Source organism: Hakea prostrata, chromosome 2 (assembly GCF_041222555.1).
Source record: "Hakea prostrata isolate BN-2017 chromosome 2, UWA_Hpros_2, whole genome shotgun sequence".
Classification (NCBI taxonomy): domain Eukaryota; kingdom Viridiplantae; phylum Streptophyta; class Magnoliopsida; order Proteales; family Proteaceae; genus Hakea; species Hakea prostrata.
Genome location: NC_142601.1, coordinates 45,753,253 through 45,813,792, shown reverse-complemented (window position 1 = coordinate 45,813,792; position 60,540 = coordinate 45,753,253). Strand labels below are relative to the sequence as shown.

The 60,540-nt window shown below is 38.2% G+C and overlaps 3 protein-coding genes across 4 annotated transcripts in view; 2 read left to right on the top strand and 1 right to left on the bottom strand.

Annotated features, from left to right (window-relative positions):
- The first annotated feature begins 1,526 nt into the window (after window positions 1–1,526).
- LOC149024478 (Glutaredoxin family protein) lies at window positions 1,527–3,108 on the top strand. The gene has a single exon (XM_089144705.1). The coding sequence runs from the start codon at window positions 1,652–1,654 to the stop codon at window positions 2,822–2,824; it is 1,173 nt and encodes a 390-aa protein (XP_089000831.1). The 5' UTR covers window positions 1,527–1,651; the 3' UTR covers window positions 2,825–3,108.
- Window positions 3,109–3,241: 133 nt separating this feature from the next.
- Window positions 3,242–38,593, bottom strand: LOC149024477 (Calcium-dependent ARF-type GTPase activating protein family). Of its 2 annotated transcripts, XM_089144703.1 has the most exons (10): window positions 38,374–38,593; window positions 38,058–38,184; window positions 33,834–33,917; window positions 23,991–24,075; window positions 19,888–19,963; window positions 9,881–10,044; window positions 9,465–9,765; window positions 9,229–9,345; window positions 9,033–9,128; window positions 3,242–3,715 (listed from the first exon to the last, which is right to left on the bottom strand). In XM_089144703.1, exons 2-10 carry the CDS (start codon window positions 38,137–38,139, stop codon window positions 3,434–3,436), a joined length of 1,287 nt encoding a protein of 428 aa, XP_089000829.1. In that variant the 5' UTR covers window positions 38,140–38,184; window positions 38,374–38,593; the 3' UTR covers window positions 3,242–3,433. The 2 variants fall into 2 exon arrangements, with proteins under 2 accessions (XP_089000829.1, XP_089000830.1); XM_089144704.1 differs by lacking the exon at window positions 33,834–33,917.
- Window positions 38,594–57,232: 18,639 nt separating this feature from the next.
- The window catches only part of LOC149024476 (uridine 5'-monophosphate synthase-like), a 7,314-nt gene continuing 4,006 nt past the window's right edge, over window positions 57,233–60,540 (top strand). The window contains exon 1 of the mRNA XM_089144702.1: window positions 57,233–58,301. Coding sequence (XP_089000828.1) covers window positions 57,519–58,301 — 783 coding nt within the window. The 5' untranslated portion in view covers window positions 57,233–57,518. The remainder of the gene's footprint in view (window positions 58,302–60,540) is intronic.

Sequence of the window (60,540 nt, the reverse complement as noted above, 5' to 3'; positions counted from 1 at the left end):
GAAAATTTGAAGTTTTTTTTTTTTTTTTTTTTTTTCAAAAAGTGTTTTTTACATGTGGGCCCCACGTATTTGTGTGGTTGGGAAGCTGTCGGGGAGCAGTCTGTGCTCTTCCGACTGGGTGAGGATCTGGACTCCTCCCCCTTTCCCTTTCCACCATTCATATAGGAGGGAGGCTCAATTCTAAACACTCATAAGGTGAACTGGAAGTGGAACCTCCCTAAATATGTCATGGAAGAATCATCCCCCTAGAACTCATTATGCTTGATTACAAGATTGCTACTCACTTTCATCACTTCCATAGTCTTGACACAACGACTGGAGTCCATTGGTTGCGGCATTGGCTTTTGGTTCCTCTTCTTGAGTCTTCTCTCTCTCCCTCCTGCTTGTTATCTGTAGGAGGTGTAGAGGCTTCTTCACGACTGATATTGACTGATGAAGGTCTGAAGATAAGTTTCTCATTCTCAGTCGTGCGTTACAGAGCTTCAAGCATCGCATCTACACTCACCTTTGCATGTCTAAGACTTCATTTACAGACTTCAGTTCACTTCACTTCAACAAGGATTTCATTGCGCATCTCCCTTCTCATTTTGTCATTTTCAACTTGCAACTGCCTTCAACCTAATCTGAATTTATGTGGATCTGTTGTCATTGTCAATTCAGCAAGAAAGATAAAGAAATCTAGCAAGAGATGCTGAGACGAAGAAGATGAACGCTGCAACAAGCTGAAGATGGAGTGGAACACCGAAGATAGAGAAGACGAACAGCAGCGATTCCTTCCGCTGTTCCGCACGCCAAGAACAGAGGCTTGGCCGCAATGGTTGAAGGTTCGCTCGAAAAGAAGACTGACAACAGAATTTCTCAGAATCTTACCCAAAAAACAGGATTCACATCCTCTGTAATTCATTTCCACAATCTCGCAATTCCCTCATGGATTGGCCAGTGGCATTTGGATCCAATGGTTATCCAATTTAAACTAAATTTGAATTTTATTTAAACCCACCCATAAATTTGAATTTTATTTAAACTCTTGTTTGTTGGATAACCATTGGATTACCTAAATCCTAACCCAATGAGGGAATTCGGAATTGTGGGAAAGGTTCGGGATGTGGTCCCAAAAAACACATGAAATTCTCAGAAACGTCAATTACCTAATTAACCTTATTTTGTCATTAAAATTACTTCTATACCTCAGATCTTAACCGTCCATTCATCTGAAACAGTATCTTCTTCCTATGGGCCCACACGTTAAAAAGGCATTCCTTCCAAACGTGGGACCCACTACAGATTCCACTGCAACAGTGATGAGCCTGGTGTTTTTAGTGAAAAAACAGAATTAATCAACACACGTGCCCCATTCCATTCCTACTTTCTATCAATTTCAAATCTTTTTTATTATTATAGAAACAAACCGAATAAACCCTAAAACTGGAATTTTCATCAAAAATAAATTTTTAAAAAAATCTGAAAGGTCAATTCAAACTAACTAACCAACCACGTTCGCGCGTCTTTTCTCTTTCTATCTTTACAGGGTTTCATGTCTCATTCCACTTTCTCTCTCCTCAACCGAGAGAAGAAGAGTCCATGACAATGACTCTTCACAAAAGCAAAGAAAAAGCAGCAGAAGAGATCATTTCTGATTCATCATTCATTCATGGGCTTCACTGGTCCTCCACCTGAACCCTTTTTCACCACCACCACCACCACCTTCGAAGCTGCTTCTGCTTCTTCTTCTTCTTCTTCTTCTTCTTCTTCTGCTTTTTCAAGAATCATTTCCCTTCCGACCCAACTGGTCAAAAATCCTTCTCTGAAGAAAGGTGATACACATCACCTGGTCTCCCTAACCTCCACCACCTACGGTTCTCCGTTTCTCCTCGGTCAACCTTCATCCGATCATCATCAGAACAGAATTCTTTCCCTAGATTCAGAAATCCAAGAAAATCCATCTCCCGATTCTTTCATCGACGATTGGGTACTCATGGCCGGCCTTGACGACTTCGAGTTATCGTCCAATCCCAATTCTACCTCCTTTTTTGACAGATCATACTCTGCTCGCCATGATTCCTCATCCTTTAAGAAACCATTTTTCTCTCTTACTGGTTCTTCTAAACCCACCCGGTCGGAAAATTCGAATCCGGATCCTGTCAGGGAAGGGACGGTGAAGAAATTTTGCAGTTCGTTGATGAAGCCGCTGTGGAAGAAGCATGTACAGGAGGAATCGCTTCTTGCTGCTGATATGGATTCTAACGTGCTTTCCAGACGTTCTATGTCGTCTAGGCAATTGGGTTTTAATCAGTCAAAGACGGCAAAGGCACTTGTAGGTACAAGCTCGAGGCTTTCGTCTATGTTCGAAAACCAAATTCGATTACCAGGTACTGAGGATAAGATTGTCGTGTATTTCACCAGTTTACGGGGAATTAGAAGGACTTATGAAGATTGTTCAGCCGTTCGTAATATTTTAAGAGGATTTAGGGTTCCTGTGGATGAGAGAGATACTTCAATGGACGCCACTTACAGGAGAGAGCTGCAGGGTGTTCTGGGAGATATCGCTGTGATTTTGCCCCATGTTTTTATTCGTGGGAGATACATTGGAGGGGCTGAAGAGATTAAGCAGCTTCATGAGGTCGGTGAATTGGCCAAGCTTCTTGAAGGGTTTCCAATTCGGGATCCAAGATATGTCTGTGATAGCTGCGGCAACGCCAGGTTTGTTCCTTGCTCGAATTGTAATGGCAGTCGCAAGGTCTTCGATGAGGACGAAGGACAATCGCATAGGTGCCCAACATGCAACGAAAATGGATTAATCCGGTGCCCTAGTTGCAATTCTTAATGCTTTTTAGCTGTCAACAAACGCATATGTTTGGATATTTCTGGTGAGAATCGTTGCAGAGAAAAATTAACCAAAAAAAAAAAAAGTACTGCTTTTATTGCTGTAAGTGTGTATTTCTAACTATCTGGGGCGATGATCAGAACTCTTCTTGGGTTATGGTTTTCTTTTTCTTTTTTTTCCTCCGATGTAAAATGTTGGCTGACAAGGTACTCTTGTTCATCATCTCTCTGAACCATTCAAAGAAATAAATCTTTTACTGGCTTTGTTAACCATCATATGCAAGTAGATTTGAAGCTTTTGTGTGTATTTGTGATTGGTTATATTCTATCTACTGCAATTTCAATGCGGATAATCTGTACCTTCGTAGAGTGGTTTATCTGCAGCTTTGGAACACTACAAGACCAGTTAAAAAGTTCTATGGTTCTGAACTTGCACTAGACATTTGAATCTCTTGATACGGGAACCTACAGTGTTGAGCTTTCGAACTTTACTTACAGGGGAAGATAAGACAGAATCTTCACAAGATTTTTTTGCTGAAACTTAACCCAACGGCTAAATCAGATTTATGAATACAAAAAACATGTTGTTGTAGACTTGAGTTAGCCGGCCTTATTGACTGAGAGGAACACATTCAATCTCAATCTCTAACACTCCACACTCCACATTTTGCAGCCTGATTGTGATTTCTTGCTTTACCTTCCCATTTACTAGGCTGATTATGCTGTCCTTTACTAACGTATTACGTTTGTTAGCTATCCATTTCCCGAGCTCAACGGTTTCAGTGATGTTCGAGTTCTCATAGGATTTGGCGGCAGTAACCAGGGGTTCGATGTCAAGCTCAATTTCTCCCATGTAATCGTCTGGTGTGAATGTATCCTTGTCGTACACAAACTGCAAATAGAGGAAACTATGAAGTCAACAAAGATGGATGTTTCAAGATAGAAGAGGATGGAGAGGGAGGGAGGAGGTGGAAGAAGAATATGGATTATTAGATATCAAACTAGAAATGTTTCTTTAACAAGTCACCAGAAGATTTTATTGGTTAGCATGTAGTAATCAACAAAAACAAAACAACAAATATTTGGCATATTTTCTAGGGTTTCTAAAAGTATCTTGAGGAAACCATATAAGTGTCAACAACTTAAAGATCTCTTTTATAGGTTATGATATTTAAATTACTTTAGTATCCAAGAACTATGATGATAGAAAGGGTTGAGAAATAATAATGAAATCCAGAGTCCCATTTTCAACAGAGTTCCCTGCATCTCAGCTCTGTGATGAGTTGATAAGAAAAACATCCACAAAGACAAGTTTAAAACCTTAATAAAATCTACTAGCCTTGAAGCATGAAACAAGCTGTTTTTGTTAGTACGCATGCTAGTAGCATTGGCTCATAGTTAGTCTACTTTCAGATCATATCCATATAACCTTCATTTAGACTTGTTCTCTTCCTTAAACATTTTTTGGGAGAAAGAGTTATCATTCCTTTAAGGCAAAGCTTCCTCCTATTTCTCAATGTATAGGAGAAGCCGAATACTAGATTGCTTGAGGACTGCTAGTAAGAGGTACAGTTGGATTCATGGCATGAAGGTAGCTTATTGGGCATTTATTGTACAATATTTGTAGAGGTACTTAGTGAGTCAGTTCGTTAGATTGATTCTGGGATACGTTCAGATGTAGTTTGATAAAAATTTGGAGTCCACCTCCATAACATTTTGTAGAGCAGACCTCCGATAATCATTTTTTGGAAATCCTGACCCCTCTGGAATTTGAGGCATTCTTAGATTGTGAGATAGGATTATCTGATTCCTATTTAAACTATTTGGCATTGGAGATTCAACTACTTCTAAACTTCTCTCTTTAGCTCTTGGATGTTATGATCTCAAAGTCATATTGAAGATGCTCAACCAGTGTTATAGGTGGATGAGACAACTAATAGGTTGTCCTTGGAGGTACTTCCATACAATTGGACATAATAGATACTTGATCTCATTGTCGAATTCTCATTGCAGTGGAGACCCAGGGAGTCAATGAGGCGGTGAATGATATGAATAAACAAAAACACATATTTGGCATGGTACTCCCCTATAAGTTGGGGGTGCTTTTGATGTGAATCAAATTATAGGGTTTAATTATAGAGATGTTGCCCTAGATTTAGGCTCACTCCAGGATTCCTCTTTAATCACTTACGATTTTGAAATTTTAGGGTTTGAGAGGAATTAGGGTTTAAAAGGTTTTGTGGATTCAGGAGATATGGGGTTCCTTTGTGATATGTCTTCGTTACGTTAATGGTTTATGATCAAATATGTCAAAGATATGAAACCCATCCCTAGAGATACAGGATAAATTCCTTAAGATGGAAGCTTGAGTCTATAGGTGTCAAAATGGGTTAAAACTTGATGAGAATGTAAGTAATAGTATAGGGATATGATACCCCGAGTTTTTTTTTTTTTTTTTTTTTTTTGGGGGGGGGGGGGGGCTTGGATGGCTAAATTAAAAGATCATAAGGTTCTTGTTATTGAGATCTTGGGAAGTGCAAAAAATAAAGAAAATAATTATATCTTGAAATTGGACTGTCAGAATGGGGTCAAATTGAGATCTAAGTTCACTAGGGTTTAGGGGATGAGCTTCCTAAAGTTGGGAACAGATCTAATAGTTAGATTGGTGTAGAAATGACCTTAAAATATTTGGACATCTAGAAAAGTCCAAAAAAATCAAGAATATAAAAAAGAAAGGTGTGTTGGAAGGGGGAAGAGGAGAGAAGGCTAGGGATGGGGTTGGGGATGTTGTTTTCTTACTTGGGGATTGAATAAGGCTGCTGGAGTTGTTGAATTGTTGTTGGAATTGAAGAATGATAGCTGAAAGTTATTAGAGCTTGAAGAACAATGCTGGAAATTAAAGAAAATGATCTAATAATTAAGCCGTGGGCTCATGGCCCTCCCAAGAAGACCACGACTTGGATTTCCCTCAAACTCAGACTTGTATTCAACTCAACTTGCAATTACAGAGTTGGAGGCTTTATTTATAGCCTCGAAATAAGAAACAAAATATGACTCAAACTAGAAAACCTAATTAACTTCAAACTGACTTTCTAATTCTAATTAGGACTTTGACTTGACTAACAACTTCTCACATAAACAAAGACTCTATCTGAACTTTATAGAGACCCAAATAGGATTCTATGAGTAGCTATGGAGTTCTAATTTAAAAATAGACTCAAGCTAGGGGATCCCAACACAACTAGGATTCAGGGATTCTGCAATAACTCACAAAATACTAATCCAAATGAGAATAAAAACAGATATAGGGTCTAGACAACAAACTGGACTCAATATGGGACCCAGACCTAGGACAACCCAAAATTGGTAAAATTACCAAAATACCCCTGGGTCGAACAAGGGATCATTGGGTTTGGGGAAGTAACCCTAGGCCAAGTGGAACCCCCCTGTAAACAATTTACATCAGTTTTGTTTCTGTCAATTATCGGTGGCCTGTTAGCCTCTGTTCAGTCTCTAGGAGGTTTGTATCTCACTACTTGGGTTTAAGTGCAAAGCAGTGGTGATTGGCTGAGCAAGGTTTAAACAATTTCAATTCTTTTCACAATTACCACGTAACAGCTTGCAGTGGGATGCAATAAGCTTGAATTCCTTCCTGGGTAAAACAAATAAGAGTCAAGTTTTCATGCAGAAGATGTGCTGCAATTCCAACGAGTTTTTTTGCTTGGTGTAAATGCACTTCTGGCATATAAAAGATAAAAGCTTAAATTTTAAAAACAAAGGATCATTGGGTTTACTACAATGCAGAGGGACATACAGAACTGGATGCACCAGTCAATATCGAATGTATATTAACACTGTTGGTATATGGAACATATAATGCATGCAGAGAAAGTTAGTTTGTATTCCTCAATAATAACTTCCACATTTAGTTAAGACGACTCAAAGAATGCATCTAGATGAGTTATAGGGTCTCGCAAAGCTACAGGTGACTGCTGAGGTATGATGGTGACAAATGGACCAAGATTCATAACCCCCTTTTCTTTTCTTGATTCAGGTGAGAAAGAGACCTAACACTCTTCTGGGGCTTTTCTGTTCTTCAAATTAAAACAACTTCTTGAAGGTTTCAGATTCCTAAGAAGAATCCTCCTCAGTCCTTATGTATGGGAAGACCGTCAGCAAATGGCTCCATGAGTTCATATTCTTAGTTCTAGACATAATCATACCCCCCCCCCTTTTTTTGGGTGTGTGAAAGACATAATCATACCAAACAACTAGGAAGCCAGTGTGCGCCACAAACCTGTAGCTTCATTGAACTAGTGAATCATTTTGCATCAGTTGCTGCCTGGAAGAGTTATATTCTTAGACTCGGATCAATACTCTTTAGTCGTTAATGTCTATCAACCTGGACTTGTGTAACCAGATCCAACAAGCATAGGGTCCCTCAGAACTTGGACCCAAATCAAGGCCCTAGTAGTGCACCAAAGAGCTGGCTGAAATCACAGAAGGGCCATTTGGTCATTTCCCCACCCCTTGGTTACCAAAAGGGTCCAGTTAATTCCAGATGATTTTAGTATCCAACATCTACCTTTTTATTTCAATTGGATTAGTGGTTAGAGTCCTTGTCTGAGTAGGAGTCCTGGTTAGAATCTAATTTTCAAGTATGATTTCTTCTGGAAGTTGGTTGTTTATTTTTGTTTAGGAGTTCTAAAAGACTCCTTCCTAGTTGTTTTATATAAGTTGTTGAGTTGTAAAAGCAATCCCAATCCAAAGTGGATTCATTAGTTTGAGTCCAAGTTTCCTAAGTTGAGTCTTGGTTTGTTTCCTTCAAGTATAAGGCTATATAAACCCATCACCTCATTGTACGCAAATCAGTTGAAGAATTAATAAAATCGGAGACTAGGAGTCATGGGAAGCTAGCCCACGACCTGGGTTTGAGGGATAAGAGCGTTTCCCTCACTGGCTCTTCATCTTCTTCGTGCATGCGGCAGCCATAGAAGGTACATCCAAACCAGAAACCTTGCATCCAGCCCTTCCCCAGTCAAGTAAGTTGAATCCCTACATCAACCCCAACCCATCTAGCCCTCCCCCATCTCCCTACACATTGTGGCACCTTCCCCCTCTTACCGAACCCTAGTTCTAGGTACTCCCAGCCCCTATCCCCGTCATAGCCCCTCTTCCCCTCCCTTGGAACCCCACAGTTAGGTCCCTTCCCTTCCCCAACCCTTCCCTTCATTCCCCTCACTCCCCAGCCCCCTTTCTCTCTTTCTCTTCTTCTTCTTCTTCTTCTTTTCTGCTTGAATCTGGAATTTCCAGAATTCTGCAAATTCCGTTAAAACCTTATGCCCTAGAAGACTAAATCACCCCTATTCCTATACATTCAGCCTTAGGACTAGCATCCCATCCCCTACTCCTACCCTCGACCCCTAGCCTAACCCTAACCCTAGAAACCCTAGAATTCTTAAAAACCCTAAAAATCACAAAGCTCTAGCCTGTAATGATTCTGCAATTACAGTTTGTTGAAACAGAATATTTCCTCTTAATTTTCAGACCTAACCTACCCTAAACATAACCTTAAGCCTCCCCTCTCAATACCCAAGGATTAGAATAACCCTAGCTGCAGGAGTTAAGTGAATTTGAGTAAAGTTTTACTGCCGTTCACTGTTTATTTGACCTGGACAGCAAGTATTCAAACCCCAATTGACCTACTGTGAGTATATTTGAAGAGATTAGTTGCAGGATTACAGGCCTAGAATTGCTGCTGTCCGTTGAGATTTGGCCCGAAACAGCAAGGAATTGAACCCTAGATTGCCTGATTCTTTCTTATAAAAGATCCTACTACTGGCCCTGTAATCCAGTGTTACATTAGGACTTTCTTATGCCATCATTAAAGCAAAAGGTACTTCTCTGGTCTTAAACACCCCCCCCTCTAAAAAGATGAAAAAGAAAAGGTAAATCTGCATGAAACTTGGATATTGAAACTACTAAGCACCTGCTGCATTTCAGCCTCAAACAGAAAGTGAACTAAACATAACCACCACCACCACCCCCCCCCAAAAAAAAAAAAAAGATGGTAAGATCCTTTCTAAATCAGCATTTATAGAAATGATTAAATATCACATTGGAAATTGGGAATGAGGCTTCAGCATATGTTCCTAACAGTTGCTCATTAACACTAAATTTAAGTATTTTAGAAATAAATACAAACTTACCAACTTTAAAGGCGGGATAGGTTCTGGTATTGATAACATTAGCAATTCATTCCAGACTGGGTTCAGGTTGTTCTTTATCACACGTGTTCTCGTTGACTGCAACAAAGTTCGGATAAGTCTTCAATTCTTAACACAGTTGTATCTTCTTCCTAGTACAACATGAGAATATAGACAACCATCAAGAGAAGAGGCTTACTTGCTGTCCCAGAGTGAGGATGACATAGGGATCACTACTCAATACATCCCGAATGGCAAGGTTGGTCCCTCTAATGATGTTGACCTTTATCAATCCAAGGAATTCAACCATACCCGGCTATAAAAAGTAGATTCATAGTAAATGAGAAATATCCAAGGAAACCGGAAATCTAAATTCCAAGTTAGACCCTTTAGAAACAGAGAAGATTAAAGCAGGTTTATAACACGATGACATACATCTGAGTGTCTTTTCTTTGCAAGCTTGTGCTCACTTTCCTTTCTTCTCCAGCTGTGGCGGAATGCATGACCAAGTCCATGACGATGAGTGTGTTGTTTTTCGTAGCTTCTCTTGTCTTTGGATGTGTCAAGACTACTGCCTGAAGAATTAGAGTGACAGTAGGATGAATCCAGACTAGTTGGAAAAACACTCAGATTTGCTGGATAGGAAGAAAAATTGTTGAAGCTCGTTGTTTGTAATGTAGAATAGGTCTCTGGATGCTCATTGGACCTGAAAAATTCTTTCAGCTCATACTTCCTCCTGAATATTCAAGAAAGAAGTCTCTGATTCAGAATGATGCAGGTTTTCCAAATTCAAATGTTTTTTAACGATCAGTTCTCTTGCATTCAGTTAGGAAATTATGGTCTTCACTCACCTAATAAAATCGGACCGCTCCTCTATACTGGAAACTGGTGTTGGCTTTTTGAATGTAGCTGGTTGTAAAGCTTCATATCTCATGTTAGCCACATTGTTTCCACCCATTTCAGCCAAAAAATCAATTTGATCATCTGTCCAATCATCTAGCTTCACTGATAGAACCTGAGGAATAATGCTGAATGCATAAACATGTTCTCTGTATAAAGAAATGATTGTTTCTATGATGTTTTTGTTCCACTAGCCAATAAGGAAAAGTTAAAGGTGTTATGGTGTATCCATGGACGAGCACACCTAGTTATGCCATGTAACCAACTTGTTTTGGCCTGAGACTTGACATGTGAACAGGGAACCTTGGGATCTCCCCGTCCACAAAATGTCAGCCTCATCCGTCCGACTTTCTACATGGAAGAACCACATAATGCAGAGCCTGAGGTGGGTTGCACTGCAGTGAGACAGGATTTGGAGAATAGGAAGGAGGGAGAAGGGGACAATCACATACTCATGCTGACTTCTATGTAAAACTGCAATATTCAATTTTCGTAATCAAAATGCTGAGAATCCTCATGCAGTTACATAATAAATAGAGAATAAGTCCTGTCCCAAAAGTAGAAACCTAACTAGAAGTCTAGAATAGCAACAACTGAAATAAGAAACTAATTAATACAACCCACATTCAAAATTAGAAACAAAGGAAATTAATATAAAGATGAATAAAATATTATTAATATTACTAAACCCAGCCTTTCCAGCCAGAAATCTGGTAAAGGCCCAGTCCTTGGTCTGGGTTTCCAGAGTGGATCAAGTTGGTCCAGTTAGGCCAAGGTTACTGCATCACCACATGCCAATCTACAAAACTCTCTCCGAAAATAAAGGATCATTTTGATGCTAATTTTTTACAAGATTCATCATGGAATAGGAAATTTTTGACTTAAGGACACTCAAATATGTTAAACAAAGCAGTGCTTATATAAAACCATCTTACAAAACAACCTTTAGCTTTGCATTGATCATGTAAAGACTTCAAAAATTATCCATAAGTGGACTTCGAATTTTGTCTCTGTTACAGCCTTCTCATAAAACGACCTTTATTTTTGCATTGATCACACAGTACTCAAGAAACTTCTTTTACACTTACCAAGTTCGTACTCAGAGACAACATAATAAATCCACACCATAACAGGTTTCCATGGCATTACTTACAAGTTACAAGTTACTTCTCTCCCCTTTCTTATGTATGATTTTCTTCTCAAGAAGATTTAGTATGTTTCCTTATGTTTATATGGAGAACTGATATGCTGCCTTCGACCAACCCAAACCCAATTGATTGCCACACCAAGATGAATCGGGTCTAGTTTGAGTCATAGGTCTAGAATAATTTTAGGAATTTATATTGTTTGGAGATGTTGTAAGGCAGTAGTATTAGTAGTTTTATTAACAAGGGTAGAATTGTCAGTTAGGATATTTCATTGTAATACTCCCACACTAGGAATATTTGTTTTCTTCTTTGCAAGTTACTAATATAAATAAAGGCCTGCTATGTCACTTACACAAAAATCAGGATTTCTCAAATCATTCAACATGGTATCAAAACCATAGACCTGATCCTCATATCTAAAAAGTCCAAAAACCAGACCCCGAGCACTGCCACCTCCCTTCCTATCTTCCACCACTCACTCCTCACTAGAACCATCGTCGGTCACTCCTCTCACCTGCATCATTCCTAGGGGTATCGCCTCTCATCTGCGATTCTCCTAGGGGGGTTGCCTCTCACACTTAGCCACCCCTAAACCTAGTCACAGCCCTAGAGCTATCGAATTACAAGTGCGAAAGCTCTAGGGGTGTCGCCACCCTCCTTGCTGCCTTCCCATCCACCAGCGATTACCCAAGAGGCCATCGCTTCCCTCTTGCGAGGCCTCTAGGGTTGCTGCCAGCCTGCCAAACCACCTCACAAGGCCAGCGATAGCCTCTACAGCCATTGCCACCTCTTGCATAAAGGTATCACCACCCTGCCTCAAAGCCCTAAAACCCATTGCCTCTCTTTTCTTCCTGTTTTCCACCGCCTAAAAACCTTTTTTTTTTTTTCCCTTCACCTACAGCTTTTCTCCCTTAGTGGTGAACAATCTTTTTCTCCTACCAAGGGATCCTTTTTTCCTATTGACGTTGCAATCTAATTTTTTGATCCATTTTTCTGTTTGATTCCGTGTGATGACTTCCAATTCAGAAACCTCTACCTCTTCTAATACATCTAGAATGAAGGACACTCCAGTTTCTTCTATTTCAAGAAATCATGATTTCTCCGCATTTTGGATGACCACTATTGAACTCAATGGGACCAGCTACCTCCGATAGTCTTGATCTATTTCTCTTGCGGGTGGTGCTCATGGTTTTACAGACCATGTTTTCAGGTTGTCTGTCAAGCTAGCCTCTCATGGTACAACACAAGATATGTGGGAGATTGATGAATGCTTGGTTAGTTGGTTATGGGATTTCTTCTCAATTCCATCAAACCAAGCATTGCAAAAAGTTTATCTTCTTCTTCCTGATGCTGCCACGATCTGGAAAGTTGCCAAGGAGACTGATAAGACCCTTATAATACCTTGGAAAGTTAATACAAAGTTGCAAGAATTAACAAGATAAACTCTGTTTCTATGGTGCCAGTCACCCCCACACCTCACATGGGTGTCCCTCAGCCTACGGGGACCTAAGAAAACTCTCATAAAATAGTTGATAAGACCCTTATAATACCTTGGAAAATTAATACAAAATTGCAAGAATTAACAAGATAGACTATGGTTTCTATGGTGCCACTCACCCCCACACCTCACATGGGTGTCCCTTAGCCTACGGGGACCTAAGAAAACTCTCATAAAATATTCGATACCCTCCCCACTCACTTGTCCCTCTATTTATAATCCTCAACTAACCCTAACTTTCTCTCTCTCTCCTCCACCTGGCCTCATCCTAGGGTCCTAACACTACCGGCCCCTTGAAAATCACCTTGTCCTCAAGGTGATGGAAATTTTAGTACATGCATGCTTGCCACACAACGCCAACTCAGTATTTTTAAGAATAAACCTCCATGGAATCCAATTGATGTAGTGACCACGAAGTCCAGGCAAGTATGAAGGAAAGCCCCAAAATCTTCAGCTGATGGGCAAAACATGAGCATCCATATACAACACAACACCTGTTGCACTGAGTTTCACATTAAAATAGGAATCGAGGATTTTCAGCAGACGAGGTGATGTGATCACCCCTTTTTTTTTTTTTTTTTTTGGGTTCGAAATCAAAGTTCCACACAACCGCTGCAAGTAATGCTCGATTTCCACTTAAGGCAAGCCCAGAACCAAATTCAATAATCAGAAGTTGGCAAAAGGAATTGCAGAAGACCTTATTTTCGCTGAATCGATCAACTATGTCTGCAGTACAGAGAATGACCCCCACCAAGGCTCACAGCTGCATTGTGTCGGTGGCTGAAATCCACTCGATTGATGCTGCAATGGGTCACGCCTCTGCGCTTGTCATCGGAGTAGGAAGAAATCAAAGTGGTAGCACCCCATCGTGGCCTTCTTCGGCAGATGCTCCTTGTCGTTCATAGTGGTTTGGAGTCTCGCTGCTCAATTGTGGGGTTGGAGGTTGAAGAAGGCTGAACAGTAACCTTCCGGAAACACCTCTGGCCCTTAGGTATTGCATTCAACTTGTTTAATTTTTGAGCCAAGCCTAGGCTGGGCCAATTAATCCACTGGAGAGCCCATCTGCGAGCCTCACTTTCATGACTCAGATCCAATGCCTTCAAATTTTGGGCTTTAGTTGGATCTTTTAAAGCCCACTCCAACATCTTAATATATTGGAACAAAGTCTCCAACCAGCCCAAGGACCTCATGTATAACCCACATGTGGAACAGAACCGCTAGTCCACCCAGACCCAATTTTGAACCCATACCCAATTTTAAACCATTTCGTCCCAAACAAGAGCTACAATCAAAACCCTCATCTTCTACTCTTCTTCTTCTTTTTGTTTTTGCCGCCAATAGTAATTCGTCCGCCGCTCGAACTATGGAAAATCCCAGTGTGTATCGCACAAGGCTTCCGTCACACCCCTTAGATTTCCTCAAAAAATCTAATAAGATATCCAAATATCGCAGCCATATCGCACAAGGCTTCCACCGTCATTCAATTGGGAACCTGACGACCCCTTTGACTGCCGCTTCCTCTCGCAGCCAAGGAGGTTTCGCCGGAGCTCACGCCATCCCTCCCATTCTATCGATTTTACCTTCTTCCTCTACATCATGCCTCACTTCAGCATTTCTTTTAAGAACTCGATATTTAATCATTGCAAGATCGTGCTTCAGTAACCTTCTCTCCTCTGAATCCGCTGCAATATTTCCTCCACCTAAAGCTTTATTCTCTGCAATGCCTGCTGGGATCCTAGCCACACCAAATCCTACGACCAATCTTTTTTGTTCTACGACCTCTTCTGGTATTAGAATTTCAATGTTGCGCTCGATTGTCTTCCCATCTCCAAAGTCTAGTTGCAAAGCATCCTTGAAGCTTGTCCAAGTAAATTCCATCCAGTTCTTGCAATAGATCCAATCGAGTGCCTCTTCTTCCAAATGTTGGATCGCCACCCCCAGCCACTTCTCTTCCTCGATCTGGTTCTCCCAACAGAACAGAAGGACTTCTAGAATCCATCTCTGAACTTCTCCTTCACCATAAAAAGAAAGCAGTGCCATCACCTCCCTGGATCGTGAATGCTCTGATGCCAATTGATAAGACCCTTATAATACCTTGGAAAATTAATACAAAGTCGCAAGAATTAACAAGATAGACTCTGGTTTCTATGGTGCCAATCACCCCCACACCTCACATGGGTGTCCCTCAGCCTACGGGGACCTAAGAAAACTCTCATAAAATATTCAATACCCTCCCCACTCACTTGTCCCTCTATTTATAACCCTCAACTAACCCTAATTTTCTCTCTCTCTCTCTCTCTCCACCTAGCCTCATCCTAGGGTCCTAACAGAGACTTATTCAAAAATGGGCAATGATGCACAATGCTCCAAGAACCGCAAAAAAATTATCAATTGCAACAAAAGGAAATCACTCTATCCCAGTATCACAATACTTTTCATAGATACTATCAAACCCTTGATTTCTATGGGTGTTTTACTCCAACCTCTGTTGCTAATGTTACTACTTGTCAGAAGTGGGAATATAAACTTTGAGTGCATGATTTCCTGATAGGCCTCAATATTGAGTATGACCAGATAAGGACTCAGATCCTCTTATGGGAACTTTTTCTATCGCTGGAGCAAGCTTATACTATGAGCATAGCCACAGGATAGCAATGGTGCACGATTAAATTTCAGTCAAATCTGCATTGGTGGTTGGTACAGGTGACTCTTCTCATACACTAGTTAAACATGAGTATTGCGGTTAAGAGCATCATACCAAAGACAAGTGTTGGAAGTTGCATGGTCGTCCAGCCAATTCCCGTGGAGGAAGGAATGCCAATTAGGGAGGAAATCAATCATCTGCCTATTAAGCCAATTTTGATGCATCCAAGTATTCCAACACTTCTCTCCTTTGACGAGCTCCAGCACCTTTGCCAATTAATGGCCAAGCTTAATGTATCCTCTTTTGCGCCAACTCCCAGTGCTTGTATTGCTTCTACCTTAGTTCCCCCTTCAGATACACAGTCCACCATAGATATCTTCGGTTGTTACAATGTCAATTTGACCTATCCCTCCTGGATAATTGACTATAGGGCAGCCGACCATATAACTGGCTCTTTGTGTTTACATATTCCTTTGTTCTCTTAACCCATTATGTTAGAACTATTGAGGGGTCTCTTTCTCCTATCTCTGGAAAGGGATCCATTATCCGTTCTCCTTCCCTAAAGTTATCTTTTGTTTTAGATGTTCTTAAATTTTCTACTAATGTTTTGTCAAATAGTAGCCTCACTTGTGATATGAAAACTGCAAAATAATTTTTTTCCTTCTTACTTGTGTGCTTTAGAACCTAGAAACAAGGCGTACAATTGGCAGTGGTAAACAGTAAAGGGGACTCTATCCACTGGACGGGTCTCCATCAGCTTTTTCTTGGCCTCCAATTCCACTTCTCCTACTCTCTTCACTCTGTTGCAGTGGCATTGTCCTTTAGGCCATATTCCCTTTCCCACGTTATCTAAGCTTTTTCCTAATTTGGTTAAGCTTTCTAATTTGAACGATTTTCATTGTGATGCTTGCACGTTCTCTTATGTTTACCATGAATGTGATTCATCAATTTTGGGGGGATGCCATCCTTACTACAGCCTATCTCATTAATTGAATGCCATCCCGAGTGTTGCAACAATATTGTCCCCGCTAAAGCTCTTTTTAAGATAACAGCCTTTACTATATCCCCTAAGGTCTTCAAATGTGTGGCCTTTATCCACGTGGGTTATGGTGTATTTTCCTTGGTTATCCTGCTAGCCAGAAGACTTAAGTGTTGTCATCCTACTTCTCGGCGTATATTTGTTGCTATGGATGTTGTGTTCAAGAAACAAATTCATTTTTTGCCCCTACACCACTTTAGGGGGAGAGTACTAGTGAAGAGGTTCCGGTCCTTGTTCCTCCTTTAGATATTTCTCTTGAGATTCCTGCTGATGTTCGTCCCTTAGAGGATGGAGAGACCACACAGGAACAACTGATGGATTCAAATAATGATGTGCAAAGGGAGCAACAACCGCAGGAGACTTATTAATGGCAATCCATGAGAAAAGATGCCCCTTTTGTACTAAGCTAGTTGGAAGCTTTTGCTCCTAGTCCTGAGGGTAACTATTTCTGGTGAGTTTATTTCTGAATAATCTCTTAATCCCTCTTTATACTTACTAATTGCACTAAGAGAGCAACCACGTTCATGCACCAAACACCCTATCTCAACTTTGTTTCAAAACAATCCCTATTCACAAAATTTCAAAGCTTTGTTTCCTCTTAGTCCTCTACTTTATGTTCCTAATATATGGCAGGAAGCATTGTCTTACCCAAACTGGAAGGAAGCAATGGATGAGGAAATGAGAGTTCTGGAAAAAGTTGAACATGAGAACTAGTGTCTTTGCCCACAGGAAAGTAGATTGTTAGGTGCAAATGGTATTCGTCATCAAACACAAGGCAGATGGAACTGTGGAGAGATACAAGGCAAGATTGGTAGCCAAAGGTTTCACTTAGACCTACGGGATAGATTATCAGGAAGCATTTGCCCCAATTGCCAAGATTAATATGGTTCGGGTTGTTCTTTCGTGTGCGGTGAATAAGGGATGGAGCTTGCAGCAATTAGATGTGAAGAATGCTTTCCTCCACGGAGAAATACAAAAAGAGGTAAACATGGATGTACCACCGGGATATGCTACCACTGAGAGCCATGGGAAAGTGTGCAAGTTAAAGAGAGCTTTCTATGGTCTAAAGCAATCTCCAAGGGCTTGGTTTGGAAAATTTCATAAGGCCATGATTTCAGTTGGCCACAAACAAAGTAATGCAAATCATACCTTTTCCATCAAGAAAGAGATTCCCATATGACTATACTACTAGTGTATGTGGATGACATTATTATCAAAGGCAGCAATGATAATGGGATTTCAGCCTTAAAGACCTAACCATATTTGACCAGTGGTGTACTGGTGTTTCTCTCTCTCAAAGAAAATATACTATGGATTTGTTGGTTGCAACTAGAACGTTAGGGTGTAAGCCAGTTGAGACTCCTATTAAGCTATAAATGAAGGCAAAGGAAGGAGAACCGCTTGATAAGACGAGCTATCAGAAGTTGGTAGGGAAATTAATCTACCTGTCTTACATCAGACCCAAATATTATATTTGTTGTCAGTCTTGTTAGCCAGTATATGCATAATACCCATTCCTCACACCTGGATGCAGTTTACCAAATTTTGAGGTACTTAAAGGGTACTCTAGGAAAAGGAATTCTAATTTTTGCTCATGAACACTTAAAGATCGAGGCATACATAGATGCAGATTAGGCACGGTGTCATGATGATAGAAGATCTACCTCTGATTACTAATGTAGAAGGCAACTTGGTAACTTGGAGGAGCAAAAAGTAGGTAGTGGTTGCAAGGTCAAGTGTTGAAGCCAAATTTAGAGCAATGGCACAAGGGATTTGCATAGTGTCATGGTTACAAGGGTTGCTTCAAGAGCTTGGATTATCAGAGACACCTATACAGCTGTACTCAAATAGTAAATCAGCAATTAGTATGACTCACAATCCAATATAGTATAACAGGACCAAGCATGTGGAGATCAACAGCAGTTCATCAAGGAGAAGATTGAGTCTGGACTGATCCGTGTCACCTTTATTACCTGTAACAATCAAAGGGCTGACATTCTTTGAGTACCAAAGTCTTTAGTAGTATCATTGGCAAGTTGGGCATGATAAATATCTATGCACTAACTTGAGGGGGAGTGTTGTAAGGTAGTAGAATTAGTAGTTTTATTACTAATGGTAAAATTGTCTGTTAGGATATTTCATTGTAATAATCCCACATGAGGTATATATCCGTTTCTTTCTTTGCAAGTTACTAATATAAATAATGGCCTACTACATCACTCAAACATATGTCAGTGATTTCTCAAATCATTCAAAAGGAGAAATAATGTCTGGATTGTCTTCTATGTGATCTATCTTTCTTTTGTTCTAGAGGTTAGTTGCGTAGGATATTAAGTTTCTAATTCGTTTAGTTTCCTTAGTTGAATAGTTGTCCTAGTTAGAGGGTTAGTCTTCTTTTAGGAGTCGTTCAATTTTCTTTATAAATGATGTAAAACCCCCTCATTAGACAGATGAACAGAACGAGATGAGTTTATGTTTGAGAGCCTGTATGGCTGTAATTGTGTGCTTGGCACCTTCTTTGCACCCCTCGCCACCTTCTTCTCCTCCACCACCACCTTGATTTGGTGAGTTTTCCTTCCACCCAAACTGGCTCATGGTCAATAACTAAAACAGCAACCAACTGCAGACTAAGTTGATTTAGATTTTACTTATATCAGATGGAGTTCCAGCATGCCTGCATCCAGAACACATTCATGCACTTTCTTAATAATTTACATCATGACAGATTTCACTGATGTGTCCACATAATTACATTTCTCCAGAATTATAACTTTGTACCATTCTGATATCTCCATGTATCATTATTCCATAGGTTTAAGAAATGTTGGGAAAATCTAAGAAGTGAACTCAAATCCAATATATGATGGGGTTGCCCAATATGGTAATCGAGTTGATCAGAAAGAAGGATATATGGCTCTTCCAGATTTGTCACTTTGGGAATAGAAACACTTGAAAAAACAATTAAATATAAGGGGTCACATTTGGAGTGTCATATGATTGAGACAGGACACCAGAACTAACAAATAACTAAAAGGGGTTCCCAATCTAGCCTGCCTTCCATTCGAGTGAAAAATGGCAGACATGATAGAAATGAATTCCTAATAAAAGGGATGCCGTGGACATTCAGGAGCCCAAACCACAAAATCAAGAAGCATGGAAAATATAACCCTATGAATTGACTTCAGAATTGAGCAGATAATTGCTATCAGATCTATATCAAGTGTCATAGACATCCCAACAATGTAAAATAAATGTCCCCGACAAATATATTACAGATAACCTAGGCATATTCAAGGGATCATCAACTGAGATGTGTTCTTTTGTGAATATCCACTTAATTCAGGTTTGATATAAAATCAACTTTGGCAAATCCTATTTCCATGATCAGGATCATAATATTCCTGTAAGTTGGGGGAAAAAGTAATGACTTAAGTTAATAGGTTTGATATAATATCCTCTCTCTCACACACAAACACTCTATTACACAAGGTCTTGTATCATGTTAACAGAACGCCAAAAAGTAGCTCATGTGTGCTATGCTATGCACCTGCTTTCAAACCAACTATTATGGAAGTAGACAGACAACCAAATTTACTACATAATTAACGCATGAAAAGTTTCAATAATACCTTTGATATGTGTACTCCCAGGCTTCTATGAACACCAGAACATTTGATACATATAAATACTCCAAGATTGATGGACCTGATATCCACCACTTTAGTTAGAAAATGTAGTGGCACAAGTGAAGCATTTCATATGAAGAGATTGTGAAACTAGTCCTTTGATTAAAGGCAATTAGTAGTCTTTTGTAACAGAGTACAGATGGGAGTCTTTACTTGTGTAACTTAGTTGATCCTTACTCATGTTGCACGATTAGTTAAAGAATCAAGGAATGAATTATTCAGATGCTCTATCAATAGCCAAAGTTATGAAGCTGTTGCAAGGGGTTTCCTAATTGGAGTAGGACTCTTCTTTAGAACACCTATTCTAATTATATTTTTGTTCCTTTATTTATTTTCCACCTTATTTATTTAGTCCTATTTCAATTCTAGATTGGTTTTCTATTCGTTCTTGTATTGATATTTTTTTCCTACTGAATGTTGGACTCACTTAAATTGTAAACTATAAATTCCCCATTGGGCACTATTAATAAACTTAACTTTCTCAGAGAAATTATCTCTCAATCTATGACATGGTGTTGTAAGACAGAATCAAGTGAGATTGTGATCTAGTGGGTTAGTAGATTTATTTTCTAGATTTACTTCCTGTTTTTGTGTTTTCCTTATTGAGGGTAGATTTACTAGGATCTTTAGGATCCCTAATTCTTCTCATAAGATTCCCACATTGGGAAGATCTGTTTTATTTTGTATTGGGTAAGTTATGAGTCTAAATAAAGCTCCTGCTATGTCCTTCAAACACATGCCAGGATTTCTCCAACTCTTCCAACATAGTATTAGAGCCAACTCTAATCCATTAGTAAGCACCATCACCACCGCCGCTTCTTTCTCATCTTGTGTCTCAATTGCAGAGCACCACCACACTGTTCTAAACACACGCGCACACGAAAGCCCCATTGCATTAACCATCGTCACCTTCTTCTCTGCTAGCAGCACTCATCTGCAGCCATGACCACCTCTCCATTGCTGTGACATCTGCAGACATTGCCACCTTCTTCTCTGTCTCCGTGACCTATTTCTCCATCACTGTGACCTGCAACTCACCAAAAACCCATAGTTGTGATCTGCAACTCACCAGAACCCATCATCATGACCTACAACTCACCAAAACCAATCGTCGTGACTTACAACTCACCAAAACCCATCATCATGACCTGCAAATCACCAGAAACCATCACACGACCACCATCAAACCCAGCCACCCCTCCACCACCATCGCAAGGCCCATCAAACTTTTTCTCTTCCTTTTTCTCATCGCACATATCGCTTGCAACGAACCAACCTGCTCAATCCATCGCCTCATCTTCTTCTCCTTTTTCTCATCAACTCAACCTGCAACATGTTCCAAAACCATCAAACCCAACTAGAACCCAAGTAGACCTCTCCCTCTTCATTTGATAGGGTCTAGAGGCATCCAATCACTTGTACAACACTCCAAGGTCCATCGCCCCATGCATCCTGTGTCTTGAAAAAAACATTGTTCCAATGCTTTTTTTTTTATAACTCATTTTTGGTAGCGAGTAATTTTTTTCCCACTAAAAGTTTCTTTTGTTAATTTGTGACCTATTTCTTGTCCTACATGGCCGATACAATCTCCTCCGCCTTTTCAAGTGCATCTGGTATGTAGGATCCTCTTGTTTCTCTATTTCACGTTGTCGTGATTTTTCTTCCTTTCAGATGACCACTATTAAGCTTAATGGGACCAATTATCTTTGTTGGTCTCGTTTAGTTTCTCTTGAGGTTGGGGCTCACGGTTTGACAGGCCATTTTCATGGAACCTCTATCAAGCCTTCTTCTCTTGGTGTGACTCAAAATAAGTGGGAGATAGATGAATGCTTGGTTATGGGCTTTCTACTTAATTCCATTGAATCAAGTATTGTAGAGAGTTACCTCCTTCTTTTGGATGCTGCTACAGCCTACAATATGGAAGGCTGCCAAAGACATTTATTCCAAGGCTAAGAATGATGCAGTGTGAGATCAAACAGAAAAATTCATCATTTGCAACAAAAAGAGCTTAACCTGGCTCAATACTCCAACACTCTTTGAGACCCTTGACTTCTAAGGCTGTTTTACTCCATTATGTGCTGCAGATGTTACTACCTATCAAAAGCCACCTAGAGACACTCCCCCACCCTTTGCAGCCTTCAAGAAACCCTCCCCCACCCCTGCAATACCCTTAAAACCCCTCCCCCACGTCCCCTGACCCTTGCAGCACCCCTCTTCTCATTTCTTGGATCCGGCCCCCTCCCTTTGCCCCTTCTCTCTTACAGCAGGTCTGAAAACAGAAAAAAGAGAAGAAAGAAAAGAAGAAGAAGAAGAAGAGAAGAAAAGAATCAATCAAGACTGCCCAAGAATCATTCAAGAATCCAAGAAACCTTCCCATCTCTTTATCGATCCCTTTTTCATCATCCCTAAACTCAGGAAATCAGTAACACATCTTATACCTTTTTGTTACATCCCATAGGGATTTGATGAAACCCTAACATCTCACAAACACTACCCATACCAATCCTAGTTGACCCAGTAGGATCTTTGTTATCCTAAAATCAACCCACCAGATTTTTTGTTAACCCTAATTTTACCCAAACCCAAGTTTAACAATATTATCCATCCCGTTTAAATTTATTTCAACCCTAGGTTTGGACATCCAACTGCTAGTTCAACAAGAACGATCATAGGCTAACCCTAAATTCTAGGGAAATATTCCAATAAACCCTCACCCAAGAATTGGGTTGCATCAGATATGCATAGTAATCATATGTCTGTCGTCTTCCAGATTTTTCATTATCTAAATTCAGCTCCAGGCAAAGGTGTTCTCTTACTCCCAATTGATCATCTTCAAGCTGAAGCTTACACTGATGTAGACTAGGGAGGTTCACAATGATTAGAAATCCGCCTCAAAGTACTGTACTTTTGTTGGTGAAAATCTGATTACTTGGTGAAGCAAGAAGTAAAATGTTGTTGCAAGATCTAGTGCTGAAGTAGAGTTTTGAGCTACAGCTCTTGTGAATTATTATGGTTACGTGTTCTACTACAATATCCGGTTGTGCTGGCGCCTCTTCCCATGATGCTCTGTTGTGACAACAAAGCTACTATAAGCATTGTCCATAATCCAATACAACATGACAGGACAAAGCATGTGGATAATTGACAAACATTTTATAAAAGAGAAATTGAAAAGTGGCATAATCAAAAAGCCATTTATGTAGTCTAGTAGATGACTTTACTAAAGGTACACCAAGACAGATGTTTCATCCTTTTTTGACCAAGTTGGGCATGTTTGATATCTATGCCCCAACTTAAGCAAGAGTGTCGCCAGAGGTTTCCTAGTTGGAGTAGGACTCTTTAAAACTCTCCTAGTCTAATTATTTTTCTGTTCCTTTATTAATTTTCTACCTTAAATATTTCCTGTTTCAATACTAGATTGATTTTTTATGCCTCCTACTTATATTTCTTTTCCTACTCAATATAGGACTTTTCTACTCGACGTAGAACTTGCTCAAATTGTAAAGTATAAATTCTCCATTGGGGACTATCAATAAACTTAACTTTCTCAGAGCAATTATCTTTAAATCTATGACTGAAGTGAAAATAAAACTTTGGACATGCAAATTCTGGCATGATTACTTTAAAAAAAGCACCAACTATATTTTGAAACTGCTTGACCATATAAATATTTGAATACCTATGCGAAGTCCATATATATAGGTGGAGATTTGTACATTTTTTTTTCTTCCTTATTTTCTTTATTTGGGTATGGCAAATGATTCCAGACATTGGTGAATGGTGACGCTGTCCAATGGTAACTTTAGGGCCACTATGTGTTGCTGACACTATCTAATTTGTCTTTGACATCCTGTTGTGCTCGCACTTAATTAAGCATCTTTTCTTGCACAAAGATTCAGCAATATTATTGCATTGTAAAGAATATTGAAATCATGCTATGAAATATGTAACTGAACTTGATTTTCCTCCCAAAGGTTAACAGCAATTCGATCAATATAAATAGCCAGGGCAAATTGCTGCTGAAGTATGCAAAGTTAGATACGTACACCCATTTGGGATCCGGAGAACCACAATCAGCACAAAACTTATTTCCTGATTGATTCAACAGAGATTCCAGTCTAAACACTGAACCTGTTTAATTAGAAAAAAGAGAAGAGAGGTTAGGTTATAGTTATAGTTGAAGCAAATGATGAGAAGATGTATATTACTGCTTAAATATGTATCCATACACCTCCTGTTAATGACTTGAAATTAGTATACAGTGTGTTATAGGCTCCTTTGACTACTGCCTGGAAATATATGACAATGACAACAAACTAAATCAAGAAATATCTGAAGGCGTTAAAACAGGGTCTTTCAGAAAATGAAGGGCATAATGACTGCTGGCATTATCTAGGTATTCCAGTGATTCCATATTCCAGACTTCCAGTTTCTATTTAAAAGAAAAGTAATTTGTGTTTCAGAATGAAGCATCTGCTCAGCAAGTCACTGTAAACATTGAATTCAAGCATTCAAATTTGCAGGGAATGAGGAAAACAAAGCCTATAAACTGTCAAACTGACGCCACCAAAAATAATCATGGAATTCCAAGCCAACTTTAAACTTTCACTGAATGGCGTATTTTGTACAATACTAATAAGAATTTAATGTTCCCATAAAGTTCTTATAGGTATTAGTCTGAATGTAAAATTCCAATACAGAGATTTTCTCATAAAGCCAGATCAATGACTTAATTGGGTAGTTGGAAGGAATGAAAACTGTTGAAGATGTAAGCTGACAAGACGCATAGAATAGGTACATCTAATTAAAGTCCAGTTCTGTAGGATTGATATGGTGCAGATTTCTCTGGCATTAATTAGGCAGTTGAAAAAGCCTGAGAGGCATATATATCAGAGTATCAAGTGCTCAAAAGAGCAAAGGTAATTTATTTAATTAATGGACTTGAATCAGGTTGTGCCCGTTCAATAGGAATTTGGAACCCATCGTGTGAATCATGTGAACTCTATCATAGATAAGACAAAGGACAAGAAAGATGTATTTCATTCAGATGCTGGGCATGGGGTACTGAGTAAGTCACAACAACAGATTTGCAATTTGTTTTCCTATATCTCTGGCTTTTGACCATATAGCTAAGTTTTTAAACTTGGTTGCCAGAATACCCGAAAAAGTGCCATATATCCAACTAATGAACCTAAGGAGGGCTCCTCAAACAGCCAAAAACAAATCAAATATCCATGCAAACAGTTGCTAGCATCAATTCATCCTTTCTGTATTACCCTCATGACAGTGACATCACACGTCCACCCATTAATACCAGAGACAAAGATGATGGAACCTTTCAGCTTGGTTCAGTGAGGCATACGAAGATATTTATTAGAAAGGATCATCTGGACTCTTAGGACTGTGGTCCACACCACATCTTTTTCTTTTTGTTACATCGGTATTAGTACTTATTGGGTATATTTATTTTAAGGGTAATCCAGCAAGTTACATTTTTTCATATTTTGGGTATTATGGGATTTTATTCAGTTGGGTTTTTTTTTTCCTTTTATTTGTACGGTTACTTTAGGAAGGCTTTTCCTTTATGTTACTAACCAACACGGTTTGAGATCTTGGCGATCTCGTTTTTCTAAGAAGGCGAAACTATATCTCTTACGAGATCTTAGAGTTCTCACAAGTCGCTTTAGATCTCGCAAGATCTCAACTTCTCGCCACAATATCTCGGTTGAACTGAGATCTGGTCCAACCACATCCAATCAGAACCCTTATCTTGAACGAGAGAGAGGGGTCATTTCTCGACCTCTCTCGCCAAATCTCACCTAAACTCTCAATTTTCGCCAAATTTCTTGCAGATTTCAGCCGGATCTTTAGGTGCAACTATTCTTAGCACATCTACAACACCAAAGGAAGATCAATAAAACCCATTTCAAGTAGATCTTAAACCACGGTGAGATTTTTCCCCAAATTTTGATTTTCTTAAATATCATGTTCTAGAATAGGTGTTTGAGTGTAGATTAAATATACGTTGAAGTATTGAACTACTTACTTTAATCTACACTTTCATGGGGGGATGAAAATTAATTTTCTGTTATTAATTTAATTTGAATTTTTGTATTTAAAAAATATAATTTCAAAGAAATTAAAATTTAAAAAATATTGAAAAATACTTAGGTTATGATGTGATTCTAGTATATGCTAGATTCCATTGGAAGGGCTACAACCTCATGGAGTCAAATTTTTTATTTTTCATGCTTGAATCCATTTTTTTTAATTTCAGATTTAATTATTAAATAATATAATTACAAAAGAAATAAGTTTTTAATGAGAAAAAAAATTTCAATGATGCTTATGTTAGCAGTTTATCATAAAAATATAAAGATGTCAATATGAACATATTATGAATGTTCTTAGAACAAAGTGTGTTTTTTGTTTTATAAATTATTTTTACATGTTTTTAATTATAAATAAAATATTCTATTGATGTGTGGGAATGTGTATGTATGTTGTGTAATGCGTTTCAGATTAAATGGCAAGTAATGGGAGTTGCACTGGCACTGGCAGTGGGGTTAGGGCACAAGACATTGCTTGGCAACATGGGAAGGCATTGACTGCTGAAAAGAAGAAAACAAACACAAGTATTGACTTAAGACTTTGAATTTTAGTGGTGCAACCAGATTGAAGCAAGACTTGGCAGGAGGATGCAAAGATGTTGCCAAGTTTGCTAAGGTTCCCTATGAATTGCAGCAAGCCTAAAAGGAGGGAGACTAAAAAAGGCAGAGATGATACAAAAGCAAAAAGGAGTTTGAGGATATAGTCTTATAGAGGCTTTATGCTAACGTTGATAAGGAGCCGGACGATGATGAGGAGATGAGGACGACTTTGGATGTCGAGTCACATGCTGAGTGGAGACAAATGAGGGTTGCAATGGAAGCTAGCAGGTAGTCCTTCCATTTTGATAATGTGAGGCAATATGAGCAGGCTCAAAGAGCATGTGGATCTGGGTTAACTATGCCACATAAACATAGTTTTCAAGGAGGTGAGTGGAGGAGGAAGGCTAGACATGGGCAAGAGCAAACTTACACTTACAGTAGGGATCCCACATATGACTAAGATCTCTCCCTCTTCAGGCATCAGGACACCTACCAAAGAATCATCCCTCAAATGTTTGGTGGAGGTAGAGAGGGTAGTAAGGAGAAGCAGGCTAGGGGGGCAATCAGCAATTACATTGCTCTACAACAACATTGCAGCTAATGTAGCCAGCACTCCATATAACCAAGGGATGATTAATGCAGTAGCTAAGGCAGGTATAGGGGTTAAAGGCCCAACCCCGTGGGGTTTGATGCATAAATACTTGCTAAAGGTAAAAGGAGGAGGTGGAGGACTACATTAATACATTATGGGCACGATGGAAGACATATGGTGTCACTGTGATGGTTGATGGATGAACCCGTTGTACTACACAGTCCATCATTAATTTCGTGGTGAATTGTAATGGAAAGACAATGTTTCTGAAGTTTGTGATGCCTCAGTCTGACTACCTCTACAAGCTTCTAAGAAAGGTGGTCCTTGAGGTAGGGGCAACGTTATCCCATCTATCATGAATAACGGTGCTAACTTCAAGAAGGCTGGGGAAATCTTGATGAATAAGAAGAGCAACAGGATTCATCTCTTCTGGACCATGTGCAGCACACTCTATTAACCTCATGTTAAAGGACTTGAGGAAGAGGAAGTCGATCGGTGTGTGGTTGCGAGGGCAAAAAAGGTTAGTAATTTTATACATAACCATGGCCATGTCTTAAAGATGATGAGGCAACAGTGTAATTGTGATCTATTGAGACTTGGATCAACTAGATTTGCCACCAACTATGTGGCTTTGAAAAGTTTTTAAAAGAAAGTAGTGGGTCTTTAGCACATGTTTGCGAGCGACGAGTGGTTTAGTTGGCATGGATGTAACTCACTTGAAGGAAGAGAAGCCCAAGAAACTATTGTTGATGGTTCATTCTAGAGGGAGCCTAATAGGCCAGTGGGAATTTTAAAGCCAATTGTGTTTGTTTTGAGGATGATGGATGTGGAGAAGAAGCCCACATTGCCCCATATGTATACTGCCCTCAAGCAGATGAAGGAATTGATCAGAGTTGGTGCCCCTAAATCCTACAAAACTTACTCAAGGATCATTGATGACAAATGGGAGAAGCACTTGATGCATCCTATGCACTTGGCTGGTGTGTCACTTTAACTTTATGTTGTATAATTTAGATATTGTTGATTACACTTTTATAAACGTAAACAACTAAGTCACCAACCAAGTTTTTAATTTCCACAATATAAGGTTACTACCTCAAGCCAAAGTACCATTACAAGAATAGTCTAGGGCTTGAGGTCCACTTGATGACTATGGTGTAAGAGGTGGTGGAGAAGTTGGTGCTAGATGCCGTCATGCAGGGGACATCAATGGAGAGGTGAGAACTTATTTTATGGTTTCTACATCTTCTTTTTGCATATACAGCAATTAAAATTGTACTAAGTTTTTGTCAACACTTAAAAATGGGTGTACAAATTAGGGAGTTCAGGGATTCCTCTGGGAGTTTTGGCAAGCCTACTGTAGTTTCATTAGGCATAAAACTGATCATGGTATGTAGTCAAGTACTATAAGTATTAAGTATTAAAATTCACTTGCCTAATGCATTCTAATATTTGGTGATGCAGCTGAATGGTGGGTGCCATATGGAGCTAGTTCCTCAAATCTAAGGGATAGCAATTAAGGTCATCTCACAGACTTGTTCATCCTCTAGTTGCAAGCGGAACTAACTCATCCACAATATGATACGCAACAAATTGGGGAGTAAGAGACTCAAGGATTTGGTGTATGTGCATTATATAACATGAGGTTGAGAGTAGGGAATATATGGGATGCTATTAAGGATGACACTCGAGACCCAATCGAGTTGTTAGATATATTTCACGTACCACCCGAAGAGGATGAGGAGGAGGCTGTTGTATATCAATGGGTTATGGATCGGAGTACACCAATGATAGATCAGCTAGGAGGGCAGCTGAATCCTACTATTATTGCTGCCATGCGTCTAGATGCTTTGGATGCTCACATATCTTTTGATAAGGGTGTTGTGCATGTAGCTGCAGCCACAAGACCAGTTATACCATTTATAGAGCCACCTGGTCAACCTGCTACAATTGATGATTATGAGAGTGTCAGACGATGGTGATGATACTATCCCTCTGAGTCGATGAGGCAGTCAGTTTGGTGTTGGAGTTGCTAGTGGAAATCAGGGGGGTCACCTCCACTATAACCGACGAGATACCTAGGAGAGTCCCACTTCACCCATGCGCCATAAGATGATGACCTTGGTTCTCATATGGCCCAGATTTATCCTAGGAAGACCCGATGGCAGATGGATGATGATGCAAGCATGCAGGATCTAGTATCGAACATGGGGAGCATAAGCATAGATCACAATCACAGTGGTACTCAACAGCAGAGTTGGCAGTCTTTGGAGTACACATACGGGGATTACACCATTGGTTCAAATTATAATGGGTATTCTACATATGGAGCGCATTCTATTCCTCAAATCCTTGCACCTGAGAGTAATCATATGAGAGTGAAGGTGGACTATTAACTGATTGGTTCAGGAACACCTACCGACCTATTCAGTAGCAATACCAAAAGCAAGAGCAACAATTAGGATGGCACCCCACCCATGATTATAGGTTACCTCAGAGTTCTATTCCTCTTGTATTCTGACATAGAGATATATCCAGGCCACACATGGGCATATGAGACATACTACAGTGACTCCTTGACTTGGGAATTGTACATGGCTACCGTTCAGAATGAGATGATGTAGAATGCTAAGTGATACCAAGTAGTAAGCCAATCACCATGTTTATAATTTAAACTTCAAACTTTTACAAGTGCACAACTAATTTGATTGTTTGATTTGTTTCACTGTCACTTTACTGTTGATTGAAATTGAATATGATGACTTTTTATTTCTATTTACATGCATGGACCATAATGATGTTGCTTGGCAACACGGAGTCCCCGCAGATCCATGGAGCCAAAGGATCACATACAACTACTATCGCAGAGCCCTTAATGGAGGCAAATGCTAGTTCAAATGACACTTGGCTGGTGGCTACTGTGACCCATGTGCCCTACTATCCCTAATCCTGTAAGGGAATATATGGAAGACCACCTTATGGAGTTGGAGGGCCGTCTTGTAGCCGCCGGTATACAACGTGGTTGTGGTGCTACTGAAGCCAGTGGACTCGGTGCTAGAGATGGTGATGGAGCTAGGGCTTGATTGAATTTTTATCTCATTCCATACTTGTCTTATTTTACTTATGACTTATGACTTATATAGAACTTCTAATGGGTGTATAATTTTATTATTCTATTCTCAACAGTCGAGACTGTAATACTCATATGGAAGGAATTCTGATGATATTTAAGGTATTTAATACACTTACTTTTTATTTATATGTCTTAAAGGTTTTATATTTCATGTTGTATAACCTTGTATGTTCAATCCTGTAGCATTTTAGTTCAAACTTAGGGTCGACTTAGAACTCATATTTTGGGTTATTTCTCACAAATCTAAGGCCACCAGTGTGTTCTGAAGGCTTAAATTAGGCTAATTACCAACTTTGAGCCAAACCTGGATCTTAAAACCCCCGAGATGGGTCGTAGAGTTGGCCCATCAAAAATTCCCAGATCTTGCTCGAGATCTAGCCATATCAGTTTTCTGGCCTAGCGAGATTGGTGGCGAGAGCACGTTCTCCAACCATGCTAACCAACAGCTTGGATCACAACATGAAAATTAGAAAGGAAAAAAGAAAAAAGACAATCAACGACTACAGCTCTCTTCCTCTCTCTCGCTGATGGAAGCCCCCTCTTCCCTCTCATGAAAGGTATATTTTCTCCCTTTGCTGCTTCTCTGCCTCTGACCTTCATCCGGCCCTTACTTTTCTAATTTTCCCCTTCCTCCTTCTCACTTGCTCTTCTTTTGTCCCAAGAAAATCCCGCGGCAATCCCAGTTTCTGCCATCAGATTTCCTTCGCCTCTCTCTCCTTTATTTCCTGATCTCTTAGTCCTATTCCTACTACAGAAATTTTCTGCCATTTATGTCTTCATTCTCCTTTCCTTTTCCTCATTCCCACTACTCCCCTTACCAATGGCAGTATCCTTCTCTGCCCAGAATTCTCTCCCTTCTCTTATTCTTTCTTTTTTGTGGAGAATCCTTGCTGCAAAAATAGTTTGTGCGACCCCCTTCTATTTCTTCCCCTTCCCTCTTGTTGTTTTCTCCTTTGTCCCCGTACCCCTACGGCAACCACTTATTTCTGCCAACAGCTTGTGTCCCCCTTGCCTTGTTATTTCCTCACCCCCAAAGTTCTGCCTGGTGATCTTCTTTATTTCTACCTCACTGCCTTGATATTACTTGCTGCTGGCTACATTATTTCTGCTTCCATTACTTTAATTCCATTGGTGTTTGGGTTAGGATTTAGTCTTGATTTTAGTTGAGATTGACACTGCTCATGTACTTTGCCCCCTATTGGATTAATAAAGCAGATAAATTGTTGCTGAATTTTTCTAATTATTATAAATGCAATGCCCTGTTGTCCCCTCCCCTTGACTAGTTGTGTGGAATGACTAAGTTTGATTCACCTTGTTCTTCTTGAGCCCTTGGATTAAAATTTACATGCTATTTATATTTATTTATTGCTGAATTTATATCCGTAGAAATTTTCTATTAAATGTTCTGAATATGTGCTTTGCAAACCCCTCCACTAATCCCTCCTAGTGCCTTAGTCAGCTTAGGTTCTTGTTTCTTGTAGAATACCCTTGACCCCTAGGGTTGTCCAACATCACCTCGTCAAGATGATCAAGACAAGCCTTTAACAGTCATTGCTCTCACTCAATAGGAAAACAAAGAAAGGGAAAGGAAGGATTCTTTTTTTGTTTCCTGCAATGTATTCATAAGGAGGATCAATTTCTTTTCTTTCATACTCTCTTCAGATGTCTGGAGTGTTCCTTTATTTGCTTTAGGCACCGTTTGTTTGCTGAATCTGAAGTGGGCTGGGAAAAAAGGGGGTGGGAAAAAGTTTGAAAAAGTAAATTTTTCTATGAAATCCTAAAGTAGGATTTGTTTGGTTTAATGGGGTGGGAAAGTTGGCAGACAAGCTTCTTTAATTTAAGGAAAGCTTGTCTGCTGATGTGGCATGCTAACTTTCCCACCCCATTCCTTTTCAAAGTCCCACTAAACAGGTGGGATTTTGTAGAAAAGTGTGGGAACCAATAAAAGTGAGACCCACATTTGAAACTTTTCCACAAAATCCTTTCCTTTCCTTTTTGTCCCCCCCCCCCACTACATATGGGCCCCACATACTTATTTTTTCCACCCCACCTCTACAAACAAATGGTGCCTTAGGTAAGTAAAAAAAGCCTAGAATTGGCATTCATCCTCATAATTAACTGGTCCCACTTGATAGTACCTGTAAGTATGCATGTTATTTAAGGTTACGTACTAAAGCAGCAAATTACATTGTTAAGGCCCTAGAATTGTGACATGTTGAGGAGAGATGAGGAATTACCATAGCCAAGTGCTGGTTGGTGGGTTATATATTGGGGGAATTGTGATGAGAGGACATGGACTATTTTACGGGAATGTTTGGGCAGCCATCGACTAAGGGGCAGCATATGCTGTGGGGGTGACTAGCACAATTGCAACTTGTTTATATTTCTTATTTTCTTGTCTAAGTGACTGTCCATATTATTCTATTTAATCTTATTATTTTAAGTATTTGATTCATGGGTTCTTATCAACTGGTATCAAAGGGCATTTCGATCAATGGGAAGAGGCATGGATACTGGATTATCCAGATTTTCCGGCAATGGGAAAGCACACGAATGGCTTACAGAGGTCACTCTCTTCAGTTGGGCACACCAGATCAAGTATAAAGATCAACTAGGTGTGGCTCTGCAACATGGGTTTATCAAAGAAGCATTGGACTGGGTTTATTGGAGAAATTGCCCAGAGTTCGATTGGACAAGCTTCAAGGAGGCCCTGTAGCACAATTTTGATGAAGGGAAGGCCATCAAGGTGGTTTTGCTAATGTCCGAGGTGACAAGGGGGTTGAGCCTGAAGCCACTTCCCCAGATTTTTCATCAGTTATGAAAGAAGCAGAAGGTGATTCGTGTAATGGGGGTGTAATGGGGGTCGAAGAGGGGAAGTAAATTCAAGGTGGTAGAAGGTTTGTGCTGGTGGATCCAGATCCAAGTAAAAGAATGGTTTCTTAGTTCATTGATTTTGCTCTAGTGGTTGAAGAGACCCCTCATTGTGAGAATCTCCCAATTGCTGGCTATCCCCAGTTTGGTGGAGATGATCTCACTCATGATTTGCGTCTCAAATCAAGTAAGTTTTGCCAGTATAGAGGAGAGAGAGGTTGGGCAGTGCAAGGTCCAGCAAAAGCCACTATAGGTGACGGCAATAGTGAGGGAGGACTAGTTGCCATTATGCATGTTTGGGCAGCCATTGGCTGAGGGCCAGCGCATGCTGTGGGGATGACTGGCACCATTGTAACCAGTTTATCTTTCTTATTGAAGTGTCCATCCATATTATTCTAGTAACCAAATCTTATTACTTTTAAGTATTCGACTCGTGGGTTCCTATCCTACATGAACAATATTAAAAAGGTAAAACGTAGTTCACTATGACTTCATCCCTCAGAAGTTCCATCTTCCAATTGCTTTTTGTAGTTTCAATTAAAGGAAAAAGAAAGATCTCAAAGAATCATATTACAGAGTGTCTCAAGGACAATCATAATGAAATATAATCTACAGAAGCTTCAAACAACTATAAGCAAAATACCTGTAGAAGATGTTTCGAAGTCATCAGAAGTAAAACTTGAAGAACTGGCAGAGAACAAGAGATCCCTCAAAGAACACGCCGATCCTACAAACACAACTTAAAAAGTTTGAAAAGAGTTTTTTATAATAATCCCATTTGAAAATTTCAATCAGGAACAACTAAAAGCACTTGGAAGTCAAAAATTGCATCTCCTTTCCATACACCAAAGAAGAAAATTAGGGTATATTGCTTTCTCAAGATTGGATTGAGGTCAAGTAAGTTGAGCTACAAAGAGATAACAGAGCAATAGCCTTTCATAAGCACAAGTGGTTAAGTAATAATATGACACATTGGAATGAATTAGTTAAAATTGATGCAACAGTAATCTGTGCGTAATTCATGTCTCATGATATAAATCAATCTAGTAATTAAAAGATCTACTCTCAGATACCAATTACGATATGGCGATCTGATTACTATGGAATGGGCAGGATATATGATGGGCAGGCAGTCAAAAAGGTACAAGTTTCAAATATGAGACTAAAATATTGTTAGGAAACTACAAAGTGGATAAATAAAGCGCGGTGCGATGCCCTGATTGTCTTTCTACAAGAATTAATTGGAAGAGGATAAGTGCAGAAAAGGAAATTCCTTTATTGTTCCTCTACTAGAAATTAAAATGACAAGGCTATCAGGAATCTTCAACCATACTGTGATGTAGGACAAACATGAAGAAAAAAAAGCCAAAATAGTCACTGTTTATGTGAACAGTGCCATGGCCCTTCTGTGACTTGGGTGGAATATTTTTAGAAGATTCATGGTGCCAAGACCAGATGATGTGAAGTTTCTTATGACGGTCAATTTTCTCTCTCTGTGGGGAAGCTAGAAATTTATTCTGATACAAGCTTAGTTGGTATGTTTTATTAGTTGCTTGGTGGTATTAGACAACCTCATCGAGTACTTCCCATCTTCCTCACCCACACACCGTTTTCTATGCTGCTAACCTAGGTTAGTGATTTTTTATAAGCAGCCCAACTTTTTTTAACTGAGTGTGGCCAAATGTAGACTTGCAGGAGCTATGGAAGTATCGAACTATAAAAAAGCCAGCTCAACATTTCCAAATACGGAAACTCGTCAATTCTTTTCTATTTAGTCTTGAGAGTATAAGTTTTGTTCCTCAACAAAGTTTGTTTCTATTCTCATAATTAGCATTTTCACATATCTTGGCAAGCACTAAAGCTTTATACATTTGTAATGATTTAAGAGTGTGTCCCCCCACCCCCACCCCCAGAAAAAAAAAAGAAAAAAAAAATACCTCTTGGAATGATTTAACAAGAACGGTTTTGGATATTGATTAATGAAGTGTTACTTTGAGCTATTCTATTCTATCCATTCTACTTTCAATTTTCCTTTTCTCTTATTAATTCTTCTCCAAATCACACCACTCTTGTGCTGAGGTTTTTGAAGCTGCTGCAACATTGAGGGAGATCACCAAAGGTATCTGTGACATCCTTTCTTCACCAAAATTTGCTTTTCTTCATCTCAATACTGCCAGGTGTACTGTTAATGGCATAACACTTTTTCTCCATTCAAGTAGGCCTTGCTGCTGTGCTAAAATGCTGCTAGAACTTTCATTCAGACAGACGCGTTGACTGAGGTTTTGTTTGATTGCTGCCACATTTATCAATCTGACGTAGAACGGTTCTTGGCTGAACCTTTTCTACATCATGCTGGCAGAGAAAGTTCTTACAAACAGAAGGTTAAGTTTGATATATCTCATGAGCTGGACGGCACAATTATCAAAATATGGGAAGTTCAACCAGATATGCCAATAGATGTATGAAATTACGGGAATCCAGTGTTGGGTAACTGGGTAATGAGCACAGATAAATGGATGATGAAACAAACAAAGAAAAGGTATTGTAAACATTGTACTCTAAAGTCTTTAGTGGATGAAGTGGAGCAAAGCCTTGATGAGATATAGGTTTGAATCTACATTCAGAAGTAATACATCAAAAATGCTTCATCAGTCATTGGTTTGCAGTAATCTGGACAAATGCAGAAGCCAAAAGAGCAGCTAATGAACAACCCCTGAAACAATATGTATTGTATAGAGGACCTCAGACAGATCAAATATTTTGAGGAAAATGTGAAAAAATAATGAAGTTGATTTGTTATTCAAATTGACAAGGATAAACTGGAATGATAATGCATCCTGAACAGACTATATGGAATCAAATTTCACAGCATTACAAAGAACTTAATGCCTGGGTTAGGTGCTTAGTTGAAAATCTACTGTTTGTCCTATATAATATACTAGATTTGATCTTATTCTTAAGAATCAAACAGAAAAATACATATAAATCTGCTCGATATGTGAGTACATACAGAGAAAAACAATCAAATAGATTCTTGTAGACCTTGACCTAGTAACTTGTATAGTCATTGACAAGCATTTGTGGCCTTCTGCAAATGACTATCTAGAATATCATACATCATAATTGGAATAAAAACTATACAGCTATACACCCTTAGCACAAAAATAAGTGAGAACCTGAGACTTCTTCCCATTTGGTGTGTGGGATGTTGAGGTTGAAGACAAGTTTTGGACTTACAAAGTAACAAGTATACAGCAATACATGCTTACCACAAAGGCCAATATAAACCTGAGACTTTTTCTTTTCCTTTTGGATGGGGTGTGTGGGAGATTGAGAACAATTCATTGACCATTCATTCATATAGAAACAAACTTGGTTGCCAAAATTCTTACGTTTATTGAATGCCTTTAAAAAATCTAAGATCCAGATTCATCTGAAGGTGATTCAAGAACTTTTAGTTTCGATTGCACTTAAATCTCAATTTTACCAATTTTTCATAGTATTCATTCTCAACGCTCAAAATATCAGTCAATCCAAAATTTTCCTTGACATAATAGCTTTATTATCGCACAAACTATCTTCAATAAAATTTATTAGCATTTTGTGTAGACAACATGCTCCAAAATATTTTACTAACCAACCTGCATATACCTTTGTAATGAAGCCATACGAACCCATAGGTCCTTGGAATTTTCTTTTTACCCACGAAAGTGCACACACTATGAAAGATTGACAAACCTTCTATCTTTTGCTAAATGAAAACCTGACCTTATAAACTTTTATTTTATTACATCTCATGCCAGGCTTGAAATTATTTTCTTCCATCTTTTTAACTGTTGAATATCAGTCCCTTATGTTTCCTGGTCTTTGCTATGTTACCAAAATACTAAAAAATTCATTCCCCACTCCAAATTACCTACATATCACAATGGTGTTTCCTTCTTGTGACAATTTTTGGGAATGCTTCATTCTTTGATCCATTTGCTTGGACTAATGTCAATCTCTAATGTTTCATTAAGAGTTCTGTCATTTAAATTCTTCAAAAAGAATAAATGCCCACATCCAAGGATGGAAAACCAATAACATCCAACAAAAATAATTTTACTCTTGAGACTAGGACTTTACCCTCATAGATTTTGAAATCTATTTAGTCATCCAAAGTGACTGTCAATGCAGTGAAATCAATGAGAACACCAATTAGGGGTAAATGTAGTTCTCTCTCGGTAAGTAGTGAACCTATATGTTGTTGACCAATTACAAAATATAGTAGTATTCAGGAAAGGAGACAGGATTGTCTTCTCCCAGGAAAAGAAAATAACACCACAGATAATGTCTGCACTGCAAGGCATTCCTGAGCTATTATGCATTCCACAGTCCAAAAAGACTATACTCATTGTTTCTCAATTTTCGGTCCCAAGTTGACCAAATTTCACCTTCTCCTGGTGAAAAACACTAGGACTTGGAAATCAAGACCACAACAGTCACCTCAACTACGACCCTGAATGGGTAAAATCTCTCCCCAAACCCATAAGAAAAACTTAAGATCAACATGCACCAGCCTCCAACAACTATTTATTAAGTATTTGTGTATATACTAGTTCAGTAATTTTTTGATAATTCAGCATTGAACCCTAATTTCCACCTCTTCTTTTTTTGATTTCCCATCATTTCATCTGATCGTCAGCACTAAAAAAGAAGAAGAGGGGGATAACATTCAGCCCCTGTTATAACATAATATGTGAATACAACTGCTGGGCATTGTTTATAAATCACTCATGAAGGAAACAATCAAATATATTTGAAATCCTTCCTTGTCAAATAAGTTTGGAGACAATGCAAGAAATTGAGGAGGAAAAACAGGATGAACCTGAAGAATCGTGGCTGAGGCTGCTGCCGGATTTATTATGTACAGGAGTCATTAGAAGCCCAAGAATTTCGGACCCAGACATGAAACACCCTCTAGAATGTGAAAATAAGCATGAACAGCTTCTTGCCTGCACAGTACAAAAGAAAATTGAAGAATAAGCAAGAATAAAGAAGAACGCGCATAGAACAAATGTAAGAATTAAAAACTCAAAAAGTTATTCAATATTGAAAGTTGAAACATCTGTCGGCCATGGCTGCAAAAAAAATGTAATGGGATTATTATTCGCAGGAATCTAAAAGCTTCACGGAGATCATACCTGGGAAAGACGTATCAGATGGACCCAGGAAGAGCTAATCAATGGCTTATCGCATCTGCAATCTTCCTTTCTTTTAAAAACACTTGTTCGTTAACCAAAACCCATAACCATAAGCGTCGACGCGAAATTGTGGAAACCAGAAAGAGAGAGCCAACTGTACAGACGTTCTCTCTCTCTTTCTTCTGTTTCTCTGAAAACAGACAATGTGTTGGAAGTTGGAACTTGGCAGTCAATTTAATTTGTCATTTCCTGTAGCCAACGGGTTTAGTTCATCCAGGATTTAGAGTTTTTATTTTTATTTTTTTAAGAGAAAAGCAAATATATATATTATAGATATACACACATAAAATAAAGATGAACACTAGGCTGCGTTTGTTTGCAAATGTGGGGTGGGAAAAAAAAATATGTAGGTCCCATGTGTAGTGGGGTGAGGGAGAAGGAAAAAAAAAGAAAGGAAATGGTTTTGTGGAAAAGTGATAGGAGTGGGTCCCACTTTTTACTTTTTCCAACTTTCCCACAAAGTCCCACCAAATATGTAGGCTGCGTTTTGTTTTCTGGAATAAAGGTGGGGTGGGAAAAAATGGGTGGGAAAATTCTTGAAAAATGTGTAGATTTTTTACTTTTCCCTTAAATCCCAAAATGCTTGATTGTTTGGTGCTTGGGGTGGGAAAGTGGGAATCATTCAAGGAACTGTCCGGATGTGGCCACTTTCCCACCTCATGCCTTTTAAAACCCCACATTTTGGTGGGACTTGCGGTTGGGAAAGTAAAGTGGGACCCCCCTTCATTTTCCCAAAACCCTTCCTTCCTTTCCTTCTCCCTCGCCCCACTCCTGGGACCCACTTTTTTTCCACCCCTTTCCACCCCCCTTTGCCCGCGCCTGTTGGTTGGGCCACATCAGCATGAAACTTGTCTCCCACTTTCCCACCCCATGCAACCAAACAATCTACCATTTTGGGATTTAAGGGAAAAGTAAGGAATTTACACTCTTTTCAAGAATTTTCCCACCCCTTTTTTCCCACCCCACCTTTATTCCAACAAACAAACGCAGCCTAAAAAAAAAAAGATAAGAGTGGTTCAGTTGGCAAATGCGAAGTTTTCATGTAAGAGGTCAAAATTTGAATCTTCTCATGGTCAGAGGCGAGGCTCCGCCTATACTAATTAAAATCTTCCCATAAGATGTAGTCGATGTGTTTGTAAGCTAGGCTCGGATGAACTTCAAATTCACTAGAAAAAAAACACACACTAAGGGTAGGGTTGTCAAAAAAAATCAGTCTTACCAAATCAAGAATTAACCTGTGTTGAGTCCAAATGGGGCCATTCCAAATCTAGGGATAAAAAACAATCAAACTAGGTCCCAAAATTACCACTCCTTGACAAGACTAGGTTGGGTTTCGATTTAGGCCCCAGTTCTAAGAGGGCCAGCTATACTAGGATGGACTTTGTTAATTTGCAATACTCAATGAAACATTAGGGCTAGGTTAGGCTAGGTTTTTTTTTATTTTTTTAAACAACAATCTTATTCAAAGCGGGCAAGGGGTGGGAGAACATTTCTTAAGAGTTCTAATGTAATTGTAGATCTCTTAGCTAGGAAGACCCTTTCGGTTTCGAGGTGCGGAAGAACGGCCGTCTTCCACTGTGACTAGGTTGAAAGCATACTTGAACCTAGCAACGTTGGTTGAGCTTGGATTTGGGTTGAATAACTCTGTGTATGATCATACCCTAGGTCAAAACACATAATAGGCTTTGTCGGCTAAATGTGACTTGCAAATATAATCAAAGAAACTTAGGTATACAATTAAATTATTTGGAAGGGGATTGAACCCCACCATGACTTCTAAAAACTCAAATCCTTTCCAATTTGTACTCTTCAATAATAAATGTTTTTTTCTCTTTAACCAGATAATGATGTAAAACTATGAGGATTGACATCGATGAAGGTTGCAATATTCATAAGCACCATTTCTTATATCTCTCTTACTGAATCAATAATAGATGCAAATGATAATGACTCCCCTCCAATTATATTTACAACATTTAATCCCATCTTTTTCTGCAATTAAATGAAAATTACTCAATTTTTGCCAAAAATAATGAAGAACACTACAAACCCCACGTAAGTGGTCCTGAGGGTATAAAGAGTGGAACTTGAGGCCTCATCCTTCCTTCGACAATTGTCTTTTGCAAACTAAATCTATTTAAAATATTAAAAGGGTGTTCAATCATATATAGGGTTAGGCAAGGCCGACGAGAAAGGAAAAGAAAAGATATATAGGGTTTGGTTAAACAAGATTGTGTTAAGCTCAATCTCAAAGTTGCAGAGTCTAGTTAACATTACCTTGATCCACACCACCATACATTTGTTGGGAGGATTTGCATTATTTGCATTTGAAAATGAACCATCTCCTAAATGTATGGTGGAGGGCATCACTCATATAGGGCGAAGGGGGGCTAGAGGATTCCAATTCAAATTTATAAACCTAAACTCTGGCCCAACCTAGCTTTAAGTAGGGCGAGCAAGCAAATGCTTAGCCCTAACCCACCCGCTCGCAATGAAGGCAAGTTCAAATTGGTAGGCCCAAAGTTGTGACCCCTACTTATTTCTAAAGTTTTTGATTCCATGCACAAAGCTTGCTACTTTTTAGCTTTTGCACTTTGATTGTTGCGAGGGACTTTTTTTTACAAAACCAACCACTGTGAGTTTCATTCAACGAGAATAGCTAATGTGAGCTTGGGTATTACGAAAGTAACCAAAACAGTGCTCTACGCTTTGTCTTCGACTCCAAACGTATTCTTCTCTTCAAATCGGCAAAAAGAAAGTTGTTTTTCATCAAGATGTTGTCGTGATTGGACAATTTTTTCTCCCAAATCATGGACTCACTGCAATTAGACCAAAATTATACCAAAGTCACTAGTTAGAGAGACGGTGAAAGAAGACGATGTTGTTTCATGAACTTCTTTTGCTTGTATCAAATTTAATGGGGAGAACAAAGCTGTTGGATATCAAGAATTGTGGATTGATGTTAAGTATTTTAGGTTTCTAACCTTTTCTCCTTTTCCTTTCGTGATTACTTTTGTTCTAATCCATCCCCTATTTCTTTTCTTTTCTTCTTCTTCTTCCACCAACCTCCAACTAGCATTCATGGGTTCTATTGGTTTCTTAAAATTGGTCAAAAAGTAGACGATCAAAGTAGAAGAAAATGAATCAAAACATAAAATAGATGAATTGAATTTCAAGTCCATGATTTTCAAATGATCATGTTTAAACTCTTATTTAGCATAGTAGAAATTATGTTGATAAATCAAATGTACTAAGGTCGTAGATATGATTGGCTAAACGAGAGGAAAGAAAGGAAAACTTATGAGTTATGAAAAACTTGAATGTGGTCTAAATGAGCCATCTACGGTGGCTGACCTCAGTTTTTCCCAAGTGCTGAAGCCCAATTTTTACCACATAAGAAGTATTTAGATGCATAGGAGGAAAGGAAAGGAAAATCATGAAACACTTCATGAATGTGGTCTAGAAGCAAGTGAAAGGGAATGAGAATAGAAATGCTGGAAATCAGGAAGGAGAAACTTTGTGGATTATGTTTCTTGATGCTTACAATGATATTGAGTTGGGAAACACATATTCGAACAACACTCAAGAGATTCCAAGTGGTACGGGAGTCTGCAGGTTTGTCGTTGAACTCCGCTATGGGATGTGAAAATACGATAGAAGTTGCCCCTACATTGGATCAACATATCTCTAATCTATTGCCTATGACTTCAACGGCCAACAACCAATCCATGGCACAAAATGTCTCTACAAAAGCCACAATGGATGTGGTTAAGCAATTAATGAGCATATGAGACTTGGCAAAATGGATGGTTGTGTGCAAAAACCCTCGATGACACTACTAGTTGAGTGGAAAAGGATTAAGGCATTTATGACACTCTCTTTTTACCCATCAAAGTGTTGAAGCCTAAGTTTATTACATAAGAACTAGTTACATGCACGGGGAAAGAAAATAAAAATCATGAAACACTTTATGAATGTGGTCTAGAAGCAAGTGAAAGGGAATGAGAGTAGAAATGCTGGAAATCAGGAAGGAGAACCTTTGTGGATTATGTTTCTTGATGCTTACAATGACATTGAGTTGGGAAACACATATTCGAACAACACTCAAGAGATTCCAAATGGTACGGCGTCTGCAAGTTTGTCGTTGAACTCCACTATGGGATGTGAAAATACAACAGAAGTTGCCCCTACACTAGATCAACATATCTTTAATCTATTGCTTATGACTTCAACGGCCAACAACCTATCCATGGCACAAAATGTCTCTACAAAAGCCACAATGGATGTGGTTAAGCAATTAATGAGCACATAAGACTTGGCAAAACCGATGGTTGTGTGTAAAAACCCTCGATGACGCTACTAGTTTAGTGGAAAAGGGTTAAGGCATTTATGACACTCTCTTTTTACCCATCAATTTGTAAATGCAAAAAGCGAAGAACCTAGAGAGACTTTTGAGAATATGTTTTTAGTGAAATACTCATAACATATATCTACCCTTTTTGAGTACTACTTCATGACTTTTAACTTACCCTTGTATGTAGTCCTTCTTTTGTTTTGTATGATGTTGGTACTTGGTAGTTATTTTCGCTTTTGGGGAATGTGAATGGTATGATTTGGGTAAATTATGTACTTATTTCTTGGACTTCTCAAGGGACTAGATTATAGGTTGATCTAGACATCTTAATGTAATTTATTAGTGATTTGATTATGGGATATGTTCTTTGAAGTTATTATGGTGCAAGATACGTGCTTTGAAGTTTTGTTGTTATTGATTGTAGAATTGTTTTTTTTTTTTGAGATTTTGGTTGGACATGATCTTATATGGTTTTTGTTTATATATTTAACTAGGTGATTTTCATAATATGGACTTTTAACACGTGTTTTTGTAGGTGAATCCTTAGCTCAAATGGAAGAGCAACCTAGATATTTTCTAGGGAATGATGGTTCAATCCCATTAGGATTCATTATTAACAGTGAATATTGAATTCCGTGGAATACAGAGAGTTCCTTCTTGCCTTTCCGTTTGTCTACTTCTGCTAAAATTATGGGGACATGTATTTAGTTCTTGGTTTTGTTCTTTTCTGATTCTTCACTTATATGTGATTTATATGCTTTTAGATTTTTGAAAAGATGAGTTTCTTGACTTATTAATTGGCTTTGTAAGTAGTTTATTGCCTTACAAATCAATTCACTATTGAATGGAGTAGTACCATGCTCGTACCTCCCCTGGGAAGGCGCAAGAATTGCGAGTACATGTTTGGTCATGGTGCCTACAATAAACCCTTTGGGGTCCTCAGAAAGATGACCTTAAAGGATTGTCTGTTGTATATTCTGGCCACATCCACTAAATGCAACCTGCAAATGATTTTTTTTTACAAAGATCATTATATTGTTGTTGACAACTACTTTCTTGAAATTCATATTAATTGGCAAAACTTTAAATTATTGGCTTTCATTTGTAGTCTTCAGCACTAGCTGCACAACCTGCAATATAGCATTGAATCTACAATTTGGGATTTTCTTTCTTTTTTGTAGAGAAATCTATCTTGACATCTAATCCATCTTTTGTTGACTATGGGGAAGCAAGTCACCTTTTCTGCATTCCAAGTACACTACGTCTGATGAAGATTATTTCTGAATGAAAAAAGATATGCCAAGGTACATTTGATTTTTCAGAAGATCTATGATGTTGGAGGATGACATTATTATAAGTATCATCCTTCACTTATGGATGGAGAGGTACACTTCTTTGCAGAAACTTACTTGCAGATGTGCTTGAACTTGGACGGGAAATGGGATTCCGGCCCCTTTTTCCGGCCTTTCATTCCCTTCTCCTCCTCTTGTGACACCCAGCCCAAATCTAGCCCGGAAACCCGATCTGTTTTGGGAGAATTAGGGTTTGTTTAATGTTGACTTTGAAGTTTGACCGTGATTTCAGTTTTACTATCTTTTAAAATCTTAGGAAGCCATGTTAGACATTTCCCTTAGAGTTGATCCAATGTCCCAAAATGAGGAAGATGTCTTTGTGGGCCATCTCAGTAGAAGATATGGTGTTTGACCCAAAACCCATGGATATTGATGATTATGTTTCCTTATGGAAAGCTTTTTTGATTTGGAGTTGAACTATTTATTTGTAAAGAAGAACTTGGTTGATGGACCTAAAGCCTAGTTGGACCTGGTTTGAAGACTTCCCTCCATACTAGGTAAGCAGTATGATGTGTTGAAAGAAGCCCATCCAAAAATATTGAAGTTAGGCCCATTAAATCCTTTGTTTTTGAACAAGTCTGTCCGGCGTGGCATTTTGGTAATTTTCTGTTTTGAAGGTTTTTAAAAAGTTTTATTTCTTTTAATTTCGTGGTAAGCTATCATACTATGTTTCTAAACCTCTTGATGGCGTGGGAAGGACCTTGAACTTCCTCTTTGGCGACCAATCAACCAACGGGGTCGGTTTGGTCGGTTTGTGAAATCCTGTAATTCTTGAACTCTTTGTGCTATTTAAAGGGGAACTCCATGTTTTTCACTCTCAATCTGTTTCTAAGCCTTGGAGAACGTGGGAAGATCCCTAGAACCTCTCCTTCGAAGCCTAGGAAGATCCTCAAGCATCTGTTCTGATTTCTTCATCGGTTTCTCCTCTAAAAGGTTGGTATGCAATTTGTTTCTTCTTTAATTCATTCTTTCTTCTCTACTTCTGATCTTCTGTTTATGAGAAGGGTATTACACTACTGTAATGACCTCTTCTCTAATTCTTTTAGCCCTAGAGTGAATCCCCCAATTCACTCTATGTTCTTGACACCATATGGCGACGATTCTTGAATTTGATTCCACCAACAATCTTAATGACACTTTCCCTGATTTTTCTACCTACCTTTATGATTGTGGGGAAGGTCTCATATTATTACCATGACCTTCCCTTGTGTCCTCATGATTGAGGAGTTGATCCCTAATATTCCTTGGACCATTGGAAACCAAAAGGGTGAGATTTTGAGGGGAAATTCTTGGGTAACCTTCATGAGAGGGTAACCAATTGGAACCCTTTTATTTTCTATTAATTCATTGGACCCTCCCCAAAACCTTTCTTGATTGTAAATTCTTTGCCCTAAGGGTGAATCTTTATTCTCCCTAGTCTTTTCGTGGGATACACGGATTCTTGTTAGTAAATCCCTAATTGTATGATTTGAATTTCTTTCCTTTCACTTTAATTGAGAACCTTATTTTCTCTCATTAGTAGACCCTTCCTAATTCCATTCTTTATTTTGAAATACTAATGAGATGTTCCTTTATCTATCTTGGGTTGTTTTTGTGAGAGTTATTTATGGGTAACTCTCATGGGAGGTAACCAACTCTCATGAGAGGTAACCATATATGAAACCCTAATGTTCTTTTATCTGTTGGAAACTCTCCAACACCTTTTCAGATTGTGCATTCTTTGTATCTCTTTCCCTTGGGTGATATTTGTGTTAACCTAAACTTGATCATCTTTATTTTCTTGTTTTATTGGCTATCAATTTACTTCCCTTCATCCGGTGCTCTCAACCTTTTCATTGGGAGCCAAAAAGGGTGAAACCCTAACTTCTTGGATCAAACCAAGAACCCTTAGTTTGATCTTGTTACGCCAATCAATGTGTTTTCTTTACTAAAATTGTAACCTATCATTCTCTAATTCTTTATCCTTGATCACACTATATTTTCTTCATGATCCATGTTTAACCTAATTAGGATTTCTAATTATTCTTTCTTCGTTCTTGTTCTTGATTGAGATCAGGAAAAAGATGATGCACCTTGCAACCATCTATTCCATGATCTCATTCTATTCTTTGAGATCTATGATCATCATCATGATATTAACCCTAGCCAATAGATTCTTGAACCTTAACCCTAACCCTTGAATGTCTTTCTGGCCTTTTGTAACCTTCCATGGGGAAACCTCATGGGTAATGTTTCTATTAACCTAAACTAGATTTCCTATGATTTCTTGTTATTTTCTTGATAACAATCATTCCCTCTCTTTCCGTGATCATAACCTTTTCATGAGCCATATGTTATGATAAAACCCTAACCCCTTTATTATTGACCTATTGAGATTGATTTTTCGGACTATGATCTCCCCCATGTCTTCATTTGGGTTAGGTTGTACTTGGTCATCAACCCCATGAGCAAAGCACCCTTGTATAGCAATATACATGGGGGCGGTTGCTAGTGGCGATCGATTGAACCAAGCGCCCTGGCTACCGCCCAGTTCTATTTTCGGGGTTTTGCCCTATTTTGCCCCATGTTCGTTATAAATAGCATCCCTAGCCCTATTAACACATTATTATGTTCGGGATTGCTATTTTGGGCGATTAGGCGGCTGTGGAAACGTGCGGGATTCAGGTCTGAAGTGTTGTTAATGTTATGAAACATTTTCTCTTCTATTCTTGGTGATTCTGATTAAGGTAATGAATCTCCATCTGCATTTCTCTTCTTTTTAACCTCCGATTGATATGAACCCATCCCCTTTTTGTTAGTGGTTACCCAATCATTTTGTTGTACTCCCTTTCCAATGTTCTTGATGAGATCCTGTCTAGAAACGAATCCCTGCATTTGTTAATGGATAGATCCAGTCAAGGGGAGAGTTTCTGGGTAATCCATTTATGGTGTTTGTTAGGTTTCTCTTCACCTTTTGTCTTTAGGAGTGTTAGATTCGAGACTTAGGCCATGATCACTCGAAATCCGGATTGAAAACGGATGATCAAAAGCCTGAGTTTCGGATCTGAAACTCTCTGTTTTTGGGCGGTCACTAGTGGCGGTCGCTCAACCTAAGCGACTGCTCAAGCGACCGGCCGGTTTCCAATGTCTATGTAAGTTTGATTTTGGATTTGTTTTGACTCTTGACTCTTATATATTCTTGTAACCCTATGCCTAGGTGTTCTCTGTTTCAAGTAAAAGTCTTATAATAGTTTCTGGAATTCAAGTTAGAGGAATTTTTACATAATTACAGGTAAGGACATGCATTCTTATTTATATGCAATTACATATACATGATGATTCTGTTGTTCTATTTACTATTCTTTGATCATGTAACTTGTTGTAATTGTATAAAGCATGTGAATCTTATTGTACACTTGCTGTTTGTGGTATTCCTTGATGTACTTCATCTTTCATGATATTGCACAACTGTTCATGGTATGATAAAGAGTGATGTAGTGTAGTTGTGATGGAAGGGGTATTCCTTTGGGATATCTTAGCTTGGGATATCAAGAGGCTATGGAATGGGACACATGCCTGCTGATGTCCCCAGCACTATCATGATTACTTGATGACATACTTAGGGAGTCTAGAATTGCATGGCTAGATACCCCACATGCTATTACCCTTTCGGCAGGGGAATTGAAGCCGGGTAACCCGTGACAATGGTGACATGACTCTGTTTCATCCTACAACGGTAACCAGTCCGTGCGGAGACTCAGTGGTCCACTGTTGGTCATGCAATGGTAGGGTTGCATATGTTAGGGTTGGGCTCATGGACGTCCAAGGAGCGGACCGGGTGTCGCGAGGAGTCATGAGAGCATCCACCCCAATAATATGTGGATGACCATAGGGTTAAGGAGTGGAGTCCAACAGCGGTAGCCAGTCCGTGAGGGTTCTCACTCCTAGGTTGCAAAAGATACTGAACTGAGTTGGTTGGTGCCATAGGGGAAGTATCTGGACTCCATATAGTATGTTACCATTATGACTTGCATTGGATTAGAAACCCCGACATGCGCCAATACTCATTGCCAATGGTTGTGGTGAGAGAGTGTTGACTTAACCCCTTGCCATGGTTTGAGAGCCAGGTGTGGACTTACCCCTTTGCCCAGGATCCCTACGAGGTAACCAGTCCTTGCCGGATCGAGTGATGAGACTTACCCGGAGGAGGGCTGGTGTATATCTTAAAGCATGTCACCTGTTAGAGACTTGCATAGTTAGATCTTAGTAGCATTCATATTTCTGCATACCATCCATATCATTTCATCTGTGCATTCGTGGATTGTATTGACATATATATATGAGAATTGTTTGTTCTTTACTGAGTTCGTTGGAACTCATTCCTTTCATTGTATATATTATATAAACTGTACAGATGGTTGCACAATGTCGGAAGTTGGAGATGATTCATATGAAAGAGCCTTCTCGTATGAAGTCGATGTGAGACGACAGTGATACATGGACTTGCGAGCATGGAGCCTCCGAAGATGCTTGTGTGCACTTTTAGCACCCATTGATGGGCGCGAGGCGATTGCCAGGATTTTGATGATCATATGAAGAAAGATTGGAGGACATCTTTACTTGCTAAGTTAGAAAACTAGTTTTTAGTTTTAGAAAAGAAAACCAGAGAGAAGATTATTTAGTTATTTATTTTGCTTCCGCTGAACTCGATATTACTTTTGATTCTTGATTTTCCCTCTTTCGTTCGTTCTTGGATATTTATTGGAGTATTTGGACTCCTGTAACCTTTTTATTAATTATTGCACTATCTTGCTCTTGATTATCTGTATTTGTATTTATTATTGTTGATAAACTAAAACCATGGATCCTGTGACTGTTCGCACCCACGGGTTGTCGGGCGGTTAACCGGGCCCGGCGGGCGGGGTGTGACACCTCTGCTCCTCCTTTCCGATAGAGTAAGTTATCTAACCGTTGGCCGTAGTAGCAAGACAATCACATTACTTGTCGTTCGAACGGTGGTGGTTTGTTCTTGGTGCCAAAAGCCCAATTTTACCTCAAAATTAATTTGGGACTATGGCACCCTTAATCTAAAATATGAATTCATACTTCTTTTCCTTTTTTATACTACTCAAATCTTTTCTCTATTATTTGTGTTTTCTCAAAATTTGTTAATCCCTGTTACAATACCTTCTTCCTTTCCTTTTCTTTTTCTTATCTTTGTTTCTTGGTCTATGTTTAAGTGGATGTGTTTATTTATGTTTACCTTATTGAAATAGTAGTATCTATGTGGATTTTGTGTATTTTGTATACTATTATATTAGCTTTCTTCAAACCCTACGATGTCTTTTCTTCTTGGAGGTTCACTTCTATCCTACTTTGTTGGTGGAATTGGTTTTCTTCCATCTTGGGAGGATCTATCAAATACCAAAATTAATTTTACTCCGAAATTAATTTGTTAAAATTAATTTGGGATTATTGCACCTTTAATCCGAGAAGTTACTGTTGAATCCTCCTACTTCAATTCCGACAACCAATAGGAATGTGGATATCCACCTAATGTTGTGGAGTTCAACGTTTGGCTTCTATTTTTATTCTAGATTTAGTTGGCTTTGCTGGAATATAACTGGATAGTTTTGGACTACTCATCGTTGCCGATATCAATTCAAAAGTAGAGCATTTGAGTGCAGTTCGACTCTCATAATTAATACCAACATTTAATTTTTATTTGGTCAAAAATCGATTTTTGGTCATTCTTATATTCTTCTAAAATTCTTGCACTTTTTTTTTGTGACAATGCAGTGGTAGACTCAAACAAGAGAAACCAATGGAATATTAGATTGCAACAAGTGTTCAACTTGACGATTGATCAGATATGACAAAAAATCATATAACTCAACGTAAACAATTCTAAGTTTCTAACAACCTAAAATTTCAATTGAATAAATAATTCATGTACTATAATCCTTTTGAGGGTATGGTTCTTAATAAATGAAGTAAATCAAGAATGTGAATTAGGGTATGAGTTTGACTGACAGATGTGAAGTAACAGGGGAACCCTTGTGAGGATATAATAGATGAACAATAACTATTTATTTGTATCATTAATTTTTTTTTTTTTTTTAAATGTTTTTTAAATTAAAATAATAATAATTTTATTTACTTATTATTTTTTTGTAGGAAATATGACGAACATTGTTAAAATAAATTATTTGACAAGTTATGAGACTAACTGGAAAATAAAAGTTGTATTATTGCACAAAAGTTTCACTAAACATTACCAAAACAATTGAGGATCTGAAAAAGTACAAAAGCTAACTTTGATTGATGATGAGGGATATAATAGTTAAAAGACAAAATTACTTTTTATGGTCAAACGTTTACTCAAATAATTAAAGATTTATTTTTCGTTTTCTAGAGTACCAAAATTCAAGCAGTCATGTGGATGATATTAAAGTATTATGTAGTACCTTTATGTCTTGTAATGTAGCCCATATATCTAGAAATCTAATGTTGTTGCGGATTTCCTAGCCCGGAAAGCCCAGTCTCTTTCGGACGTGATTGTTTGGCTTATTTCCTCTCCATGGTTGCGAGAGTTATGCTCTCTCGCTCCCTTGGCTAGTCCGTCTCTTTAAATAAAGAGTTTGATTAACCAAAAAAATTGATAAGTTTGACGACAAACTTATCCCTAGAAAATCATATTTTATAAGTTTTGAAATGGTAAAACCGATAAGTACAACTTTCAATAATATCAATAAATTATATGAAATTCTTTTAAACAATACTTCAATTATACAAGAAGTTCAGGAGCAAGATGAGGACATTAGGATAAATATTTACAACTTCATTGAACTTACTGATTTAAAGAAAAAAATTGATATCAAAGAGAAACAAATGTTTGATAAGTGCTTATGCTTTATTTGAAATTTGAAATATTATTTAATTATTTAGTTACTAAAAAAATTCACTAACAATTGTCATTTATTTGTCTTAAAATTTTCAAATGTCATTGGTATTGTAGTCGATATTAAACATTTGGTTACAATAATCACAACAAAAACAAATGAGAGGAAAAAAAATAAAATTGAAATTATGAGTTGAAGTAAGTTTTTTCTTCATTATTAATAATGTTATATAATTATTAAAGTTAACGATTAATTTTTTTTATTATTTTTGTTGATTATTAGGTCTGACCCTATCATGTTAACGTTGTGAGTGAGAGTGAATATGCTATAAAAGAAGGATATAAATTAATAGAGACTACATCGAATTTTCAACTATGGCTTTTTCCTCACTAATAGCATCTTCTTATGTAGGTAAAATGAATTTATGACTTAATTTCTTTTTTTTTTTTACTGAAAAATGACAATATCATAATATTTATATTTTTTTTTCAAGATTTTACTATGCGGCATAATGTAAAATCAAAATAGAGAAATTATAGATGTTTAATATCTTCATTGAATATTATTTTTCTTCCTCAATGTCAATTTTTATTTGAATATATTATTTCAACCAAATATATTTATTTTATTATTATAGCATTATCTATTTAGTAGATAAAACAAAACAACCGACGTGCATTTGCACGTGCAATTTTTTACTAGCATTATCTTTTTTTTTTTTTCTTTCATTTTGTGTAAATGATTCTCTTTACCCCTTCTTCAACTTGTATAATGTATAGAATTGGTATATGACAGCATCAAAAGCCAACTTATCATGAACTACAGAATTTTAGAATATTGGATTTGGATTGAATTACAAGCAGCAAATGAAACAAAACTTCAAATCATGCTAAGCAAGATCTAGTTGAAACCTCCTCAGTGCTCCAGTATTGTCCAAGCCAGACTAGTTTTTTCTTGACCAGAAACAACAAAACCACAAAAATATGAAGCGGGATAGCTGGCAAATCATGCTTAGTTACAAAAGAGTCTAACATGAAGAAAGGTGGTGAGGGAATTAGCACTGAGAGAAGAAAAAAAAGGGGACCTTTTGAGTGCAGGAACCATCTAATGAATGGGCAACTACTACTGATCCTAAGATTTATTTAACCAGAGAAACCCATTTTCGCTGCTACATCTAAGGATCTACACTAGAAATTGTTGCAACTTTTAATTCATGGCTAGCATAAACATTGTACTGCTTACTGATATATTGATTCAAAGGAAACATGTGAAGTAGGGCAATCCACCATTTTGATGCAAACAAGTCATGTGTGATCCTTGAGCAACACAGCCAAAACATTAAGGTATTGGAAAATATATCTACCTTTTTCCATCATGAGTTTACCATAATCTGTGCAGTTCTTTCTTATTCTTTCCAGAAAAGAAATCGATGACGTTACCAATGCCAAAGGGTCCCATGTGAGTTGTGACATGTTTCTACTAAGTTGTGACCAACATGTTGATAACTCTATGAAATAGAGTTAAGATTGGTAACTTTATACTTGAGATGGCTTGATTTATGAGTATTTTGTCTTTGTTTTAGTGATAGTATTCATTAGATGTTGTCTTATTTAGTCTTAACATGTTGCATCTTGTTTAGTTCATTATTGTCACTCTTACATGAATTTCTCTTCAGATTTGTGGATGAATTTGATTGTTTCTCTTTCTCTTGAAAAATGTAGGTAAAGAGCCATAATAGGAGAAGAAGTTGTCCTCTAACTTTGTTGTGAAGTTTGCTGCAGCATTGCTACAGCAACGGAGCAGAATATTCTCAGATCCAATTCAAATGGAAATGACCAGAAAGGGCTAACTTAAGTGGACAATATTCTTGTAAATACATGATGGTTCTCAGCCCTTGATCTCAGGAGGAATGTTCTAATCCTATGGCCAGGTTCTACCCTAATGATTGAATACATTTATAGAGGAAAGAGAGACAAAAGGAGGAGGAGGCAAGAGAGAATACTCGGCTGAAGCAAGGAGAAGAAAGAAAGGAGCTGGACTCATGCGGAAGCATTGAAGGCTGCTAGAGAAGTTGATTAATTGGAGAAGAAGGCTGGAGCTCATATGGAAGCAATGATGCTTTAGTTTCTTTTCATTCTTATAAATTTATCTTCTCATCTTCTAGCTTTATGTTAACTCTAACTACTGCTGTGTTTTTAATGTATGTTATGGGCTAAACTTGTGTTGTGTTGGGATGATAGTAGTACCTAACCTGAATTTTGAGATGTACTTATCATGTATGCTTTAGTTTTACTACAATACAACTTGTTATCAATGAATTCAGCATGATATATATTGGTTAATTTATGTTCTCGATGAATCTTTCATGAACGATTGTTAAGATTGAGTTAGTTGGAAAGTTAATGCAGTGTAGATGTTTGTTGAATTGTGTGAGTTAGCATAACCTTTAATTAGTTGTGTTAATTAGTAGGTTGGGTAGGAATACCCAATTACCTCACATTACCATTGATTGGATTGGGTTTAAATTGCATTCATAATTCAATTCTTCATAGGAATATGCAGATGTTGATTTAGGATGCTAGCTTATGTGTATTGGAAAATACCATATTGCCATTCATTCCAAGTTCTTGGTATATCTTGGGGTTGTAGTATTGCTTTAGTATTTGCATTATAAAATTTAGGGGAAGGGAAACTTGATTCCAAACACACTTTTCACTCACTAAGTTTTTTCTATTGCTCAATCTCCAATTTAGTTCGTTAGTTTAATTAATTGTCATTTGGTCATTTAGTTAGTCAATCGCAAATCAACCTTGTTAATCTCATTTAAATCAATTTTACTTTTACATTGAAAGTTAAGGATAGAATTCTCCGTGGGATCGATACTTTACTTATCATTAATTACTTGATTGCGATACGTACACTTGCGTAATATCTTGAGATACAAGCAACACCTGCCTCATGTATTTTTTCCTACCCTGTTCTCAGCCTGAATAGTGTCTGACTTGAGAAATCATGGCTGTGAGGGTTAGAGCTGGGATTCTGACCTTTAGTTAGGCCTGAGAGTATTCAGACCAGGCCCAACCTATCTCCCTGCATTTCCTTCTTTTCAATCTACCTTCAGGGTTAGGCTTGACCAACTTGGTGAGGCCCGGCACAATCATCAAAACTGTCAGACATGGTGCAGCTCGCAACATCAGTGAGGCTCATCACATATTTAGGAACTGATGCCCAATCTAATGCCCTATAGGATGTCATATAATCCTTCGAAAATGGAGCTTGTCATCTGGCAGCAAAGCCTTCATCTGAGTGAACACTTAACTAAACGTTAATCTAAATTCATAATTGAATCTTTGTCATGTATAAGAGCCTTACAATCAGAGTATGTTTTTTTTTAATAAAAGATTTAATCTATGTCATGTATAACCTCAATTCATAATTGAATCAAAAGAATCTTGCTAGATTTGAACCACCATCCCCTTGAAACATGCTCATGTTCCAAGCGCTCTACCAATTGAGCTAAAAATCCATAAAATAGAGTTCTCAAGTAAAGACACAAAATTGTTCGAGTATATGTTGATATTACAAAGATACCAATGAAAACATTGAGGTATATGTCCAACCAATCAAGCAATCAAAAAAATCAATGAAGGGACTAATTAACTTAGGCAAATGGGTAATGATACTTGCAAGGATATGAATATTCTACAGTGATCGACCATTCCAATTTCAACGTACACCTATATTTGGGTTGTAAATTTCTCCTTAAGAACATCGATTTACAGCAAGAAAACGAAAACACAAGAAGAAGCCTGTACCTTGAGCACCTTGGAAGTTCATAAGGAAACTTGTATGGCTAATGGCACAATGTAATACCAAGCCAAATGCATGATTGTAGTAAGAAAAAACTCCTAACATTCCTCCCGTATTCTTCAACAAAGACTGGTCTTTTGCTAAGGTGAATCACTGCCAAATTCAAAGGTGAAAAGTGTTCACTCTTAAACCTAGAACATCATTTGGATTGCCATGAAAAAAAAAAGCTAGAATCTTATCCAAATTAAGTGAACAAACAACCAACCATAGAGCTGAAAGGTCTTCGATCAAAACCCAACACAAGCAAGCAATTCAACCTTACATTAAAAAATTAGTGATTCAAACAAACTCCTTCAATGATCACTCCCAATAATGTAAAAACCAAGTTTCGTAAATGCATTCTCTGACCAATTCACTTTCCTTGAAAAACCCAGCAGTCAGTTACCTCTTGGCTGCTCCATGTATTCACAAAAAGAACTCATCTCCAAACAGTGGCAACCAAAGGATAATAAGGACTCTTGAGACTTTTGCACCACGAATTGACTAAAAAGCAAGCAAATGCAGTGATGCACACTGCTTCTTTGTCATGTTATAGAGATGACATTTACATAATCCAATTAGGATCCACAAGAAGGGGTCTTTCACCAATGTGTCAAATTTTGATTTCTGACCTATACTGAACCTTGATCAGCACAAAAATCAGTATCTCTACTTAATTAGTCTGTCCAAATCATAATTTTTTTAGTGGATGAAAAATTAGCAAAGGAGAAAATGCTCCCTGCTCCCAATAAAATGTTTGAACCTTGAGACCCAAAGTTTATTCACAAAAAATTCTCATGACCAACCTTCTAATAACAGTAATCTATATTTCTGATGAGCATAAACACCTCAAAATCTGGGACAAGAATAACATTAAACCCTTGTGGAAATTGTGAAGCAACATTTACGGTGACCTGCTTGATGTTTCAAATAACTCCTCACATCTTTAATTTTTCTCCTGTTGTAAAGTCATCAAAGTAGCCTTTTTCCACCATCAATTCATTTTCTATGAGTTAGATCACAACTGAGCATCTATAACATTGATATCTCATTACACTAAAGCATATTAACCTTAGATTCCACTAACTAGATAAAATTCTTCAGGGCTTAGAAAAGAAAACTGTTAAATGCTTTTAAAAAAAGTTTAAAAATGACAAATAAGAATCTAAGAAATGCTTACAAACTGAATATTTTCAAATCAATAATCTGAATTAAAGTTCAACTTCAGACACCCCATGATAAAGCCATCCTGCTCCTCACAAATCACCATAATGTACTACCATACTCTGTTTTAGTCACATTTTAATACAAAATACAAATAAATGGCACCAAACTATTCAATACAGTAAGCACTTAAGAAAATTTTGGACTGACCTCATTGCAGGAAGAACTAGGATGTTTTCCTAGAAATGCACATAGAAGACATGTTCTAGGTATTAGTTCTTGCTATTGACCTAAAAGCCGATCCTTATCAAGCATGGTTAAAGAAAACAAAAATGGGAGAATCAACAAATTTATCAATATACTCTGCTAAACTAAGAGTTTAAACATGATCATTTGAAAATTATGGACTTGAAATTCAAATCCTCTAGATTATGCTTTTATTCATTTTCTTCTATTATGAATGTTTCTTTTCTAACCAATTTTAAGAAACCAATAGAACCAGCAAGAGTATGCTAGTTGGAAGAAGAAGAAAAGAAAACGGGATGGACTAGAACAAACAAAATGAACCAGGAAAGAAAAACGGAAAAGTTGAAAACTAAAATGTTTACCTCAATCCACCATGCTTGATTTCCAATAGGTTATTTCTCCCCCCCCCCCCATTATATTCAACCTACAAGCAAACAAAGTCTCAACAGCTTCGTCTTCTCATGCCGTTTCTCCAGAGCCTTGGTTGATCTGCGATGACAGTCCACGATTTCAAAGAAAGAATGTTCGATCATGGCAACATCTTGATGGAAAACGACGTTATTTTTACAGATTTGAAGAGAAGAATACGTTTAGAGTCGAAAACGAGTGTAGAACATTGTTTTGGTTTTTTTTTTTTTTTTTTTTGATACTGGTGTGTTTTTTTTTTGGTAATTATATTAGGACCTGTTTGGTTACACTAGAGATTTGATGAATGTAAGAAATATACTTGTTTGGTTGTAAAAATTTCTTTACACTAAAAACGTGAATCTATAGATTTATGTGTAATGGGTGAAATCCAGAGATTTTAAAAAAACTATACATTTGCACATTCACAAAAATCAAGTCAATCAAATAATTATTTAAAATGAATCACATCTAATTTTATAAATTATAACTCTACAAGATTTGAAATCTCGACTCATGTTACCAAACAGGCCTTACCATTCTAGTTGAACGAAACTCATAGTGGATAGTTTTGTAAAAGTAAAGCTCAAGCTCATGTCTACTCTTTATTTTCCCCAAAAACACTTTAGCCTGCTACTTTCAGGTTTAGGAATTCGATTGGTGTGCGTTCCTTCAAAGCAACCATAGATTCGATAAATCGGGAACCTCAATCGTTAACAGATATCTTCTGTCTTTCTCGTCTCTAGAACCTCAATCGGAACCTCAGTCGGAACCGCAATCGTTAACAGAGATCTTCTCTCCTTCCATTTCAGATTTTCACAGTCTACATTGTAAATGGAGTCTCTGGTTCTGCAACTCCATGATATCGAAGCTGTGAAGTTCGGCAACTTCAAGCTCAAATCTGGCATTCAATCTCCAATCTACATCGATCTTCGTCTCATCGTTTCCTACCCATTTCTCCTCAATGAAATTTCACGACTTCTCATCACTTCCGTCTCTTCCTCCACCTTCGACCTGGTCTGTGGAGTCCCTTACACTGCTCTTCCTATTGCTACTTGCGTTTCAGTCTCCAACAACATCCCCATGCTCATGCGGCGCAAGGAGATCAAAGACTACGGAACTTCCAAGGCCATCGAGGGCTCATTCAAGGAGAATCAGACTTGTCTTATTGTAGAAGACCTTGTTACCAGCGGAACTTCGGTGCTTGAGACTGCCGCGCCTCTCAGGGCGGTTGGTTTGAAGGTCACGGATGCTGTGGTTCTCATCGACCGTGGACAGGGAGGGAGGGAGAATCTAGCTGAAAATGGGATTAAGTTGCATTCGATGATCAAACTAACTGAAATGGTTGATATTCTGAAGAAGAATGGTAAGGTTACGGAGGAGATGGAGAAGACGGTTAAGGCGTTCTTGGAAGAAAACCGCAAGGTCTCTGTTCCTGCTACAGCGCAGCCTCCACCTCAAAAGTTGAAGGTTTCGATCACGTATTCGGAGAGAGCGAAGATGGTAAAGAATCCAACTGGGAAGAAGCTGTTCGAGGTAATGGAGGCCAAGGAAAGTAATCTTTGTTTGGCTGCCGATGTTTCAACTGCTGCAGAGTTGCTTGCTCTTGCTGATAAGGTTTGGCTCCTCTGTTTCCCTTCATTTTGTATTTTGTTTTGCTAACCTGAAGGTAGGGAACTGTTTTCTGAATGCATGATATTGATGCTTTTTTTGTGCTTTTCAATTGCTGGCTCTGATGGAAGTTTTCTTGTAAACGTTGGTGATAATCACATCCAATGACCTTACAATGCTAGGGCATCATACAGGGGGAAAAAAAAAAAAAAAAAAAAGAAGAAGATAAATAAATTTCCCCAAAGAGTTGGGCAACAAAGCCAGTTGAACTGTCTGGTCCAAGTTACTTGTTTTATCTTGTTATAAAAACCAATGGATGCATGTTGTAATTTTAGTAGTTTTATTTGACTTCTTGTTGGTGTGATCAGTGATTCAGTAATACTAAGTGAGTACATCTGCGTTAATCTTTTAAATACATTCTGGAATTTTTGTTGAATCTATTGTTGAAGCATTAAAAGTTTTCTTGACTAGAATCATGGTAGATGTTTATCCTGCTGAAATTATTGTTGTCACAAAGTTTTTCTCAAGCAACTAAAAACCCTCCTGAAAATATCTTTTACAATGCACTGCTAAATAAGAATTTCCAACAGATGGTAATGGACACCAGAAAGCGATATGTTTATGATGGTTTGCTGGTTTGGAATGGTAGAACAAGATAAACAACAAAAGCTGAAGGGTCTGAGTCAGTGAAATCTAAATCTTGGATCCTTAAAAAGGTGCGTATGACAGTAACGAAGCATGGTTGGTGTCTGGCTTTGCCATGTAATGCAGGGAAACTCGCTTTATGATTGTTCCTTGAGGCTGAGGCATGGCCACATTAGTGTGGCCCAGTGATACACATGACCCATTTTTGTCATGGTCTGAAAACTTTATTCAAATAATCTGTCTGGGGGAAAAGTCTGGCAGGACTTCTACAAAGAACTCACCAAAAGGGAGGTGCAAAAACCACAGTAAAACACAAGAAAGCGGCAGCCCAACCCTGCCCCCCATATGATGTCATATGAGGACATTGACTTCATCAAAGCTTCTCCTGAGTCAAGTGTCATATGGATTCAACATATTTTAACAACGATTGGGAGTTCTTACAGATGCCATAAAACCCAAAAAGATTGTATGAGATCATATATAAAAGCTGTGGCTATGGTTGAGTATTTGCATTGGGTTGCCTGTATGATCCATTCACTGCTTGTATTTTTGTGATGTTAGGACTCGAAAGCCACTTTGTCTGTTTGGCGGTGCGACACAAATCCTAGTAGTGAAAAAAGAGAAAAAAAACAGAGAATGGATGAAGCTAGTTCGTTATGTGAACTCTCAAACTTAACAAAGGGAATCATGAATTGTTGTTTCTAGATAATCAAACACAAGAATTATGCAAACTGGCATTCCGGAGAATGCCATGGTGGCATGGCGCCACCTATATTGATGATATCTTCAAATCTCTGGAATGAAAGAGCTACAGAATTACAAAAAGATAAAACCACAAGGGAAGAAGGGGGAGGGAGAATAAACGAAACCCATCCAAGATAAACACTAGAAAATTAGCACAAAGGGCAGCAGTCACTACTACAATGTTTCTTGAGAGAAGGATTGCCCAACTGAATGGAACATCTCTCTTTTGCTCTTAAATAATATATTTTGTTTTAGAACTATGAGGTGACGGTAGTGTAGTAGATGGTGAAGATATCAAGCTACGGTAGACTCGGTGGCGCCGCCTTCCTTCTGGTCGCATAAAATGCGCTGCCGGAAATCAGAAACCATATGAGGGAGTTTTTGTGAAGAGAAATCTTTTGCTCCCAGCCCAAAAGCTCCTTGGCCTTGGAGATTTCAGGCTTCCTCTTGTGTGGATCATCCTCTGTATTGGGCCTTAACTCTATCTTTGCATTGGGATCTATAGTCCCCTGAACCACCTGAGCAAGCTCCAATGAAAACAATAAAATGCCCAAAATGCCCTCAAAAATGATCCCCAAACACAAAAAAATGACATCCAGCAATGCAAGGCAGTGAGTCCTTCTCACAAATTCATTTTGGATCAACATGACAAATTTCATCTCATTCCAAGTCTGGGACCCTAAGTTACCCCATGTGCCACCTATGCATCTCAGCCAGTTCATAGTGATTGATAAAGCAGTAGGTGGATGATGTCTGGAAATGATTGTCATTTGTGCTTTGATTTGGAAAACAATAGGTGTTCATACATTTTTCAGGTTATACTTGACTTTGTGTGGCAATTTTCAGCACTAGTTCT

What these genes read in the sequence shown, in the direction of transcription:
- LOC149024478 (XM_089144705.1), top strand. Translation starts at nt 1,652, where the DNA reads ATGGGCTTCACTGGTCCTCCACCTGAACCCTTTTTCACCACCACCACC.
- LOC149024477 (XM_089144703.1), bottom strand. Translation starts at nt 38,139, where the DNA reads ATGTCTGGGTCCGAAATTCTTGGGCTTCTAATGACTCCTGTACATAAT. An exon ending in CCTCAGCCACGATTCTTCAG is followed by an intron (nt 33,918 to 38,057) that starts GTTCATCCTGTT and finishes TTGTGTTTGTAG; the next exon opens with GATCGGCGTGTTCTTTGAGG. An exon ending in TCTCCGGATCCCAAATGGGT is followed by an intron (nt 19,964 to 23,990) that starts GTACGTATCTAA and finishes GGTGGATATCAG; the next exon opens with GTCCATCAATCTTGGAGTAT.